General features: G+C 37.3%; 2 protein-coding genes and 1 pseudogene across 3 annotated transcripts; all 3 read right to left on the bottom strand.

Annotated features, from left to right (window-relative positions):
• Window positions 1–13,124: 13,124 nt before the first annotated feature.
• LOC145798838 (uncharacterized) lies at window positions 13,125–16,583 on the bottom strand (annotated as a pseudogene). Its single transcript, XR_014340560.1, has 2 exons — window positions 13,581–16,583; window positions 13,125–13,438 (listed from the first exon to the last, which is right to left on the bottom strand). The product of XR_014340560.1 is annotated as an uncharacterized LOC145798838 (transcript).
• Window positions 16,584–24,100: 7,517 nt separating this feature from the next.
• Window positions 24,101–32,447, bottom strand: LOC114304612 (uncharacterized). Its single transcript, XM_082887955.1, has 12 exons — window positions 32,183–32,447; window positions 32,009–32,087; window positions 31,271–31,343; window positions 30,704–30,779; window positions 29,881–29,919; window positions 28,444–28,578; window positions 27,797–27,853; window positions 26,797–26,891; window positions 26,205–26,674; window positions 25,837–25,932; window positions 25,573–25,717; window positions 24,101–24,367 (listed from the first exon to the last, which is right to left on the bottom strand). The coding sequence occupies exons 3-9, from the start codon at window positions 31,309–31,311 to the stop codon at window positions 26,416–26,418; spliced, it is 702 nt and encodes a 233-aa protein (XP_082744081.1). The 5' UTR covers window positions 31,312–31,343; window positions 32,009–32,087; window positions 32,183–32,447; the 3' UTR covers window positions 24,101–24,367; window positions 25,573–25,717; window positions 25,837–25,932; window positions 26,205–26,415.
• Window positions 32,448–34,686: 2,239 nt separating this feature from the next.
• LOC114294672 (G-type lectin S-receptor-like serine/threonine-protein kinase At1g61550) lies at window positions 34,687–38,977 on the bottom strand. The gene is made up of 7 exons (XM_082887954.1): window positions 37,554–38,977; window positions 37,344–37,454; window positions 36,729–36,883; window positions 36,442–36,652; window positions 36,003–36,240; window positions 35,214–35,364; window positions 34,687–35,112 (listed from the first exon to the last, which is right to left on the bottom strand). The coding sequence occupies exons 1-7, from the start codon at window positions 38,881–38,883 to the stop codon at window positions 34,810–34,812; spliced, it is 2,499 nt and encodes an 832-aa protein (XP_082744080.1). The 5' UTR covers window positions 38,884–38,977; the 3' UTR covers window positions 34,687–34,809.
• Between the last annotated feature and the right edge of the window lie 33,112 nt (window positions 38,978–72,089).

Here is a 72,089-nt window from a genome sequence, read left to right on the forward strand (position 1 = left end):
CCTCTGGCTGTGATTGGCCATTTTTTTTTTTTTCTTCTCCTCCAATCACCAGCCCCCATGTATGTGTGTGGGGGTGGTGGGGGTGGGGATTGAAGGGGGGTCTCAATCACTTCTCTTAAAAAATTGAAAGGCCCATTTAAAATAATTAACACTCTTATTTATTGAAAATAATTTTGCAAAAAAATTAGATTATGCAAGCATGATTGATTTATTTGCTTCTAAAAATACAAGAAGAGTGAGAATCAAGCAATATTTATTAGTTATTATAATGTAATGTTAAGTATTTTTTGTGATTTTGACACAAATCTTTTGTCCTATACTTTCAATTTTTTTTTTCATTCAATGAAAAAAAAAATGTGAAAGGCCCCAGAAATTTATTAGTTGATTATCAGCTTTGGGCTTCGGAAATCTCAGGGTCAAACCTGAAGGGATGTCAGTGACACAAGTTGGGGTTTGCAGAGAATGAAGAGAGCGAAAAGAGAGAAGAGTGAGGAGAAAAAGAGAGGGTAAGGGGAGAGGCGGAAGAGGATGAAGGAATGGTTGGCAGCAGATTAAGGTTTACAGTGTGTACATAAAAAGAGAACGAAAATGGAAAGAGTTACAGGACAATAATAATGTAATGTTTAGTATTTTTTAAATTTTCATGTCAAGTGTAAGTATTTTAGATTCTCAGTTTTTGAAATATTTTGCATTTGTTACCATTTTTCTGTAATTTCTAAATAAAAAGAATTATTGAAGCCAAAAATAAAGAAATCATTAACTAGTAAATATAAAGAAAGTGACCTTAAGGGGAATTGTTATCGGGAGAAATTACTATTCAGGGGGGATTTTTAAAAATTATTATACATTAATTAAAAAATTATAATTTTTAATTATTAATATCATGAATATTTTCTTTTATATTTTATAAATATTTCTTCTAACAACCAGTGTAATTTCGCCTTGTTATTTTTGGTCATGAAGAGAGTGACTATAGAGGAATTGGTAGTCTCTATTCAAGAGTGGTGTTGTTTATTCCAACTCAGAGTGATTATTTGGTGGTCTTGAAATATTGTTTCACACCATTAATTACTTGATATTTGTCAAGTTATTTTTCAAAAATATGACAAAAAATATTATATCCCATTGTTTTAATCAATAAATAACAAGTTAAAACACCACATGATATTGTCCCCAAGCAAAAAAAAAAAAAAAAAAAAAAAAAAAAAACAATTTCTTCTCAAACCATCTTGCTCATGCAACTAGTAAAAGTGGGGCCTGACGTCGTGCTTAAATACCAACCGATTTGAATTGAAACAAAATAAATTATACCATTAGTATTTGTAACTTCAGTGAATTGCCATTTTAATTATTGTACTTTTAACTTAAACTATGTATTTTAATTTTGTTGTACTATGATTCACCTATGTAGAATTAGATGAACTAAAGTGAAATTCAAAATCAACTACATAAACCATTCACTATATATAAAGGCGTTGATCTCTTGTGAATGGTAATTTTTTGGTCCTAGTTGAAGGTTGATTTTTCCCTCTTTTCTACTTTTGTTTCTTTTTTATATTTTTTGTTAAGATTAAAATTATCATTTTATGGACGATGTGGTTCTAGATCCGGATGAACCACTGGAGGTGGATGAGATGTGGACGCCCCAAATGGGCATTGCAATTCAGCAAAAGCCTCCCTGTTAGTGACAACCTTGTTGGTAATAGCATCCATGCTTCATTGAAGGGCCAAAAGCATGTTTGCCATAACTACCGGAGGTTGGTCCGTTATTGTTGGAGGTTGGTCCACTACTATGGGAGGTCCGTCCATCACTATTGGAAGTGGGTCCGTCATTACTGGATGTGGATTGCTCACAGATTTTAGAGATTCCAGCTGGCAAGGTACTGACAGTGAGGTCTTAACCTTCTTCCTTGTAACTGGCGATAGAGAAACTAACACTGACTATCCCTAAAACAAATTTGTGGTTCTGCTAACTCTACCTATAGCGATCCTGGTTCTTCCTTCTTTGATTGGTGTATCCGAACTTAGGTTCCGTGGAGTTGGTGGTGGTATACATCTTTTGTCATCCTTTAATTCCATATACTTGAGTTTTAGGATGTATTGGGCATGTTTCGAACAGGTTGGTTGAGCTTAAGTCCCATTCCTAGTTGCCCAGATTTTTTGTGGTCTGCTCTAGCGGGTCCCTTTACGCTTGAGCGGGGTTTACACACTCAGCATTTCGTGCCTCTACAAAACATCTGCAGGTGTGTTTTTCAAGCTCGAGCGGATTTTCTTACGCTCGAACGGGTCGTGCTCGTGCGGGTATCTTGGCGCTCGAACGGGTAGTTCATTGTATGTAAAAGTACTGGAAGGGGGAAATCTACGCTCGAGCGGCTTTCCCTTTGCGCTCGAGCTGGTGTGTTTTGCAGTTGTGTCTTGGCGCTCGAGCGGGCATCTTTGCGCTCAAGTGGGTCCAATTTTTGTGTCTGACGCTCGAGCGTCCAATTCTCCGCTCGAGCGGGTCATACGTATATCAGCAGACAGCAGCGGGATTACATTTCACTTTTTCATCTCTTTCTTTTTCAAAAACCCTAGATCTGAGCTCTCCCTCTCTCTAAACAACTTCTCTCTAGGGATTGATCTACTTCTAGTGAGTTTCTAGCCTAGGCTCTTTGTAAGAAAGATAGAGGGTGTTGAGGGCTTCCTTTTAATCTGAAAAATCTTGGATTTGGAGCACTTTGGATTTTGGTCATCTCCTTCATTTGAGCTCTTCATCTCGAGGTAGGTATATCCTACTCCATCTTATGAGCTTTGTCTTTAATTTTGGTCATTTTTTGATTAGTTGGTGATGTTGGGGGATTTTAGAAAAAAGTTAGGGTTTGGTTGTAATTTATAAAAGAGGGGTTTTGTGTTTTAAAGATCCATGTATATTTAGAGCCTTGGAAATGTGGGCTTGAGAGTTAAATTGGTGGAATTTGGTCTTAGGATCATTATTTGAGAATAAGGGAATAATGCCCTAAATGTGTTGTAATAAATTAATTGGTATAATTAATTTGGGAAAAGTGTGGAATTGAGTTGAAATCCATGAAATTGGGGAATTATGAGATTGAATGGTGTAGTTGGATTAATTAATCACTCACCCATTAAAATGTTGATATTGTATCGGTTTAGTGCATTTATTTTTTGTTTAGAAATAACTGTTTTGGGCTATCGGTGGAGGATAGTCTTGATTGTTGTAGACACTCTATGTTGATTAGGGAAAACTGAAACTAATCACATTGAATATGTCATCGGATATGACGGTTGGAATAATACATCAAATTTATGTATTGATTGATTATGTATATGATATGTGTTTATACACATTGTATTGTGTGGGAGGAGATAGGGGATGTACTCCACGGTTTAGGGAAAGATAGGGGATGGACTCCTAAACCGGATATTGTTTGGGAGGAGATAGGGGATGGACTCCATCGATACAACAAAAATGTGTATCTATTGAAGTATTCAAGCCAAGGGCTTATTTTGTGTAGAGTTAGTACTCTCCTTTTTGTAACCAAGTGTTGACTTGGAAAGTTGTAAGCCTATAGGGCATTTACTTTTGTTGTTAACATGTAATACATTTTGTAATGAATACTCTGATGAAATGTAATTATGCTTCATTCTCTTATGTTTAAGCATGTCAAGAATGTATGATTTATGGTTTTATTTTGAAGGCGTTACAACTTGGTATCAGAGCGTACCGGGTTTGAATAGTTGGGTACGTGGGAAGTGATTAGTATCACAATGGGTTTGTCTCGCTTGTTAGAGACTTATGTGTAATGTTATGTACCTATGTGATAACATGTTTATGTGACTATTTGGGTATGGGATTTAGTTTCCAGGATGTTGATTGGATCCTTGGGTTTCTGTGAGTCTTGTTGGAAAAGCACTTGATCAATGCTGTTTCTAACTGGAACTCTAGTAACGCCTCGGGACTATCATTATTCGGAAATGAAATTCATAGGTGCTTATGTGATTATGTGCTTACGTGGAGTGAATTACAGTTGTCTATTGCATTAGGACGCGAGTGTTATAGCTTCGGCATATTTTTGAATGTGCTAATGTTCTTCATTACCTTTATTAGGATGTCAGGATGAGGACGAGGACGTGGAGGTAGACGTGGTAGGCGTGGTAGGCAGGAGATGCCTTTACCGGATGATATTCCGGCGCAGCAGGAGGGTGTTGGTCAGGCCAATGTGGCCGAGCCAGCGGGTCAGCAGGCCATGGGTGCCTTAGCCCGCGAGATAGCAGGAGCATTGAGGGAATCCATGGGTATCCTCAGAGCTGAGGCTCCAGTTCATGCCTAGGTTGTTGATGTAGGGCCTTCCTTCCTAAAGAGGGAGTTTTTTCGGTCTAACCCAGACAAGTTTGTGAGGAATCCGAAAGAGCCACTGAAAGCTGATGAATGGCTCGAACAGATGACGAAGACGTTTGAGATGCTTGGCATCGAAGACGGGGTTTTGAAGGTGACCTTGGCATCTTTCCAGCTGAAGGGGGATGCGGGTCAGTGGTGGAAGTACATGAGGGGTCGTATCGGTGGCACGTGGGAGGCTTTTGTAGATGCTTTCTAGGAGAAGTTTCTATCTCCAGCTGCCAGAGAGAAACTGAGAGACCAATTTTATCAGCTCAAGCAGCTGAGTTTTTCGATGGCCGAGTTTGAGGCCGCAATTACCAGTCTATCCAGGTTTGCACCTGAGCTTGTGGCGTTTGAGGAATGCCGTTGTCTGGAGTTTGAAAAGAAGTCGAGGCATGGCCTCAAGATAAGAGCTGGGGGTTCTATGACCCGGGATTATGGGTGCCTTGTGGATGCTGCGGCCCATATGGAGATCATGATGCAGGAAGAGGAGGAGAGATAGAGGGGCTCCAAGAGGAGTCAGGATGGCCAGGGTGATGGCAGGAGACAGAGGGGTTTTAACCCTTAGTAGTCTCAGGGTGGTTTTGCTAGATCGACCTTTCGAGTGCCGAATGCAAGCTCTGGGAGAGGCAGTCAGGGAGACATCACCTGTTACAAGTGTGGTCAGCTAGGCCACAAGTCTCCAGCTTGCCCGCAGAAGGGCAGAGGGCAGAGAGCAGCTTCATCTTCAGCTCGACCTCAAAGCCAAAGTCAGGGCAGAGGCCAGCCGCTCTCTTGTTACCAGTGTCGTCAGGCGGGGCACCTGAAGAGGTTTTGCCCGCAGTTGAGTGGCACTTCTGGTGCATCTGGGCAGAGGTAGAGTTTTTAGCCAGCTCAGTCGGTTCAGGCCTCGAGGGCTAATCAGGGGGCTTCATCGTCTCAGTCTGTGCAGCAGTCTTTTGCTCTTAGGGGTGAGCAGGTAGATCAGGGGCCTACAGGGCGTGTGTATGCTGTTACCACACAAGATCTAGTACCGGCTCCATCTGTTGTGAGAGGTACTTTTTTGTTTTGCAACTCGGTTGCCAATGTGTTGATTGATACGGGTGCATCCCATTCTTTTATATCTACTGCATTTGCATCTGTTTTGGGTTTGGAGTTGGCACAATTAGCATCTCCTATTTGTGTTGTATCACCTGTTGGGGGTGAGTTGATTTTGAAACAAGCGTGTCGGGGCTGTGATATAGAGGTTGCCGACTGCCGGCTTCTATTTCCATTTGTAGTTATGCCTATGTCGGGTTTTGATGTTATTTTGGGTATGGACTGGTTATTGTCATACCGGGCTGTTATTGATTGTTATAGCCACAGGGTCACAGTATATACCTTGAGCGGGGATTGTTTCCATTTCTTGGGGGATCGGGTTGGTAGTGTGTTGCCACGGGTGTATGATCCGCGAGGGCGGAGTGAACTTAGCAGTCTTCTTGCTAGCCTTATGAGTAGTGAATGTGATGAGACCCAAATTTTATTGTCGAGAGTGGTTTGCGAGTATTCGGATGTTTTTCCCGAGGATCTTGTTAGTTTGCCACCACATCGAGAGATCGAGTTCTCTATTGACTTAGTGCCCGGCACAGCGCCGATTTCTATGGCACCATACCGTTTTGCCCCAGCCGAGTTGAGTGAGTTGAAGGTTCAACTCCAAGAGTTGCCAGATAAAGGTTTTGTTCACCCTAGTGTTTTGCCGTGGGGAGCACCGGCCCTCTTTGCTAAAAAGAAAGTTGGTGCCTTGAGACTTTGTATCGACTACCGGAAGTTGAATCGGGCTACGGTTAAGAATAAGTACCCTATGCCCCATATAGATGACTTGTTTGACCAGTTGAAAGGGTCTCGTTGTTTCTCTAAGATAGACTTGAGATCGGGTTACCATCAGTTGAGGGTCAGGGAGGATGATATTCTGAAAACGGCATTTCGTATGAGGTATGGCCATTATGGGTTTCTGGTGATGCCTTTTGGGCACACCAATGCATCGGCAGTGTTTATGGATTTGATGAACCGGATATTCTGGAAATTCTTAGATCGTTTTGTAGTCGTTTTCGTGGACAACATTCTGATTTATTTGCCTTCGGAGGAGGAGCACGAGGAACACTTGAGAGTGGTGCTCGAGTTGCTTAGAGTCCATAGGCTGTATGCCAAGTTTGGGAAGTGTGAGTTCTGGCTGGGAGAGGTCAAGCTCTTAGGCCATGTGGTTTCCAGGGAAGGGGTGTCTGTTGATACATCCAAGATTGAGGCAGTGCAAGATTGGGCACAGCCTAAGAGCGTTTTTGAGATCCGCAATTTTCTGGGATTAGCTGGGTATTACCGCCGGTTTGTGAAAGATTTCTCTAGACTAGCTTCGTCGTTGACTAGATTGACGCGAAAAGGGGTCAAATTTGTATGGAGTGAGACTTGTGAAAAGTCGTTCCAAGAGTTGAAAGTTAGATTGACCACCGTTGTGGTTTTAATTATTCCGGAGAGAGGTTTGGGTTATGCGGTTTATTGTGATGCCTCATGAGAGGGTTTGGGTTGTGTGTTGATGCAAGAGGGGAAAGTGGTAGCCTATGGCTCACGTCAGTTGAAAATACACGAGAAGAATTACCCTACAGATGACCTAGAGTTAGCAGCCGTGATTTTTGCCTTGAAGATTTGGAGGCACTACCTTTATGGTGAGAGATTCGAGGTATTCTCGGATCATAAGAGTTTGAAATACCTGTTTACACAGAGAGATTTGAATTTGACGCAAATGAGGTGGATGGAGTTCATTGAGGACTATGATTTCGAGTTGCACTATCACCCGGGAAAGGCCAATGTTGTGGCCGATGCCGTTAGTAGGAAATCCATTAGTGATGTTGCTTGTATAGCCATCCGGGAGTGGGAGATGTTAGGTGCACTTGGCGAATTCGATTTACTTTTGGGCGAATCCGTTGAGGCTGCGGCCTTATTTTCTGTGGTTGCGCAGCCTACACTTGTGACTCGAGTGTTAGAGGCACAGAGAGGTGACCTTGAGGTAGAATCCCTCCGAGAGAATATCTCCAGTGGGAAGGCTGAGAAGGGTTTGACTGTGTATCCCGACCTGAGTGTGAGATACCGAGACCGTCTGTTTGTGCCGGAGTCTTGTTGAGAGGAGGTACTCCAAGAGTTTCACCATTCACGCCTTGCGGTGCATTCGGGAGGCACTAAGATGTATCGAGATTTGGGTCGCCAGTTTTGGTGGCGGGGTATGAAGAAGGATGTGGCAATTTTCGTGTCCATGTGCCTTACTTGTCAGCAAGTGAAGGCCGAGCATCAGAGGCCAGCGGGTTTGTTGCAACCCTTGCCTATTGCCGAGTGGAAGTGGGAGTATGTCACTATGGACTTCGTTGTAGGTCTTCCGAGGACTCAGCGGGGTAGCGATGCTATTTGAGTGGTTGTAGACCGGTTGACTAAGTCGGCGTACTCTATTCCTATGCGCGTGAGAGATTCGGTAGATCATCTTGCCGACTTGTATATTTGGGACATAGTGAGGTTGCACGGGGTCCCAGTGTTGATCGTCTCAGATAGAGATCCACATTTTACTGCTAGGTTATGGCAGAGTTTGCAGAGTGCCTTGGGTACTAGGTTGACCTTTAGCACGGCTTATCATCCTCAGACTGATGAGCAGTCCGAGCGTACTATTCAGATCCTTGAGGATATGCTTCGAGGTTGTGTCCTTGACTTTAGTGGGACGTGGGAGAGGCACTTGCCCTTGGTGGAGTTTGCCTACAATAACAGTTTTCAGTCGAGTATCGGTATGGCACCGTTTGAGGCCTTGTATGGCCGACCGTGTAGGTCTCCAGCTTGTTGGGCCGAGGTGGGTGATGCACCTTTGTTGGGCCCGGATTTGGTGAGGGAAACGACGGAGAAAGTTGAGCTTATCCGTAAGAGGCTTGTTACAGCCCAGAGTCACCAAAAGAGTTATGCCGCCCGTAGGAGGAGGCCTTTGGCATTTGAGACGGGTGATCATGTCTTCTTGAAAATATCACCTAGGCAGGGTTTGATGAGGTTTGGGAATAGTGGGAAGTTGTCCCCTCGATTTATCGGTCCCTTTGAGATCCTTGAGAGGATTGGGGAGGTTGCTTACTGTTTAGCTTTGCCGCCGTAGTTGTCCAGAGTGCATGACGTATTTCATGTTAGTATGCTTCAGAAGTACGAGCCGGATCCATCGCACGTGTTGGATTAGACCGACTTAGAGGTAGATGAGGATGTCTCGTATGAGGAGAGACCGGTTCGGGTCTTGGATAGGCGGGAACAAGTCTTGCGAGGCAAGACCATTCTCTTGGTAAAGGTTTTGTGGAAACATCACGGAGGGGAGGAAGCCAATTGGGAACGTGAGTTGGAGGTCCTTGAGAAATATCCTGACTTATTTGTTCATGTGTAATCATGTTTTGAAAATTTTGTAATATTGATAAACTTTAAGAGCATTGATTGTGTCTTAAGTTGTAAAACATGGTGTATGTTTTGAGTTTATGGAAATATAGTTTGGAGCTTGCCTTATAATGGAAGTTGATTTTAACATTGTACATGTTGGTGATGTTTCAGAAATGCAAATATAATTTTGGCATTGAATTTGTTTTGTGATGCATGTTGATAATGCATGTTGGAGATTATGTTGGAAGTTTGCTTCTTGAGTAGAGATAGAATGACCGGTAATGGGTCAAGTTGTTGAATTTTACGTTGTAATAATGTTGGTAATTGAGAAATCATGTTTTTGAAAAACTTGTACTTAATTTCGGGGACGAAATTCCTTAAGGGGGGGAGGTTATAGTGATCCTGGTTCTTCCTTCTTTGATTGTTGTATCCGGACTTAGGTTCCGTGGAGTTGGTGGTAGTATATATCTTTTGTCATCCTTTAATTCCATATACTTGAGTTTTAGGATGTATTGAGCGTGTTTCGAACAGGTTGGTTGAGCTTAAGTCCCATTCCTAGTTGCCCAGATTTTTCGTGGTCCGCTCGAGCGGGTCCCTTTACACTCGAGCGGGGTTTACACACATCTCAGCATTTCATACCTCTGCAAAACTTCTGCAGGTGTGTTTTTCACGCTCGAGCGGATTTTCTTACGCTCGAGCGGGTCGCGCTCGAGCGGGTATCTTGGCGTTCGAGCGGGTAGTTCATTGTCTGTAAAAGTACTGGAAAGGGAAAATCTACGCTCGAGCGGCTTTCCCTTTGCGCTCGAGCGGGTGTGTTTTGCAGTTGTGTCTTGGCGCTCGAGCGGGCATCTTCGCGCTCGAGCAGGTAGTTCATTGTCTGTAAAAGTACTGGAAGGGGAAAATCTACGCTCGAGTGGCTTTCCTTTTGCACTCGAGCGGGTGTGTTTTGCAGTTGTGTCTTGGCGCTCGAGTGGGCATCTTTGCGCTCGAGCGGGTATAGTTTTTGTGTCTGACGCCCGAGCGTCCTATTCTCCGCACGAGCGGGTCATACGTATATCAGCAGACAGCAGCGGGATTACACTTCACTTTTTCATCTCTTTCTTTTTCAAAAGCCCTATATCTGAGCTCTCTCTCTCTCTCTCTAAACAACTTCTCTCTAGGGATTGATCTACTTCTAGTGAGTTTCTAGCCTAGGCTTTTTGTAAGAAAGATAGAGGGTGTTGAGGGTTTCCTTTTAATCTGAAAAATCTTAGATTTGGAGCACTTTGGATTTTGGTCATCTCCTCCATTTGAGCTCTTCATCTCGAGGTAGGGATATCCTACTCCATCTTATGAGCTTTGTCTTTAATTTTGGTCATTTTGATTAGTTGGTGATGTTGGGGGATTTTGGAAAAAAGTTAGGGTTTGGTTATAATTTATAAAAGAGGGGTTTTGTGTTTTAAAGCTCCATGTATATTTAGAGCCTTGGAAATGTGGACTTGAGAGTTAAATTGGTGGAATTTGGTCTTAGGATCATTATTTGAGAATAAGGGAATAATGCCCTAAATGTGTTGTAATAAATTAATTGGTATAATTAATTTGGGAAAAGTGTGGAATTGATTTGAAATCCATGAAATTGGGGAATTATGAGATTGAATGGTGTAGTTGGATTAATTAATCACTCACCCATTAAAATGTTGATATTGTATCGGTTTAGTGCATTTATTTTTTGTTTAGAAATAACTGTTTTGGGCTATCGGTGGAGGATAGTCTTGATTGTTGTAGACACTCTATGTTGATTAGGGAAAACTGAAACTAATCACATTGAATATGTCATCGGATATGACGGTTGGAATAATACATCAAATTTATGTATTGATTGATTATGTATATAATATGTGTTTATACACATTGTATTGTGTGGGAGGAGATAGGGGATGTACTCCACGGTTTAGGGAAAGATAGGGGATGGACTCCTAAACCGGATATTGTTTGGGAGGAGATAGGGGATGGACTCCATCGATACAGCAAAAATGTGTATCTATTGAAGTATTGATACAGCAAATCTGTGTATCATGTATGAAGTACGGAAGTGTTTTATTTGAGATTGATACAACAATTATGTGTATCTAATGTAAAGTATGAAGTGTTTAATTTGAGTTGTTATCTCAATTGAAATGGAAGTACTGTTGATATGAGATGTAATCTCATTTAAATTGTTTGGCCAGGTTTTAAGCCATTATTATGAATTGGGAAATTGGATAAGAAATGGAAAGTGGAACGTAACATGGACATAATTGTCATGGAACTGTATTGTGATGTAATTGGATTATAAGTGCTAACCATCTATCAAATGCTATTGTTTTAGTCATTGCTTATATTTGGTTTAGTATATCTCTACTAGGCTGTGGCTCACCCTATATGGGAAATCATTTTCAGGTACAGGTAGCATGCCACCTCCAAGGATGTAGCTTGGGAGGCTTGAGGCTGTTTGACTTTATTTTGTCTTTCTTTTAGTTGTATTACATGTATATCAAGCCAAGGGCTTATTTTGTGTAGAGTTAGTACTCTCCTTTTTGTGACCAAGTGTTGACTTGGAAAGTTATAAGCCTAAGGGCATTTACTTTTGTTGTCAACATGTAATACATTTTGTAATGAATACCCTGATGAAATGTAATTATGCTCTATTCTCTTATGTTTAAGCATGTCAAGAATGTATGATTTATGGTTTTATTTTGAGGGCGTTACACTACCAGTGCAAGTCCACAAAACTTGGGGGATATCAAACCGTTCTGAAGCTATAGTGCTACGACTACCTAGCAAAAACAAAATGGAATTCCCAAATCATAATTTCGACAATATTTCAACTCAACTGATCATTATGCACACTAAACTCAACCCCTCATAATGATATACGTAATCCACTGATTAGATTTGAGAAGCCCAAATCCTATACATTACACATAGTAGGAAAGAGAACAAACACCCCTATGAAGGGTAGTGTTATCATGTCCTAGATTTGACATGATCTAGGGTTTCACTATTCACACAAGTGGCATCATACATCATATAGTGGGGTAGCATCTTGCCCTAATGTTAGAAGTTACTAGAGCTTGCTATAGGCACTAGGTCAGTCTTGGTCAAAAAAGAACCTCAGCGAGACGATGATATACCTACCTAATCCGACGGACCGAGCGGTACATGGTGATCCCGATTCCTAGGCTTGTGCTTCCACCATATTAGAGCCCATGATTGTCTATCCGCCAGAAGCCGAAAAGCCGTCTAGGATAACAGGTGACAAGCATGAGACTTAAGTGCACCAATGCATGAAATGCAGTGAACATATAATTGAAAATAAAAGTCATATCATAGAGTTCGAATTAAGGTTTCTTAATATCCTTAGCAGAGTCGCCATAACCTATAACAATGCTCGAGGGTACCCAAGTGTGATAATCGTTCGGACTGTCGATTACTTCGATCTAGTTTCATGAGTGCAATGTGAAACGTAGATAAAAGTCCAAATTGGATAACTTTTATAGCAAATCCGTTTTATTGCAAAAACCTTTGCCAGAAATGGATTGCGTCATCAGATCTCAGAATCGCCACCTAATGTTTTGAAAAAATTAGGAAACCCGTGACTTGTGCCAAGGCCATTGTTCATCATAACCAAAGACACTGGCTCGGAATCTTAGGTATGAAGGGAAAAGGTTATTAATTAAGCACCCCCACTCAACTAATCAAAAGATCGACCTCTACTAAGCCATAATATAAATTTTATTTACTTTATGTGTTCATATTATGATTTATTTAGTATATCTTAAAATTTACTATGTGAAGCAAAACAAATATAAACTGTGTCGTTCAATTTGGAACAGCTTGATTTCATTATATTGAAAATGTTTTGAATAGCATTCAAAACACAGAAAATCAATTTTATTCTAAATTAAACAACACAACCTTCACCCACCAGTATGCATAGAGATATATCAAATAAACAAATAGCTGCATAGTAGGATGCTAAACATAGCAGAAAAACACACAAGTGGGATTCTATAGCACAAAAACTTACATATTTACCGACGTCCGGTAAACGATTACAAAACATAGTTAGTAAAAACATGCATGATCCCATATATAATATCCTAATGCAATTCCCCCGTGAAATGCGACTAAAAATTCGGCTTTTATTATATGACATGTGAATCATCTCAAGACATGAGCTAACGTACAAAATCACATAATAATCGATTAAATCCACAGATGCAAATTTAGCCAGATTTTAAGGCATGAAACATGAATGCAAAGCATGAATATAATGACAAGACCAAAATATACAACATTTGTGCAGATAAGGAAAACGACTAAAAGAACGGAATAGGAAGAAGCAGGGATGGGGAGTTATTATATCACTTTAAATATTAAAAATCCAAATACAGGGGGAGAGGAATAAAAATATACAACAAAATTATATCCTCACAACTATCTCTAATTAAAATAAAAACAATAAAAACAGAAGCTTCAGGGGGCCTTGGAGACCATCGGAGACTGTTCTGCTCGACATTCGAGGGATTGCTAGGTTCTGTCCAGGAGAAAGTGGATGGCCAGCCAAAAGATGAGCTGGTCGACCAAAAAATACGTTGGTCGGCCGGCCAATCAACCCAGGCCAAAAACTCTATTTTGCTTCAAACACTAGAAAAACGAACGGAAAATATGTAAGTGGCTCAACTAACCACTTTCAATTAGCTTACAACAAATTTATAACATGAAATTGAAGCAAGAAAAGCAATATAAGAAAAAAAAATACAAGAAAATGAAAGTGTGCAAAATTTACCTTCCAAAGAAAAGATTTGATTTCTAAACTTCTTTTTGATCACCCTCAGTGTGCTCTCAATTCTTAGTTTGAAAATTTGAAATTTTGTTTGAATGGTGTTTTGGGATTGTTTAATAGTGAGCGTGAGGGAAGTTATACAACTCTCTATTTTTTTCTCTCTTTTGATAACACTCACTCTCTTTTGAATCAAAACTCTTAAATTTGGCTATAACAGAATTTATGTGATGATTTTGATATATGAAAACTTGGTATATCAGTGTATAGAAAATGGAAGTGTTTTGGCTCAAAGCTTAAAACAACTCTCTTTCTCTCTCTATATCTCTTCTTTCAATACATTCCTCTCTTCTCTCATTTTTTGATACATTCTGATCATCCATATAGACAATGAGGGAAGGTAAAGTCAAGGAGGTGGGAGACAAAGTGAGAGACGTGAATGATGGAGTGATAAGGGTGGTTGAAATGGATGCAACCTTTTGGAAGAAGACAAAATCCCTTTTGACAATGGAGGCCAATGGAAGATAATGGAAGGGATGGGTGTGTATCTCATGCATTGAATGTATCAATAATAGCTGCAATGGCATGACCCATACGTATTCAACAAGAATTCTACCAAGACAACCCTGCTCCTGGGAAAATTAGCCGGCCGGCCAATTCTATGACTGGCCTACCAATTAATTGGCTGTGGCCTGACTAGTTTGCACGAAACAGGATTTTTTCGACAGAATTATCATCCTTTCCTCTTATTTCCACACTGTTCTTTGCTTAATTTCTTTAGAAAAAGTCTTATTTTGAAGTTTAAAAATGAACCTCAGAACACTACGAAAATATTCAGAACAAAGTGCGGAAAGAAAGTTTCGAAAGAGAGTTTAGAATGAGATTTAAACACTTGGCCAAAACAGGCTTAGGGTTGAGAATGGAGCATAAATTTCATATTTCTTACTGAGGATTATGCGTGAAACGCATTCTTATTTTCATCACGGTAATCAAAGGAAAGCACCAAAGTCTTAGGGTCGGTCAAAATGTGGTGTCTACGCTCTTCCTTTCTAATTAATTTAATTAAAATTTTACTTTATTTTCCTAATCAATTAACTTATGTTGATTTCTAGCTTATTTAACTCTTAATTAGATTTAGTTTATATGCCTAAAGATGCTAGGAAAAAGAAAAGAAAGAAAATATGAACAGAAGAAAAATTTCAAAATCTGGCTGGTATAGTGTGCCCGCTTGAGCAGTCATTTTCACCACTCAAGCGGTCAAGTTAGTTTCTCAGAATTCAGGTCTGTAAAATGAAAATATTGGATGTCAAACATCTCCACTCGAGCAGTCTGCGACTTTACAGATTCGAAATTCCTGAAAATTCAACTTCTCAAACTTGATTCCATAGCTAGGGTTCATGCAAGACCCCATCCAAAACTTGGGATTCCATTAATAAACATAAGAACATGACATATTTCCAATTCTTTTCCCTCAAAACCTTATTAATTCCAAAATTTAAACCTAAAATTCCATGAACTTTAATATTTTCCAAATTCTTTCTGTTTCTTTTGATCAAGAAATTAATATCTCAAAACTTGTAAAAATCATGAGTACGTAAAGATTGAGTTCAAATTCATAAAGGGTTAATTAAATGATAGAAATCAAACTCAAATAACTAATTTCTCAAGAAATTTCTTTGTACTTAAATTAATTGAAATTTCCTTATTCTTTTCCTAATTTCTTTCTATTTTCATGGAATTAAACCCAATTACTTCTTAAATTCAACTGTCACATAAATTTCTTGCAAGAATTATGCTTGGATTTCCTAGCACTTGAATCTCTTGAGTTCTTCCTTCAATTTTTCAGCACAAAACTTGAAGTCTTCCTCTTCTTTTCTTTGTTCTTCTTCAGTACCGTGAGTTCTCTCTCTCTCTCTCTCTCGGTGCCCTCTCTCGGTTCTCTCTTTCTTTCTCTCAGGTTTTTCCAACAACAGGGGTAATTGAATACACACAGGTCTTCTCTTCTCAAATTCTCTCGAACGTACTCAACCCTCCCAAATATGAGTGCGGATCCTCTAGAGTAACCCTCTAGAGTGATCTCCTAAAGTGGATGATCGGACGGTTCAGAATACTCCTCACCAAAACGACGTCGTTTTGGTGAGGAATTTCAAAAAAAAAAAAAAAAAAACAAAAACAAAACAGATTTAGGATTTCAAACTTCCCCCATATTCCGTCACCGTTCAATGCCAGAGCATTCACCGCCGATTTATGCTTCTCTAAACTCGCTATCAATCCGTACTTTCTCTCTCCAGACGCTCGTCCCCAAACTTTAATCCGGCGGTCGGCGGAGGCGGTGTAAATCGTGCCGTCGATCGCCACCGCAACGGCGTTAATGGCGTCGTCGTGAGCTTTAATGGATTGTACACATCGAAGATCGGAGACTCTCCAAATCTTCAAACACTTGTCCCACGAAATCGAACACATCAAATTCAAACCGTCGATAACTTCGAGTCCAGAAACCGCGTCGTGGTGTTCGATCCAGAGCCGCTTCCTGTGACGACAAACCTTCACGTAGTTCGCCGGAAAAGCGAATCGGAGTAAGCGATCGTTGACGGTGGGGAGAGTGGCGACGAGTCTGTGATTCTTATTATTGTTTGTTAATTTCCAGACTCGGATCTTACAGTTCTGGTGTGCGGTGAAGACTCTAGGCGGTGGTAGTGGTGGTGGGAGGCGAGGGAGAGGGTTAGGGTTTCGGGGGAGAGTTTTTGGAGGGAAGGAACAGAAGGGAGGGTTTGGAGAGAGAGGTTGTTTTGGAGACTGCTGCTGCTGTAGCTGGTGTCATGGGAGGTGGATGATGAGCTTCCAGGGATGTCTGAGCCACTACTTGTGTCGGAGAATAGAGGTTTTGGTGGTGGTGGTGGTGGTGGTGGTGGTGTGGGATCGTAGGAGGTGGCGGAGGAGCATGTTGATAGCCATGATCGGAACTTCATGTCGCCGGCAAGAGAGAGAGAGAGAGAGAGAGAGAGAGAGAGAGAGAGAGTTGATAGATAAACAAAGAGGATACAAATGGAGGAATGAGAACAAAGCTAAACGACGTCGTAGAGAGTTGATAGATAAACGACGTCGTTTTGTGAGGAGTATTCTGAGCCGTCCGATCATCCACTTTAGGAGATCACTCTAGAGGGTTACTCTAGAGGATCCGCACGCCCCAAATATACGCATATGTTCTGACTAGTTTGAGTGGGATTAAGTTAGTTGTTAATTATATATTAATTTAATTAAACATTACTTAATCTTAATTAATTATAGTTAACAGTTGATTTAATTAATTCCATTAAACTTAATTAAGTCTTGATTTAATTATTCCAAATTTATACAGATCTTACCTAATCTTAATTAATTATGATTACCATAAAACTTAATTAATATAACTAACCTCAAATAAGGATTAATTTAATCATTCTCAATTTTATTAATCTGAATCAGATTTTTAATTAAACTCTCATAATGTTCTACATGTTGGAAATGGTGGAAAAAATTCTGGGTAAAACCAGAATTTTTCCTCAAGTTTGGTCTATTTTTTAGGTGGGCCCCGAGTGTCGATTTACTCGGGTCAAAGTGGTAACGCGTTCTATGCCGCGTTGTGATTCACGTGGTATATTTGGTTGCTCAAAACCATTACCGAGTGAATGGAAAATTGAAGCCAAAGTGTGCTCCATGGAAATGGAGTTTTGGTGGAAATTCCTTAAGGTTGTAAATTGGCTTGTCCCACATTGATTTGGTGGGAAGTTTTGAAAGGGTTTATAAGGCTTGGGTTTGATACTTGGGGTGTGCCCCAAGGGGTACCCAAGTGTTTTAGAGGGAGAGGTTATGGACAAAATGGGCTCGACCCATTGGACCCAAAAATCACCACACGCGCGCCGCCATCTGGTCGGGCGTGGTGTGTTCTAATCTTTTTGGGCCAAAAACATTTGAATTTAATTTTATTTTTTATTAAAATAAAATCCAGAATTCAAATTAAATTGGTTTGGATTTTTTGTTCATCCAAACAGGATACAAATCTGTTTAAATTTGAATCTAACAGGTTTCATACCTGTTCAATTCAAAACCAAGAGCCACCTTTACATCTATAAATAGACTAGCCTCCCATTTGGATTTTACTCCAATTTTTCGTACTCCATCCTCTGCAAATTATATTCTTCATCTTGCTGCATTTTATTTCCGAAAGAAAGAGTGTAAACACTTAGTGTGTTCGTAAGGCAAACAATTTGTAGTGCTGCTATTGTTTGTGGTAAGATCATTTCATCTTGGGAGATAGACGTCCAAATTCTGAAAGCACCGTGGAGAGGACGAATCTGTCTTAAGGACACAGTGTTAAACACTGGACTTGATCAGAAAAGTTATTCAAATAAATTAACCAAGTAAGTTGTTTAATTTTATTCTGTTTTTATTTGTTTATTTAATCAGATTTTAATTTTGTTTTTGTAACAAAATAAAATTTGTGGTTTTATTTATTTATTTATTATTTCGAGTTTGATTTTTGTAATCAAACAAATTCTCTCATTTTCTTTATTTCTTTATATTCTTGTTGTTGTTTTGTACACAACAGAATTTAATCTATTTAAATACAGTGAAGATTGTCCTACACTACATAGTAAACCGATTCAATTAAACTCGTCGCTTACATTATTTGTGAAAGGATTTGGAAAGAAAAAAGGAAAAAGTATGTGAAATTAGGTAAAATATAGATATATTTTATTTATATTTCACCTATCTTTTCATTTTCTCTTCTCAAATCTCTTCCGAAATTTTTCAACCAAATAGAGTGTTATGGTTTGTTAAATCATCTCAGCTTTTAATTTTTGATTTAAAATAATAACTCTACTCATAAAATTGACCTTTTTTTTTTTTTTTTTATCTTTCATATAATTGACTCACGTTAGATTAACATACTAATTATTCCTTAGCTTAATTTATCACTTCTTAATCTTAATTAATTATGTATAATTCTCATGTTGATTAATCTATTGAACCCCAATTAAGTGTTGATTTATTTTAATTTTAATTATTTTTAATTAAGTTCCCACGAGCTTTACACATTACACCAAACTTATTACATTTCTCATTATGGTTTATGAATTAGCTAATCATTCAATTCTTGATTCAAAACAAATCTCTTCTAATTTAATTCCTTTGATTAACTCATTAGTCTTGATTTAGTTTAATTAACTAAGTTTAATATTTAATTCTACATTACTTAATTAATCTCAATTAGTTAAATTAATCTCGTCTAATTTTCGTTAACTCGTTAATCTGATTGATTTTCCAATGAAATCTCTAAAATGTTCTAAATATTAAATTAAGCTATTAAGCTCTTTAATTAAAGTTTCTAAGATGCCCAATTATTTCAATTTCATGTTTGAAGTTGTCCTTTAGTTCAATTTTGTTCGTTAAAATTTAATACAATTGCTTTCCTTAAAATTGATCCAATTGTTTTAAGTCTTATAATTTTAATCACATATGCTTCTTTTAAATTCTCTCACATTATATTTATATTCAAACACTCCATCCTAATAAGTCATATTTTCATTTCTAGAATATTATATAGTTATTAAATTATAATACATATATATTTATTTATGCCATGTAATACTGTATGGTATATATTTGACAACTTAAGAGGTGATTACTTTTTAACTTTCACCAATTGACAAGGGAGCTCATATGGTCAAACTTGTTATCTATATTCTTTTCCAACCATTTAGTTAACTATTTTATATTTAATATAACTAATTTGGTTTAAGATATTTAATTATGGATTGTAATATAATTTTTCGTAAGTAATATTATTTGGGTCGTTATAGATGTGGAACAGGTCTATGTCGGATAGTCCACATTGTCGAAGGAACCTTCTTATGGGTTCCTGCGGATCACCAAAGCCTCTGTATTGGACAAACCTTAGTAGTTGATACCACTCAGGGAACGGACTATCGTATACCATTGGAGGGTGTATGTCCAACTTGGCATTGCCCCTGGCTAAACTTGCCTCCAATGACATACAGTATGTTTCATTAGTCGGGTGTACAATTGATCGGCCTGACACATTGTGTCTTCTACTTCCCTTTTTGATTCAGGCGACAGTTTGGACATGACCAGACTCGCTCTGATACCATGTTATAATAGGTGAAAGAAATATGGAAAATGTGTATCTGTATTATATTGAATGAATGAATACAATAGGAGAGCCTGTATTTATAGGCACAAACCCAGATAAGTATAGAAGGAGATAGAGATAAAGAGAGATAGAGATGATCTATATCTACAATACAAGGAGATAAGTATAAAGATAAGTATAAATCTAAATCTAATGTATACATTAACAAAAGAAATGAATGTCATTGATAAACCCAGAATTTTCCCAAACTTGTCTTTCTCTTTGATCTTTGATTCTAGTGGTAAAACCATTTGATTCCTTTGAATGCATAAACAGTTACACCTAGACCATATAAAAACACAAAGAAGCCTCTGAAAGCTTGTAAAATTGGTCTTTGTTGAAGGAAAATTGTTACATCTTTGATCATCACCACAACCATAGCTCCGAGATCGACTATGTCTGTGAAGATGCTGAGAGGGGCTAAAGTTGGGATTGAATTGAGACCCACTTAAACATACTTCGATTCTGATAGGAACACAGTGAGCGATGCCGTCAACTTCGACAATCGATCCAAAAATGACAAGGTGTCCTCAGAAAGCTGATTCCATTTCACCGGGCTTTCGATTGAATCATAATTTGCAATTGGAAGAAGCATACTTAGATTTTTTATCTTTTATGTTAGACAAAGCATAGATGGATTGATCAATTTCTTCGCAGACTTTGCTAAAGTCAGGAGGAGGAGAAGGAGATTCTTCAATATTCTATGTTGTGATCTCATCTTTGTTCTCTGCTTTAGTACTCTCTTGTTTTGGTTTTATTTCTGTGGGTAGTTCAGAATTGTTAGTGGCATTGTTTTGGTGGTGGCCTTTGTTAGGATTAAGTTTGGGATTGCGGTCGGGGTCTTGTTGGTCGTGCTCGCAATCGTGGTTGTCTTGCCCAGCGTCTCTAAAGGCAAAGCTACTAGATTTTTTAGGAAGGTGTTTGTCTTTCTCAGTCTCCATTGAAGAAAAATTGATTGGAATGCTAGCTTGTTATTCTCAATTGAGGGAAAACAAAATCAAAAGATAAAAAGCAAAGATTAAAGAAAGAACAAGATGAGAGAAAGAAAGGGGTGAGAAGTTGCAAATGAAAGTAGAAGAAATTGAGATGTATCCATTTTTTTGATTTTCAATTTCGTTATTTTTCTTGTTAATGATATTTTTTTGATAAATTGAAATGGTCGTTGTGGAAGATGACAGCGGAGGGGGAGGGTGGCAGAGGGATTTGGGTAATTCAAGGGGTGGCCGGAGTGGGAAACTTGTGGGGAAGGAGGCTTTTGGAAGAAGAAGTGAAAGAGGTATGGAAAGAGTGTGAGTTTGGATATGGTACAAGAACACACCAATACCTGTCAGCAAAGTTGTATGGGTGGCAATAGAGAGAATTTAAATCTTTACTTCAATAGATTTAAATAATACCCTTTTTTTTAGGATCTCATTCGCACTTTGTCACTTTTATCTTAGTGGCAAAATGTAAAGGGGTATTTATATTCATAAATATCTCTATACTTACTTATGTTCCACTTAGTTCAAATTATTTTATTATGCTCTAATAAGTCTTATAGGTAACATAGTTACCAAAATACCTCTAATAATAATATTTACATTGACAATATGAATATTCTGTGATGTGAACATTAACACTGTTAAATATGAATGTTCATTTCACCAATCACATGTCAACATGAACATTCACACTGTCAAATATGAACGATCACATCATCAAGTTGCTAAGCGTTCAAAAAAATATTTGTAAGGGTAAAATTGTCTATAAAATACTTTAACTATGAGAATTTGGATTTGTTGGATCGAATGTCCAAATAATAGGACTTATTTTATTTATTTATTTATTTTATTTTTATTAGAAAAAAGTTTACTTCATTAAGAAGAAGAAAGCATTACATCAGCACTAAGCAAGCATAACAAAGGCACACGTGGAAACACAACCCAGTTACAAGGTAAAACATTGGAAGCTAAAGACTTTGCTACCTAGTGGACAACTCTATTATTCTGACGCCCAGTCTAAGAAAAAGATAGACTTTGCTGGAAAGCTAGGCCTCGGATGTCCGTAATCAAGGCAACACACTCTCACGGGGAAACAAGTTCTGAGACACACTGGTGAATAACCCATTGATTATCACTTTCAATTTCCACTGAGAATAGATAAAGAGCTTGGGACACTAAGCAAGCCAAACGAATGGCATAAGCCTTTGCTTGGAGAACAAAAGCTAGTAAAGATTGGGTCTTTCCCTCCACAAGCTTACCATGGGAGTCACGAACAACACCAACAACAATGCTTGCCACTGAGGAATGCTTGCAATAAGCTGTATCACAATTGATTTTGAGATGCCCAGCCAAAGTTGGCCTCCACCTATCAATGGCCGGTATAAGAGGGACAAATTGAGAGGACATAACATCATTAGTAGAGTGGAGAAAAACTAGCCTTTCATGCCATGCTTGGGAAATTCTGTGGCAAGTAGCAAGCGGGTCCACAAGGAGGTGATTAAACACAAATTCATTCCTAGACTTCCGAATAAACCACCCTACTGTCACCACCTAACTCCAAAGGCCCTAGCAGCTGCCTTAGACTTATGTTGATAGAGGAGATCATAAGTCCACTGAGCCACATTCGAAATGGAGCCTTTAGGAATCTTGAGAGAGAGAGACTACTGCCAAACCAAACTCCTTGTGTCCACGAACAGTCAAAAAGCAAGTGTTCAACCGTTTCCCTTTCATCAAGGCAAATAGGGAAAATAGGCATTGGAGCACATTTCCTTATATGCAGTCCATCTTATGTAGCTAGAAGGTTGCGGCTGGCTCGCTACCGAAAGTGGTGAATTTTAGGAGCAGTATCAAGGCTCCAAATGAACTTCCATAATACATCTCCAATATTAGATGACGAAGAGGGCCTGCAAATTTGTGTAAAGTCACACTCACATCGAGCCAGATCATAGCCTAACTTAATTGAGTAATAGCTCAAAGAAGTTGGATGCCAGACCAGATAATCCTCATGTTAACCAACTGCAATAGGGATTGATAGAATGGCTTCATTTCCCTCTGGGAGAGGTGGTACTGAAGCGAAGTTAGATTCCAAGACTTGCTAGAATGATCAATTGCATCAGCCACCATATTAATAGTGCACCCAGCTGGTTTGGACGAAAGAATCTTGTGGCCCTTAACAGCCAAAATCCAACTATCGTCCCAAAAATAAATATGTTCACCATTCCAGACCTGCCACTGGAGACCCTTTATAAAAAGATCTCTGCCCTTGAGTAAACTAACCCATGCCCAAGACAGTGAAGTCCCTAGAGAAGCTTGAAGAAAATTTGAGTTTGGAAAATAAAGCCCTTTGTACATCTTGGCCTAGAGAGAATTGGGATTAGTGATAATCCTCCATCCTTGCTTAGCTAGTAAGGCTTGGTTGAAACTGCGAAAATCCCTAAAACCCATCCCTCCCCTAGCTTTGGGCCTCATCATGGTGGACCAATTTGCCCAGTGTATGCCACAGTCTTCAGGATTGCCGTTCCACCAAAAATTTCTTATAAGCGCATAGAGTTTTTGCAAAGACTGTTAGGTAATTCAAAACATGCCATAGCATAGGTGGGAAATGCTTGTACAACAGCCTTTATCAGAACATCCTTTCCTGCATGGGATAATAGTTTAGTTTTCCATCCTTGAAGCTCAGAGAGAATTTTGTCTACTAAAACAAACAACATGGCAGCTTTAGATCGGCCCTAGGAGGATGAAAGGACCAAGTATTTGGCATTGGGGCTGGCTGGGGAAATGCCCAGAGTGCTGCAGATGGAAGCTCGAAGCTGCTCTGAAGCATTGGATGAAAACAAAATCCCAAACTTATCAAAGTTGAGGAACTGACTTGAGGCACTACTATACACGTCAACGATCACTGCTGGAAAATTCACTTTTAGCGGCGTTTAAAAAACGCCGCTAAAAGTACTAAAAACGTCGCTAATTCTTTTTATGACGTTTAGTACCAAACGCCGATGACGCGGCCGTCGCTATAACTTTATGACGTTTGAAAAACGTCGTTATATTAGTATAGGCGGCGTTTTTAAAACGCCGCCAAATGTCCTACCTAACTGTACTGTGACGTCACTATGACATTTAGCGACGTTTTTTAAAACGCCGTCATAGACATTTATATATTTTTAAAATTTAGCTGTTGTGAGATATAGTGACGTTTTTTAAACGCCGCCATAGCCTTTTTTTTAATTTTTTAATTTTACATGGTTGAACAAAAAAAAAAAACCTGTCAAACTAATAATTGATGTTTATTAAAATAATAAATAAACTAAGCTTGAAAACAAAATTAAAAATAAAAAAACAATACAATGCATACCTAAGAATAGCAACAATTTAGACTTTAAATACATCAATTAAAATCAAAATGATCAAGAAGTGTAATTTGCCCAAAAAAATTAAAAAGGAATAAAAAGCACACTAATATGGCTTATATTAAAAACATCTGAAATTAGATAATCATTTAGCTCTTCACTTGCATCATTCAACAAAACATCAGCTACATCTTTTGCAACTTCTGATCTGCCTCTGTTCTTCCTTTTCGCTTCGATGATTTTATGTACTAATTCAACCATTTTCTTCTTTGCCTGAAACAACCCATGTTCAAATTTATTATTAAAAATGTTAATTTCCACAAAAATATTTTCCATCAAAACAAATGGGGCAAAGTTTACTCAAGACAGAACAAATGGGAAACTCTAAATGTATATGGCATACAATTATTATTATTTTTTTAATATTTAGGACACACTAAAGTGAACTGGGATTAAAATTTACACCTACCACTCTCTTGGCAGAGGCAAAGTTAATAGGTGATTGTGGTGAATGCCTCATTAAGTTTCTATGAAAAGTAGCATGGTTCATCCTTTTAGTATCAACAACAATTTGTCGCAATGAATCATTCTTTATGGATGCAGAAACAAATAGAGATGTTGGTTGTTTGGTTGCTTTCAAATACTACTGAAGTCTGAAATCAATGTTATCTCAATAGCAGATCCTAGTTCAGTTAGCCATCATCTGCTTGATCTCAGTTATTATTTATCCAATTTATTAATTCAAGAGAAAATTGCAAACCTGTTGCATAATTTGTGGAAACTCAGAGCAGAGAGTTTTTCTTCCATGATCAACAAATATCTTCTCCAAAGTAATGTCTTGAAGGGTGACCAAGGTTGTCTCAAGCATGTCAAGACCAGCCTGGTTAGCAAAGGTGAAAACTGGCAATGCCTGCATATACAGTTAATTGTAAAGATAATGAGCTTGTAGAAGCAGCATAATTAAAAGCTATCTAATTTTTGTATTTTAGGGGTCTAAACTAACTGGGATTTTTAACTGTGACATATCACCCTCTATTCTGTATTCAAGATCCATGTCACAGAGAGAGAGAGAGAGAGCTGAAAATTTTAAGCCACATACCTTTAAAGAGCAGCACATAATAGCATCTGTGTGATGCCAAAGGGTTTTGAGGGTGGTTTCACTTCCTTCACTGCCAGACTTGAGAAGCTCTACTCCCAAATAACACCTGTCAAGAAAGAAAGAACACACCAAGGACCAGTGAGAGCAAAAAAATTTATTTTAAGCCCCCAAAAAGACCAATTGCTACACTTCGGGACAACGGAATTCAAAAACTAGATTTTTAAAACTCCTCTTGATTTGACCTATTAAATAGAGTATGCAAAGTTCAGAAATTTTGTGTTCATTGGCATCCATCTACGAACACACTATTACAATCTAATCCAATAATGCCACAAGGAAGATATAAAACTTCAAACATCAAAGTCATGCTCCACTGTACCTTCAAATGCAAATTCAAATGCTATTGTCATCACAGATCTTGTACTGCCACCATTAGAAGTATAATCATTAGATGCTTTATTTCCAGCCGGTCCAATCTCGAGAGCAGAAGCAAGGTCAAGGGTACGATTTGGACTGGAAGCTTCCTACAAAATGTCCCAGTTCATCAAATAAATGGAAGTCCAAAGAAGAGTTTAAAGTAGAGAAAAAAGAGAGAGAATGATAGCCGAATACAGCAACTATAACGTAAGCCACAGGGACCAACTTTAACAGCTGCAGCTGAGTAAGCATCGATACTACTGTCTGCCCATTCTGACCTGTGCTTCCGCAGGAATCTAAGTAGTATTGCAGGGGGCACATTCTGAAATATAGGAAAAGTGTACAGCAAGATCAGATAAAGAAATGTTAAGCTCGAAATGAGAACATGAATACAGCGAACTAGTAGAAAAGGATTGGGCAAGACTTGCGTTAATAGACCTATATACAACAATTATCTTAATTTACTTCACTTGCTAATATGTGAAATTTCATAACAATTGCTCTCCAGAACAAAGTGGAAAGCATTTGTTATCTTGGGATGCTTAATTTAACAATCTATTAATGGGCAAATTAATTATAGAACGAGCACTCTACATTTTTTTTTAGAACAGCACATTTAGAACATCCACAGCTCGGCAATCGCAATACCACGAAGGCCGATCCTTAAGGATTTCTGCAACCTGGAAGTAGAAGAATGACACAATGCTGTGGCAGACCAATATTTTTGAAAGGCATTGAAAACCATCCATTCCAAACAAATTCATGATCAGGCTGGTGCAAAGGCATCCGGCTCGAAAAGGCCGAGTTATGTCCCTTGTTTCACAAAAGTAATGCTTGCCATCAATATCAAGCTCCGCCAATCTTGAACATTCTTTATTTCTCCTTTGCCCTGGGGTTGAGGATTTTGAAGTGAAATTTTGACCCATTGGCTCTCAGTCACTGTATATACACACCCTCCACCAGGCAAATTTGGAATGCTGGACGTCAACCTCGTTGCAACAAGAAGCAACCCAAAACTCCCCAGGGCTGCATAACCCAATATTGCCCTGGCATAAATTATACTCCTGCAAAGACTCTTTGATCCATTTGTAACGTAATCTAAAGCTTCATTTTGAGAGCTGAAAACATCATAACCCAGTTTCTCATTATAGCAAAGTGCTCCAGTTGTTGGGTCAACATAAATCACCTGAGTGTCGCTCCTAGAAGACAGGCTGACAATAATATATACTTCACTAGAATCCAGTGTAACCACAACAACAGATGTGTCCCGGAAACGAGTGGCTGTAACAAAACCAAATAACATGTGTGAACAGAAAAATGAAAAACAGTACAACATATAGATATCAATGATTAATTAAGTACTCTGGATTATAGAGTTAATGCTGCAACAAAATCAAACTCTCAGACTAACATTTACTGCTGATTCTTCTAACAAAAGAGCTAAGAAACCAAAAAGGGACACATTTTTTAAACTATTATAGACAAATCAAGTAGCAGAGACATTTTGATCTTAGCGAGCATGCCTATGGCAGAATTTTTTTTTTTTTCCTTTTTTTTTGGGATACGTATCCCCCATGGATGAGGAACTTCAGGTATTAAAAATGATGCAAGGAATCAACAATAAGACAACCACACAAGGACATGTCAATGTCGTAGGAAGATCCCGCGTGTGTAACTGAAAGCAACATTCATGATCAGTTCCAACATTTTAAATATTAATGACCATAAAAGTAATATTGCCGACAATATTTTTTTCAATACACAAGATAACCTAGAACTTACTCAAAGTTTAATGAAAGACAAGCATGTCACTGAATTATGATTCTACTACAAAGTTTAGAAATATATTCCATTCCATCTCATCATGTTAAAATGCCCATCATGCTGGATTGTCAGATTGAATTACATACAAATTCTCTATTAAACAAAAGAGAATGGACAGACATGGGAATAGCCTCAAGCTGCACTGGCATGAAATAATTAAGAATCCATCAGATAATTAGTAAGTAAGAAGGGACTAATTATCTTATTAAAAAAAAAGAAAAGAAACATGATTGAATAGTTTTACTACAAGGATAATGCAACAGTTAATTTCTTTTTCATTTTTTGTTCATCGATCAACTTTGTTTTATGGATAGTTTTACTACAAGGATAATGCAACAGTTAATATTGCAGCAACTCCTTACAGAGGGAACAGGTTGAAGCGTCATCTGAGCATATACGTCGTCCATTTCTAGATCCGCCTAGGAAATAAACATGATTGAATTAGCTGATGACAAGAAATTACTACTATTGACCCGTTTTTGCATAAAAGAAATGAAAGCTAATTAAAGCCAGTTATACATGAATTAGCAATTTTCCAGTATTGATCACAGGGTTCAGAATTTCACCAATATAACAAATTTTCAATTCATAAACCAATAACAATCTGTAGCCTTTTTTTAATTTTAAAAAACTAACCGTTAAGTGTGGGGTTTTGAAAAATGCCATCTTTATGTTTTTGATTGTTTTTTTTTTAAAATTATGCTAATTTTATGTGGTTAAACTAAAAAAATTACATGTAATAAAATTAAAAAGTAACACTAACATAAAACAATAACTCCTATTTCCATTCAAATGAACATTTGTCAAAAAGAGCCATGAACTCTGGTGTCCCTAATTAATCCCAAAAAATAGATAAAAACTAACTCAATGATTTCTCTTAATTGTGTCAATCAACCAATCACTCATACAGAAAGTTACATATCATCACAAAAAGTCATTTTACAACAGATAAAAAGTCATTCTTGTGTCTAATTACAAGAATGAAATGAAACATATCTAGAAAACTCACATTAATATTCCTACTCACATATTCCCTTGCCATGGTTTTTGTGAGGCCAAGTACCCCTGCCTTTGCAGCATTATAATTGGCGTGCCCAACGTTACCAACAAGACCAACAATTGATGCTATGTTGATTATCCTTCCCTGCCACATCAGCAATTAAGATAAATGGGAGATTGAAAAGCAAAAAGATAATAAATAGCTACCAAATAATTGAAAATTTTTTTCTCAATTGTTTCTCAAAATATCAAATTTCTTTCTCAATTGTAAGCAACTTGTGATGCATTATGAAAGAGCATGAAATGAGGAGAGAATTGAAATATTTTTCCAAAAACTATTTCTGCTGCAAATTTGAGAAACAAACTTTCAAGTGGAAATGCATCAAAATTCGAACTGTTGGGTTAATTATATCCAAATTTTATTAATTATTGGTGAATATCGACTTATTCCCTACATGAATGAACATGTATATTTTAATTAGTTTAACTATGAAAATGTAAGAAAAATACTTTCACACTCAAAAACCACCTTTAGAATAGGGCATTAGTATAATTTTTATAGATGAGAAAGGGTCAATACATATAAGCAGCTGATAATGCAAAGACAAACAACGAAGTATTTTGCTTGCTTGCCCTGCTGCAATGTTGCTAAAGTGGCACACGCTCTAAAGACTGATGCAAAGGTGTACTGATCTGGTGTCAAACCACTCTGTCTCATCTTATAATAAAGACACAATCCCATTTCTACAAGACCATTTTGCACATGACCAGCAATTATTGCATTCCATGAAATTAAGGTAGTCCTCGACAACTCATTGAACAGACTGCCAGCAGTTACTAAATCCCCTGCCTTTGCATACAATATCAACAATTTGGTTACCAAATATTCATTGGGAACAAAGCCAACTACCACCATTTGTGCATGGATTCTCCTAATACTAAAAAGATCAACCAATAAATAATTGGTATAGTGGTAATACAATAAATGAAAACTCAATGAATTTGTTAAATTGTCAATACTAATACTAAAAAGATCAACCAGAATGACCAAAAATCAAAATAAAGACATTAGGGCTTTTAGATGCCTTCAAATTCCTAACTCTTAAAATATTGTAGAAATAACTAAGTGAAATTGAAAATTAGGAGTTTATGGGAGCCCCTTATGATTGTTCTGTATATCATCATCTAATCCACTAGAACCAATCATGTTCTTCTTGACACCAAAGAAAAAGATACGATTATTATTTAAGTTGAATAATTTGAACTAAGACATACATGGACACCTAAATACAGGGATTATTATCCTATAAGTTCACACTAAAATTGGCTACAGGCGCAAATTATACATCGACAAATAATGATATATATATATGTAATGAATGGATGAACGAGTAAACAAAATACAAGAATGTCATCTATCAAAAGTGACGAGCGAAGAGAGCTGTACCGAATGGGTGTTCTGATTCTCTCCCTTCTCCAAAGATATCTGCATGGACAATCCAAAATGGAAAATGCAATCATTTGTACAGCTACTGCTGCCAATTCTCATTTTCACTAAAACAACCTTCTCTTGTTGGTGCTTTTTTTAGTTTTTTAAGACACTCCTCCTTCAAGTACTTTCAAAGAAAACAAATACATATAAAAAGAAGGGGAAGAAAAAAGAAAAATAGGAACAAAGACCTAATAGCCGTGGACGTGGCCCTAGTTTGGAGTCCACGTAAATTTGTGTTCTTGTGTGCTTGATTAGATTCTTGTTTTTATTCTTATTTGTGTTTCATCTTTCACTGATCTTGGTTAGGTGTAACAATTCCTCACAACGACCTCCTAACATAGGTTATTAAAACAGGGCAACAAGTCACAAGTGCGGAAATACCAAAATACCTTTACTCCAAATTTGGAGTCAAGTAGTTAGTGTCTAGTACTTATCAGGATCCACACTACCCAACTATCATTTTTCATCAAAGAACATGCCCGTAGCGCTTAACAAGATGGCACGACAAATGTCAAAGTATTTAACATGAGAATAGCTACTTCATTTTTCATGCCTTTTATCCTTTTCCAGGCAGCCACACTGAATTCTAGAAAGTGAAAATCTGCAGTATCATCCTTTATAACTTTTCAAATGAATATAGCTCTCATTCCTTCAATGCACGATAACAAAAATATAGCCAGCAAGACATTTCAAACAATATGAGATCATAAAAGGAAGATCCCATCCTTTAAGATATACCCTCTAGAGTGAATAATTTATGAAGATGTATTAAATTTACCAAGAGAAGATCTTCATCAATTCCAAAGGATTTGCGAGCTTCTTCTAGGCGCTTTGATGTGACCTTCTCATGTTTCCTGCACAATCATCCAAAGTGGAAACTACAATAAACAAAACCAATTGCTCAAGCAAAGATTTGCACAAATTGTAAAACTCAGTGCATTATGGCATGGTAAAGTTTCAAAACATAGTGAACTTCTGGTTAAGATGCTTCTTTTAATGAGATTTCGCACAAAGCTTCACACTTACTAGATTTCTTCAAATGGACCCAAAACATTTCAAATTTAAATGTGCATGCACGTGTAGACACACATCCTGGGGAAGAAAAAGACTAGTTTCCAACCTTTTCACTGTATTTTCTCAAATTAACTAACACACATCAAGAAGCATTCACTAAAGGATTCCACAACTCTTTTACTTAATCAACATGCTTAGGTGTTAATTATCTTCTTATGACCAAAGAAAAAAAAAAAAAAAAGAACTAAAAAAAAGAGGCAGCTCTGTTTTTTGTTTTTTCGAATGTTTGTGGATAGTGATGTTTAAAGGAGAGGGAAAACAAGTGATGTACCCAGAGCTCGCTGGATCTCTAATCTCAAACTCATCTGTCATAGCATCATAGCCACATATTACAACATAGTGACCTACAGAAGATTATAGTCCAGTTAGTAACAGATACAGATGTGGCATGCACAATGAATATACGAGGTTACTGGCCATGAACTCAAATATGAGATAGTATTAGTGGCAGTGAGAGGACTAGAAATAAATAATTTGGAGGAGAAAAAATGAGACAAACGCAAGATCATGTTCAACAGTTACTTCATTAAATCAGAAACAGTTAAACCCACACATTCATCTGCCCCTTTTTCTCCTACAACTCCAACTGATCCAAAATGAGTTATTTGTAGTTCATAAACAATAACGAAGTTCTCAAATTTCAACATTCCACCAACTATATATATATACAAGTCACAATAACAATCTACATCAACTTGGAAATCCAATCAATACGTTGTTCAAAGTGAGCAATTTATTTTGTCAGATTTTTCATCTTGTGTTTGATGAAAAGGAGATGACCCTTCGTCTGAGCCAGGGCAAAAAAAAGGATGATTATTCAATCAATACATATATAAATTCATATATATACTTGTATAGAGAGATTTTTAAGAGAAAAAAAAAATTATCCAAAAAAAAATACAGATAATGTGTACGCATATAACGAGATTATGCGAGAGAGACAGAGATCGAGAGAGATTGAGAGATCGAGAGAGAGAAGAATCGATAAAACTGAGATTGGAAGACCAACCTTCAGACGGCGCTGATCTTGCACAACCTGTTTAGCACGGGCCCTAACCTCATATGGATCAATCTTGGATTGGGGCTAACTAGAGCATATACAACTCATCAATCACTGAAACGGAGAGAGAGACGGGAAGGAAGAGCTTCAGAGAGAGAGAGAAAGAGAGACGGTGGAGCTCACCTTAGGAGACGATGGTGTAGATGATGATGTAGACGATGGTGCAGATGGTGGAGACCGATCTGAATCTCTGAATCTCTGCGATGAAATCACTGAGATGAAATCGCTCTGAATCTTTGTGATGAAATCACTGAGATGAATCTCTGAATGGCTCTGATAAGGGTTTAGAGAGAGTTGAGAGAGAGATTTAGAGAGAGAAAGAGAGACAGTGGTGGAGCTTCGAAATCGTTCTGAGATTTAGAGAGAGAGAGAGAGAGAGAGAAAAGTTGGGTCTGAGATTCAAAATTAGGCTTTGAAAAGAGAGAGAGAGAGAGAGAAAAGTTGGGTCTGAGATTCAAAATTAGGCTTTGAAAAGAGGAGACCAAGCGCGTGAGGCACAACACATTCGGAGGCGTTTCAAACGCCTCCTATTATTAAACGATGTCGTTTTGTTAAACAAATATGCGACGTTTTAAAAAACGTCGTTAAATGTTAAAAAAAGTGACGTTTAAAAATGCGTCGTTAAAAAAACGCCGCCTAAACCTCTTTTTCCTGTAGTGGATATTCAATAAATTCATACACTTTCTTTGATTAGCTCTGAGGAAAAGAATGACATCATCCACGAAAAATAGTGCAATAAAATTGGGCAAGTTCTCCTCATCCGCAAACCAGAAATCCTTTCCAAATGGATGTTTTTTGTGATAAGATTGAACAGCACTTCAGATACCAATAGGAACAAATACGGTGAGAGAGGGTCTCCTTGGTACAATCCACAAGAGGGTACAAAGGTAGTTCGCATCTCCCCATTAGCAAAAACTGAGTATTTGATGATGGTGACACATTCCATGATAAGGGTATGTTATAAACTAATTGAGATACAAGTAATTGAATGATTTCCTAATAAATTCCCCAAATATAAATGGATCACCAGATAAGGACATTATTGCCTTAAAATTTTCAATAAGTGTATCATTTGCCTTACCTATGATCTGATTTGTATAAATATATAACAGAATCTTTACAAAAAAGAGTAAAATATAAAAATATAATATTTTAAAATAATCAACTATTAAATTTTAAATTTTAAAAAGTAAAACATAAATGAATCATGATTTAGAGAATTTACTGAATAATTTTCCTTCACGTCCAAGTCAACCAAGTGGAGCAACATTTTCGGACTCCGGTCATCACACTATACGATGTGTGTCAACTCTGAAGGATTTGTCTTTCATAAATCTGTAAGCACACCACTTTTGGACTCCCAAAATCAATCTCTAATGACATAGCATGTATTTATTAGATAATTTTTATATTTTATTGGGGTTCTTAAGTCATGAGGCTTTTGACACATATGGTTGGTTTATGGGTCCAAAATTTGTGGTCCAAAGTATTTTCGAATTAGTAATACTACATCCCCAATTTTAGAACTCCAAAATCAATCCTTAATGATATGACAAATATTTATTAGATAGTTTTTATATTTTAGTGGGATTGCCAAGTGATGTGGCTTATGACACAGCACTTAAGATTTGTTTGGAAGTCCAAAATTAGGAATCAAAAATATTTTTCTTTGAAAATTAAACTTCCGTAGTGACTTCCAAAAATCTGTGAAATTGTCAAGACCCCCAACCCGGCCCTAGAGGTTAAGGATCATGACCGGCCTGTACTTAGGCCTCAAAGACTTAGAATAAGGACTAATTAAAATCCAAATCTCTTTCATTAATTAAACGCTAAATATTACATGTGGCGGGGTCATTACATAAATGCTCCTTCCATATTCACGTAAAATAAAAATACAAATCAATGGGAGCTTGGACTAGTCGTACAACCAAAGAATGTCCTTTTTTTTTTTAGGATAATTGTTGAAAAGTCCATATCCATAAGGCCATATGTTGTTTAGCCTAATGTTTGATATTTTTTGGTGATATAAACATGCTTAATGAAATTATTTGGTGAGAAGAACAAATTATTTTTTTGAAGAATTTCTTAAATCAATTGAACCAACATTGCTGGACCATTGCTAGACCACCGTTGACCGAAAAGTTCGTCATGAAAGTTGCCTAAAAAGTCAATGGTAGTGGCAGATGGTAGCAGGCAGCAATGGTGGTGGTGGTGATTATATGGACAGATAGGTAGATAGGTGAAAAGACAGAGGACACATGGACAAATAGTGAGATGATACGTGGACAAATAAGTGAGCTAGCAATGGATAAATAGACAGATTGGTAGGGGTAAAATGATCTTTCAAATTATAATTATCATTTTGGTCTCAAAAGAATAAAGTTTAGGCCTATTAACACAAAAAATTTAGAATTTGACATCTAGCTTGAGTACCAAAAATAAATTCCCTAGTGATGTTTGATTTCAATTTTAAATTATAGTTTATTTGATTTTTTCAATTTATTTAGCCCCAAAAAGTAAGATATTCATAAGTTACAATTTGTATTTCTTTTATCTTATTTAAAATCATTAAATAAATATGGACGAAATATTCCCACCTATACCTATGCTTACGAATAGCAAATAACTAACCGAGAAGATCATCTGTGTTACATAACATTGATTTCAAACTTTAATTGCTATATTTGTAGATGTCATTCTACAATAATACCAACATATGTTGTGCGACCTATACATGATTTGCTAATTGGTTATCGTCCTTCAATAATCGATAGAGATGCCTCATTTATGGAACATCTTTTATTACATTGTGACCGAAGATCGGCGTCTGACAAGCTTTGGATAGTAAATGTGGGTTGTTTTGGATGTGGAAGATCCATTTCATTACTCAACATAAGAACCACGATAGACATGGTCGGCCTATCCGCAACATGATCCTGAACACAAAGAAGACCAATACGTACACATCTCAGTACTTCAGACAAGGAACATGAATCAACCACTACCTCATCCACTAAGTCTGATGCCTGGCCTTCATTGTACAATTCCCATGCCTGGAATAGTTCCACATATGTCCATATATGAATTAGTAGAACCACATATAATGGTAGTGACAACAATATTTGAAAGCATGTAAAGGTATTAGTGCACTTACATAACCAAGGAGGTTTAAATATTTTTCATGATAATGAAAACTGGTATTCCTCATGCCACTAACCATCTCTAATAACAAAACACCAAAGCTATAGACATCCGACTTCTCTGAGAATAACCCTCCCATTGCATACTCGGGAGACATATATCCACTGCATTTAATTGGAAATTGTTACATTTATGCTTACCCAAAATTATAGTACTTCCAATAAATAAATATAATGTAACTATTCTAAAAACATTAAAAATTAAAAATTAAAGAAGGAAGGGAAAAAAAAACTTATTTACTAAATCGCTGATACTGCCTGAATATATATATACATATATATATATATATATATATATAGCAGCAAATAAGGATTTTACATAAAACAAGATGATCAAACTCTTGTGGTTTGCTTATTTGGGAGTAATGTATAGAATAAGGGCTCCTGCAAATTAAATAATAATAAATAATTAATTAATTATTAATAATAAGGGCTCTTGCTTTCTATAATGTTGAGATCATGTTTTTCAATCTATTTTGTCTAAAAATGTTAAGAGAAGAACACAGTAATGGAGGTAAAAAGGGAAGATAACTAATTAGGGGGAGGCAGAGACAAAAAAAGTTTAGAAAAGAAAGAGCACTCCTATAGTTTCCATCCCAATCCAAGATATATTTTAAGACCATTATACCTTTATTTGTAGTATTTCAAACATCAAATGTTCCATATCATTCATAACTAAATCAGTAGGACAGGTAGTTGGCAAAGGTGAGCAAAATCTATTGCAGGAAAGAAAGGATCCTTACAATGTTCCCATCACCCTGTGAGTGTTTGCCAGTTCTTGTGTCACTCGGAAAGTTCGCGCTAACCCGAAGTCTGAAATTTTTGGATTCATGTCATTGTCCAAGAGAATATTGCTGGCTTTCAAATCTCTATGAATAACCCTTAAACAAGAATCGCGATGGAGGTAAAGAAGCCCTCTAGCAATACCCTGAATAATGTGGAAGCGTTTAGCCCAATCAAGCTCCATCCTTTTCGTTGCATCTAACCAAAAACATGACAGTCAAAAAGATGCATTCATCAAAGTCAGTCCTTTCCATACATTGTATCACCAATGAGGATAAGAGAACAAGGCTAAACATAAGTTTTGAACATTTGTTTCCTCGGGGTTAGGCACAGTTGTAGTAATAGTATTGAATGACCTATGAACAATTTATAGTAATAAAGATGAGACTATAAACCAACCAAAGAGAAAAGTGTCCAAGCTTTTGTTTGTCATGTACTCATAAACCAATAGCTTCTCTTCCCCTTCAATGCAGCAACCCAAGAGCCTAACGAGATTCCTATGTTGTAGTTTGGAAATCAATACGATCTCATTCTTGAACTCTTCCACACCTTGTCCTGAATGCCTCGAAAGTCTTTTCACTGCCACTTGATGGCCATCTTCTAACCTTCCCTGTAGACCACAATTTTTATTAGTTAGTACATCGGATATATGTCAGCGTAATTCATTTATTAAAGAATATAATTACCTTATAAACAGGTCCAAATCCTCCTTCCCCAAGTTTGTTTGTTGTGCTGAAGTTATCGGTTGCGACTAGTAATTTATCAAAGTCAATAAGTGGTAGCTCTGAAGTGTCCACTGAATCAACCATTTTAAAGTCCTTTCTCATGTTTTCTCTCTTTACTGATGTTCAAAAATTGAACCATAGAATAGAAAATTATTTAGATTTCTCAAATTTGAAATATGTTAAAAATAATCATAGTAACTTCGCTTGTTGAGCAAAAAACGAATCCAATAATTTATGACTTAGCTATAGCTAATGATAAGTGAATTTCCTCGTAGTTGTTTTTTCTCAAAGTATACTGGCTTTAAAATTATAAATTTTGCAGGTGATTAAACTTGAAGATTCTTTAATTAATCAGACTATTAAGAGTACAATATTGTTGTATGTTTGCAGAAAACACAAATGAACTTGTTGATAGGAGAGAGAAAATTGATGAAACAGAAATCATTATTTTCGTTGATAGGAGAGAGAAAATTGATGGCCACATCTTTGTGTTGCATGTCCATGACAAGTTAGTTTCAGAAGCAAATAGATATGTCCTTGTTGATTTACTCTGCATATTAAAAACACCCTACTTACCTCTTTGATTTGCTCTCCACCTGTGCATACCATACATGAAGGCACCCAAGAGGAGAACCCCAGAAATTGTAGTAAAGCTGATGATGAACTTTTTATTTTTCTTATCTTTACCTAAAAAAATAAAATGAAAAAGATAATGAAGAACAAATTTTAAAATAAAAATGATATTGCCAATCCTAAGATATTAAGGCACAAATCAATTAACTTTACCCAGCTCTAAATATGAAAGGCGAAGGAAGAGGTCGTTCCCGGCAGCAAGTGGAAACTGCTGAATATCCACGAGGCCTCCAGACCAAACCATGCAATGAATTCCAGTCACATATGCATATGCCACACACGAACAGTTACTCAAGCACCATTGTTGGCAACCCGAGGAATCCTCGGTGTACAAATATTCATAATGATCTGGTAGCTTCATACTGCTCAGCTTCCAAAACCCATCATTTTGAGCCTTTCCTGATGATGCTAAGCTGCTAGTGTTCTTTTCGCAAAGCAGTTCAGTTTTCCTCACACAACCACCTGCCCAATTTCCTTTCCACCACTCTTCAGTTGAACTTGGTACAAACCCTTTCAAGCACTCACAATTTGGAGACTTATTCTTGTCGCAAACTCCAAATGGTCCACAAAACCCATAAATATCGCATTGATTCAGCGGTGCCATCCAAGCAACATATGGGTTCTTGACTGGTTCATCCCAGTGCATTTCCTTCAAAGCTCCATCTGGTGTTAAGAAAATAAATTGGACATAAGAGGTGTTGTAAATGTACCATGTGATATACACACTTCCCTGCTGATTATCGCTTACGAGGTTTAATTTATTGGCATAGCCGTGGTCAATGTCCAGTACCCCTATAAACTTCGATCCGTCCCATGGACCACTTCTCCAGTATGGCTTGAAACCTTTCCAAATGACAACCTGCGGTGGTGTGTCCAGTGAAAACCCGCAAACATACTCTCCAGGCGATGGGTCATCTTTGGTCAGCCAGGAAGTCATGAAGCGTTTCTCTCCTGTTTTAGTATTCATTCCTAGCATCATGCCAGGTGAAAAAGTGTCACAAGGATAGTTAAAGCTCTCCCACAGGATCAATCCAGAGACACTATCTTTAAGAGTAAGGTCTCCCCTGTCTGAAAGCACTGCAATTGAGTTGTTGGAATGGACAGAAACATTTGTCAACCAGACAGTGTTGTTCATGCCATCATGTAGTCTCAGATTTCCATCTTTACCAATTGTTAGAGTTGAAGAGGCAGAGTCTGTTGCTGTAACTGTAAGTGGATTCTCTCTGTTTGCCACCCATACGACTTTTCGATCATGTATTGGTATGTTCTTGGGCCAAATCCCAACATATTGCTTACTGGAATTGCTTGGAAAGAAGCCTAACTCAAAGATTTGGCCAGAGGAGATGAGAGTTTGTCCTACTGAGATTGGTTGTGATTGAGTTAAAGTATCAGTTGCAGAACAATGTTGTGATGGAATGGTGAAGACAATCAAGAGGACTGGAAATGAAAGAAAAGCACTAGGACTTGTGTATTGGACACCCATTTCTCATGTAAGATATTCTCTCTTATGGGCAGCCATGCTTAGTGCTGCTTTGTTTTGAAGGTGTCCTGCGACTAGTTAAATGGTTCTGGTCTAATGACATGCTTAGTGCTGATTTCCACACCTTGACTTACCTTTATGCTCACATTTCTTATCGGTCATAATTAAAATAATATCATTACTAAAAAAGAAAATGATATAACTAAAAAGCGTATGGTACACTCCATTCGAGGGGTGTGTATAGTAGAATTTCCCTCTTGAGATCACATAGAAATGTTTCCTCACTACTACAATGTTCAGAGAACATAAACTCTCTGTATGATTAAATCAAATTGGGGAAACACATATCAACATTGTTGATGCATATCATAGAAACAAAAACGCAAACACAAGAAGTGCAATTAAAAATCTATTTCTTAAAAATAAAAATAAAAATAAAAAATGAAGAATCTGAATTTGGGGGTGAATAAGCCGTTACAACTCCCCCATTTTCTCAACGATCAGAATTTGGGTACGAAGCAACGAAGCTATAGATTCATTACTAGCGGTAACCCGTGCGATGCACGGAAAAATAGACTATATATATTTTGTGTGATAAATAAATCATCTTAAAGCCATAATATCAAGCCATCTAGGTAGATGTTAACAATAATTAAACCACAAAATTTTACAATAAAATTTGATATGCATAAGAAATTATTAATTATAAAAATTGTTGAGAATAATAGAACTGTTGGAGAGGAGAAAGAGAGAGAGCCAGAGACAGATCGAGGGAAGAGAGAGAGAGGGAGATAGGTCGAGGGAAGAGAGAGACAGATTGAGGACAGAGAAGAAACCCTAACCTGTCCGTCTTCCTCGTCTTCCTCGTCTCCCTCTCTGCGCCTCAATTGACCATCGATCGCCCTCGTTTGACCCTTGTTTGACCATCGATCGACCATCGATCTCGTCTCCTTCTCTGCGCATCGTTTGACCCTCTCTGCTCTCTCTCTCTCTCTCTCGCTAAACCATCGATAGCTATATACGTTATATACTAACAATATATATACATATATATATATATATATATATATATTTATATACTAATAATAAATTATATACTAATAATAAATAATATAAATAAATAAATAATATAACCCCTAACCTTTCTTTTGGTCTTAAATAATATAAATAAATATAAATAATATATTTATTTTTTAATTTTACATATAATAAATAAAATTAGTATATATTTTTTAATTTTACATATAATATATAAATAAAATTAATTATGTATATTAAACGTGTCCCTAGCGTGTCGTGTCCCTTATTTTTTAAAAATTTGCATTTTTGCGTGTCCGTGTCGTGTCCGTGTCGTGTCGCGTGTCCGTGTCCGTGTAACATAGATAATATCTATACTATATATATAAATTTACATGGACTTTTAAATCAGTGGTGTATATTATCATTGTGGGATCAAATTATGAATAAATATCAACTTTTAATTATAATTTATAAGTAGTTTTTTAAAAAATTTAATCTAAGTTTGTTGCCTTGCTTATAAAAAGAACTTCTCAAACAAATCATTAATTGATTATATTAGCAACTCTCTATCTTTGATTTCCTCTATCAATGACACACTCATATCATATCAAAGTATAAATCATTCTCCATAGTTTGAATAATACTTGCATAGTTCCTACGTCATTTTAAAAAAATTAATCAAGATAAGAATGTCATAGTATTATAAAAATTATATAAGAGAATAGTTTTAATCCATTTTATTTATAAAAAAAATGATAAAAAATTATTTGAATTGTATTTGAAAAAATATAACAAATGATAGCTTTAATCATTATATACCCAAAAAAAAAAATTTATATCGGTTACTCAACGAAAAAATGATCAAATACAAATAGAGTGATGAACATTGAATTGAATCATGTGGGCTCTAAATTGATAGTATAATCTAGCAAATCAACTAATAATAACATAGAGATATTGACAAATATGTAGTACTTCCCTTTCATCTTTGTATTATATTTATTAATTTCATATATTATATGAAAGTTTTATTCGTCTCGATCCTTCAATAAAATAAGGATCAAGAAAACAAATTTGATAAGAAATTGATTCTAAACTTAATTATTGAAAAAACAAAAATTTCAAAGAGAGAATTTAGAGATGGGATTGAAGAAATACTATAACGAATGACAGCCTTATAAAAAATTTTTTTAAAAAAACATAACAATGATCTAACGCAAATTATTTTTAATAACTAATAGAAAGAATCTCAAATTATTACATTTTATAAATATAGTGAAGAAAATTAATTTTGTGAGATTTTTGTGCTACCTTCTCCCATGTAGCATTTATTATTTCATTATTAATACTATTCTCCTTCAGAGCGATAATTTTTTTTTTTAATAATCTTTATCATTTGGTAGATAATAACGAATAATAAAAATTATCACGAGAAGGTTAAGAATTTAATAGGAGATAAGAAGTTATAGATAAGAGCATTTCATAAGATAAAAAATTTAAAATAAAAAAAGATAATATGTGATAGGAGAAAAAAAATGAGTAAATCAAAATAAAGATTTAGATATATATGTTTTTGATAGATATATAGATTAACAAATCATATCTTTATCTAAATTTTATTATTTTAATTTTTTGAAAATCAATTATTTAATCTTTATCTTTATCTGTAGGCCACGAAATTAATCTTTATAAATTATTTATCAATTTTTATAAGTTTATTTATCTATGTCATGAAATTATTATTTTTAAATAATTTTAAATAATTTTATCTTTATCTATAGGTCATGAAATAAATTTTCATAAATTATTTATGAATTTTATATGTTTATCTATAATGCAATTAATTAAAGTACGAAATGAGGGGGGAAAAAAAAGAGAGTAATTTTGTTTTTTTTTTAAAAAAAAAATCAATTATTTAATCTTTATCTTTATTTGTAAGCCATGAAATTAATTTTTATAAGTTATTTATCAACTTTTATTTGTTTATGTATGGGAAGAAATTTTAAATTATCTATAAGTTATGAAATTAATTTTTTTAAATTAATTGTTTATTTTTTATCTTTATCTGTAGATTATAAAATCAAATTTCAGTTTTTATATGTTTATCTATATGGAGGAATTTTGAAATTCAAATCTTTATCCATAAGTAATGAAATTAATTTTAATTTTAATTAATCAAACAAATAAAAAATGTAGAAAAATAGAAAACATGAAAGGCAATCAAAGAAAGTTGCCACGTAGGAAAGAGAGTGTTTTAAAATTATAAGAATTTAGGAATAAATATTTGGAGGCTTTTGACAAAACAATTACATTTGGTTATATATATAGTATAGATTTGAACTCGTTACCAACAGGTGGTTCAAGATCGGCTCGGTAGGTAAGTTTGAATAAATTTTTAAGTTTAATAAGATTCTGTGTAGAAATTAGTTATTTTTTACTTACTTTTTACCCCCCCCCCCAAAAAAAATGCTTAAGTAAAAAAAATGATGGGACAATCACTTTTTGACTACCAATCCATGTTATTGGAAGAAGTCTAAAGTCTTGTTTGGGAAATTAGCTATTTTAGTTATTTTTTTTATTTTTTAAATTATTTTATGAGATAAAAAAAAAGTTAAATTTGGGAAGATTTATGGATTTTTATTATTTTTTATTTTATTTTTTTGTAGTTGAATTAATAGTTGTGAGAGAAAAAGTGATTGATTAATGCATAGAAAGTGAAATTTTGTTTTATTAGTGATTTAAAATTTTTTTTGTTTGTCTTTATTAACTATTTTAGCCAAAACAGCTCTTGCCCAACAAGGCCTAAGTGTACCTACATTATTAAAAAAATATTTTTTTCTTAAGTTTAGAAGTTCACATTTGAACTTAGAAAGAAATTTGAGGCGCTTGTAAGGCTCGCCATGAGTCTTATTTCGATTATCTAAATTATTTATTTTGTATGGCTCTCAGTTTATATCATTCATATATATATATATATATAAAAGGTTAAACCACTAATTGTAATATTTTCATTGTATCGCGTGTCCCTCTAAAAAAATGAACAACAAAAAAACTTTTAAAAATAGACATTCATTTTTTTTTTCTTTTTTGAAGACAAACATAAAATAAAAAAAAATAAAATAAATAAACACCCAATTAGTACACATTAATGTGTGTTTCGGAGGGGAAATATTCGAGGCAAACATAATAAAATAAAAAGGTTACGATTATCAGATTAACTTAATTTTTTTTATGAATGATATACATCGAAGGCTATACAAAATAAATTATTCAAATTATCGAAACGAAACGAGACTCAAGTTCAGATTTAAGCTTGAGAGAACCTCAACCTTTATACAATTCAAGCAACTAAACCTCGATTCATGTTCAGCTAATTAAAATGTCATTTCATATCAACTTGTCATGTAAACATGTTGTTGGAGTATTTACCAAAATAAATAAAGAATTGTAAAGTCAAAATGAATATGGGTAAAAATCATCACCATGAGAAGACACCAGATTTATGTGGTTCAGCAAATCTGCCTACTCAACCGATATTACCCCTCTTCCACTATATTAAATATGTATTACATGTCATATCTCCAGATATATGAAAATACAATAAATTGGGTTGAGATGCGGTAATTTCGCTCTCTTCAAGGAGATTTAATCCCTTCTCAGTTGGTAAAAACTACCACTTCTCGATACAACAGAATATCATGTATTGGTCTATCTCCTCCAGGATACAGTAGCACGGCTAGTCGTGTTGACTCAATCAACCTTGCACAAGCAGGTGCGTCCAAAGTTTCACCATAAAAGCACCTTTACAAGTTGCCTAACCATTTCTATATAAAAACAATATAAAATATCACACACATATTCTTCATGTGTGCTACCTTGTATATATACACATCCATCAAAACATGAAGTGTCTCATAGTTAATACAATAATGAATCAATTATAAATCACCATCACTATATGATAATTCAATACCATGAATGTATGTAACTCATAACTTTAATCCACATGTAATAGCATATACGTTGGGTGCACAATGACCATGATATATGGACAACTCAACCAACATGTATGTTACATGCTCAAGCTTTCAATGATAATAATGCAAGTCTTACTAGAAAGAGTTACAAACTCTTGAAATACACATTACTACAAGTAACCACCATCTATCATAAATTAAAGAAATTATTATATAAAATATTTAATATTATAATAACTTGTGCAATATGCACCAACAATCTCCTACTAATTTTAATATTAAAAATAAATAGAAATTATCAGGGAAAGAGTGATAGTATGCATCATGAAGGTGTACTTTGTATTGAACCCCCACTAGTGAAATGGCGATCTCTACTCTAAAGTTAGTAATGGTCTCAGACTTGAACTCTGACTGCTTAGGGGAAATAAAGTATCACAACCCACACATAATAATCCACGTGTTGACATAAGCTTTGATGGCTAGCACGTTACGACTTTGTGCTGATCCTAGACTATCATGAGTGTATTTGAGAAATAAGTCCAAATCTCATAGAAAGTGGCCCCACGTTCACACTCACATAGGTGAAATCTATCAAAGGTGCTCTTGTAATTCTGACACCCCACTCATAAAGAGCTACATTTTTCATAAAGAGTTTAACAAATCAACCCTCCAAACATTACAAGATAAATGCATTCACATCATTGGGATATACAGAAAATAAATAAATTTATTTAGTGCATTTTCTTACAACCATCATATGATTCGTTTATTCCATTGAACCTGGTCACAAGGTCTCTGCTTCCTAAGTTAGGTATCCTTATTTTATTTGTATGGGCTTAGTCTAATCCCCATTGATGTAATATATCCAGACAGTTTTTTTAAGTAGATATGCAATCTGATAAAATTAATATCTTTCAAAGATAATATCTTTAAGTGCGCAATCACACAAGTCTAGATCTACCATTATAAAAATGATCACCTCTATAAAAAATTTAGGTGCTCTCACAATCATTCACATATGTGAAATGGTTTCTCAAAATTTTAATTTCATCATCAAAAAAAAATTTAACCATTCACCTTCTTAATTGCTACAACTAGCAATAATTAAATATAGTACTATCTCATAAAATATAATTAGCAATAGAGTTTAATCAACTGACAAAAATATACTAATATAGTGTCGCAATTTTAAAGTATAGCAGGATACTTTAATATCATAAACGGTCATCCTTTATTGTCCGATCCAAATAAAAATTCCATACCACTTCAAGATATGCCAAAAAATATAATCTGGTTTGGTTATAATCCTGCAAAATACTGAATTCTCCATAACAAAAGTCAAGTTAAATATATATATATATATATATATATGACAGAAGCTATCATAAAAACCTAAACACCCCCACTAATCCAAAAATCATATATAGCCTTCTAAAATTCCGATAGCCCACAAGTCATTGAATTTCATATAAAATTCATGATCCGAAAAACCAAATACTTTAACTGAATAGTCCATAAATCTAAATTTCAAAAGCCACAATTTCGTTATTTGAAAAACCCACAAGAAATTCATGACTTAAAATTGATTTCCCACAAGGCTATATAATTATAAATTAGTGTTGAAAATATTTTTTGTGTTCGGAAGAGAAATAGATTTAAATTTAAAAATAACTATTATTTTCCCCCACTATTTTCAAATTTAAAAATAGTTTTATCACAACATCATGTGATTTAGGGCTAGTTTGGCATGTACTAAATAAGCCAAAAAGTCAAAAAGTCACTATTTTATTTAAGTCACATCATCTTATTTAAATCACATCACCTCTCTAATACATCACATCAAACCCAACCCAAACCCAACCCAAACCCACTAATAAGTCAAAAAGTGCACTTTTTTAGGACATCCCAAACCAACCCTTAAAATTTGTTTTAAAAAAATTGTCACGTTCCATCACTTACACATCTCATACCTGCGCAAGTCTATGTGAAGCCATTTTTTTTTTTTTTGACTCAAACTCAAATAAATTCTCTTAGATGGAGCTTGTAGATTTTTGAAAAATACATCCATCTAGAGATTCATATCAATTTAACCTCGCAACACCCAACAAATCTTGATAACATCAAAAGCCACCAAGTATAAAAGCGTTTTCAAATTTTATGGGAGTATAATACTTGAACCAATTTAGTAGCAAATGTGCTGAAAAGCATCAATTTCTACATACCACCCTCCCACTAATAAATGCCCAAAATTATAGTCTTAAAAAGGCTCCTCAGTAACGTTAATCTTGATAAAAGACTCACGTTTTCAATATTTGTAAATTTGAGCAATATGCCCACTCTTGCCACAAACAATATAAGGAGATTATTGATTCTTTAACTCATTTTAACTTAGGTTTCCCCTACTGCAAGATTTATCACAAAATAATTCTCAATTTTTATGATTTCAATTAAACACAAATAATCTTTGGGTAAATGAGATAAGCATAAAAATAAATTTATGCTTGAGTGATGGATACCTCCATGTAGAAAGGATACAAAATGGTTATTAAACTTCCTCCACCATTAGAAAGCATGTGATCAAAAATTCTCTTTTGCTACACCGAAAGGCTTGCTAAAATTTTCATTATTTAATCTCATGTGGCCAGTAGTCTATCACTTACTAGGAATCACTTTTTATTTCTCCAAAACTTTTTTTTTTCTTTTTTTTTTTTGGGGCTTCTCATGTTTTTGACTCCATATTTGAATCCCCTTAAAATTGTTGGAGTATTTACCAAAATAAATAAAGAATTGTAAAGTCAAAATAAATATGGGTAAGAATCATCACCATGAGAAGACACTAGATTTACGTGGTTCAACGAATCTGCCTACATCCACTGATATTACCCCTTGTCCACTATATTAGATATGTATTACATATCATATCTCCAGATATATGAAAATACAATAAATCGGATTGAGATGCGGTAATCTCGCTCTCTTTAAGGAGATTCAAGCCCTTCTTGGTTAGTAAAAACTAGAGGTGAGCAGCGGATATTCCGATTTGCCCAAACCAACCGAACCGAACCGAACCAATCCGCCGTATTTTGGACAGATACATGATGACGAGTGGACAGTTGCAAATTGATTTTTTCAATCCGCCTAGTTTTGGACGGATGGCGGATTTGAGGTTCTTTTGGCCACAACTAAACCGCCAAACTGCGAGCACCCCTAGTAATTTGTAAGATTTTGTATTTTCAATTTGTTTAGATATTCTGTTTGTGTTTTAAATTGAAAAGAATTTAAATATTCTGTTGTGTTTTCAATTTGGAAATCCTTTTATTAAATGACAAGTGTTAATATTTGGTATTTTTGTGTGGAAAATATAAGGCTTAATTTTTTCATTTTTTTAAAAAATCAAATTAAATAGTTTTTGAATATAAAAAAAGTAATGATATAATTTTGACAATGCATGGTTTTCTTATATGTATTTATTATTGGTATTTGACAATTTACTTGATAATCTTTTAGTTATGTTTAGTTGGATTGTTATCCAAAAAAAAAAAAAAAAATGTTGATAAGTTGTTGGATTATATTCAAAATTTGTAAAAGTTTAAACCGCCAAACCAATTCACATCTATCCGCCAATCCACTCAATCCGTATCCGTCAATTCGGTGGACGGATGCGGATTGATTTTTTCCAATCCGCCAATTCAGCGGATGGATGGCAGATTAGAGGTTTCCTGGCCGCAACCGAACCGCGAACACCCTGGTAAAAACTACCACTTCCTGATGCAGCAGAATATCACGTATTAGCCTATCTCCCCCAGGATACAACAACCCAACTTTTAGTCGTGTTGACTTAATCAATCCTGCACATGTAAGCCCCAAAATAAATAGACATTCAAATCCATAATAATAATTCGTAAGACATACAAAAGCTACCATTCTGCATAAGCATATGACATTATAGCATGAGAGTCTCTTACATCCTTCCAAGAATCTATAACATGCTTGACATATACATTGAAACAACAATATTAACCGTAACACATGATCAAAAGAATAATACTTGAATTATTGCAAGAATACGCCTTGGAGGCAACAAATTTCCAAGGCTTAGCCCGGTTACATCAAAAGAGTTAAAACTCAATACAAAGAAGCCCTTAGCTTTAACATTAAAACAAAACCACAACCAATTGAGCATCAAACTCCAAGATCCTCCTAAGCCATTGTCTTAGCGGGGGCACGCCAATCCACCTGAAAATGATTTTCCATGTAGGGTGAGCATAAAGCCCAATGGAGATAATCTTAATGACATGTATGATGCTAAACAATGACATAAGGTGAATGCATATGAAATGCCATGATTAAACATGTGTTTTCCTCATTTGAAACAATGCTATGTAAGAGTTCCAAAATCAAATTTGCAAGACTTTCCTTTTAAAAACAACATGATGGTAAATACAATGAGTAAATCTCTAGGGCTAGCGTTCAAAGAAATAGTATGCTATACAAGCTAACTGGGCCATTTTACCGAAACTGTCCAGATGGAATTGGCACTTACCACACAGACTTTTTGGTCATACACCAAGGACACATAGGCCAACTTAATTTCCACACCCACTAACAGCTTTACCATTTTATTTACCCTTTCCAAAGACACAATACATGAGTTTCCAATCGAACCATTTCAAAACATGAAGCCTCCAGTTTACAATCTATGATATGCACAATGCGATGTATGACTGTAAATAAATTCCATTTCCTAATCCACATGCAATTTCTAACACACGGCAAAGCTATCCTCCGTCGACATCCAAAATAGTTATTTCTAATGCAATTATTAAAAGATAACAACAACAATAATAATAACAATATCCAAAATGATATCAAAGCTAGAATCCAAATGATTTATACAAAAATTTCTATGATTCCTGATAATTGCATTCACAGTCCTTACGAGTCTTGTCGACCACAATAGAAATATTCAATTTCAAAATAAAAACACATTTGTTTAGCTTTCTCAATGAGATTAACTTTTAACAATGAGTAATCCATACCCGTGGTTTCAAAAAGGTTCATCCACATTTTCCTTAAAATCAAATCCTCAACTAATCAATAATACTAACATTTCCATGCCTTTTTTTTTTTTCCCCTCCAAAACTCCAAACAATTCCTAAGTTTTGAGAAAAAAATGGGGGCTTCCTTCCAAAACTCCATTTTACTTAAATTCTCATCTTTACAACCACCACATGCTTATAAATTTCAAACTATTTTCAAAACAAGAGCTTTCCTGTAATATCCCAAAATAAATGACATAAATCGACTCCCAGCAACCTATACACAATGACGTAAACAAAATAGTAATATATTTCATTAATCAGAATTGATACACAGAGTGTGACACATGTCTTATACATTAACAAATGATTCATCCCGAATCTACAACATGTGTTACAAGTAGTAATAAGAAATGAAAGTTAAACATATATTCATATGCCCTAAAGGCTTACATATTTCCAAGGTTGTGCCTAGTTACAACAAAAGTGGATATAAATCTAATACATATGAAGCCCTTGGCTTAAGTCAAATGATAACATAAAAACAAAAGAAGCTTTCACTTGCGATTCCTCCCAAGCTATTGTCTTGGCGAAGGCATGTCCCCAACACCTGAAAATGGTTTTCCTAAGTAGGGTGAGCCAAAGCTCAGTAGAAACAATCTAACACAATGTATGATTCTTAACAAAGATATAAGTATGATATGCATATACAATGCCCATGATAAAATCATTCGTATTCTTACAAGATTATAATATGCCAAGTTCCATATTTCAAACCATTTTATCTTAATTCATTTCATGACAATTCGTTCCACCTCAATCTACCAGTCAAGTCTATTGTTATCCAAACAACCCAACCGAGGCTACAACTCAGTGGTTCTCTAACCAATACAATCATTACACAGACATTTCAAATTTTCCATTTTATGAAAATTTTGTCTGCGGGATCGGCACCCATGTACGCGATTTTTGAGACTTTCACACTGGACACACAGGCCCACTTAATTCAATGGAATCCATCCCCTTTCTTCTCCCAAACATGGAGTACATCCCCTTTCTCCTCCCAACATCATACATATACAATGTATTTAAAACACAGTCATATTCAATGACAACAAATAAGAGATTAGTTCCAGTTCATGCAATTTTTACAACAATCATAGTTATCCTCCACCGATAGTCCAAAGCAGATATTTCTAAACAGATATACAATCTCCAAGACAGATAAATTATCCAAATTTCCATAGGTGAGAGATGATACACATCCAACTCCACTAATTATATACACATTCATCTAATTTCACATTCCCAATACCAATTTCATTATTTATACAAAATAATTATTTGAAACATTTTAGGGCAAAGCTTCATTTTCTTCCAAATCCAACCCATGTGTCAAAATCAACAAATTTAACACAACCCATCCTCATGTCTACACCTATAACCATTTTCAATAATTTCATTTGAAAACCCCTCTTTAGATTTTAAACCAAAACCCTAGGTTTGTCTAAAATCCTCGAATCTTAACATTATTTACACAATCAACAAATAACTAAGTTAAAAGTCATAGAAGAATGTAGAATGTCCCAACCTCAAATTGAGAAGACAAGCAAACCAATGGAGGAACTCCAAAGATGCTAAAACCAAGGTTTATTCGGATCAAAATGTAGCCCCTAACGTGCTCTACTTATTTTCCAAAGATAGTAGGGTAGAGAAACCAATGGATCTAGATAAAAATGTAGAGAGAATGTGAGTTATAGAGAGAGAAACTCAAGATCTAGGGTTTTGAAATGTTTTAGAGAGAGAAAGAGATAAAAAGGTGATGTAAAAAGTGGCTGTTACGAATTGATATACGCACAGTCCACTCGAGCGCAATAAGTGATGCTCGTGTGTCAAACACAATAAGTTGTTTTGTTCGAGCGCAAGAAGTGACGCTCAAGCACAGAATGCACACTCCTAGTAGTTTTGCAGACAACAGACCAATCGCTCGAGCGCAAGAATGGCCGCTCGAGTTGACCCGCTCGAGCGTAGAATACACTCTCCCAGTAGTTTTGTCGACCTACAAAAGTACTGAGAGTTTACAAATCCCGCTCGAGCACAAGAAGTGCCGCTCGAGTGGAGGGACAAAATTCTGGGCAACAAGAGTTTGGAAACTAAGCAACCAACCTGTCCCAAACGCAATCACAACAATCCCATAGCCAAATTTAAGGAGATACAAGGGAAGCAAGATGTAAACAATAATATGAAACCATTAAACTCGAGTCCGAGATACAACAAGAGTCGGGTCAAAACTGGAATCGCTATAACCTCTCCCACTTAAAGAATTTCGTCCTTGAAATTTCAAATCAAGTTTTAAAACTAAGTTAAAACCAACTACAACCATAATGATAATTATTCAATTCCATCACCATGATCCATTCTCTGGTTGTTCAATCCCATCAACATGATAAATGAATTCTCAAAACTGGACACACAATTCATATTTCCAAAACATATACAATGTTCATAATAAACTCGAATTTTCAAAACATAAACAACATATACAATGTTTCCATATCTTATTAACATAACAACAATACAATACATGATCAAACATTAACAAACAAATTCGCATAATTTTCACAGACTTCCAATTCACGTTCCCAAGTTGCTTTCTCAACCCCGTGATGTTTCCATAATACCTTAACTGAGAGAATTGTCTTGCCTCACAAAACTTGATCCCAGGTGTCCAAGACTCTTACCAATCTCTCCTCATACGAGGCATCCTCATCTACCTCTAAGTCGGTCCAATCCAACACGTGATATGGATCTGGCTCGTACTTCCGAAGCATACTAATATGAAATACATCATGAACTCCGAAAAGTTGTGGCAACAAGGCCAATGATAAGCTACCTCTCCAATCTGCTCAAGGATCTCAAAAGGCCCAATGAATTGAGAGGACAACTTCCCACTCTTTTCAAACCTCATCAAATCCCTCCTAGGTGATATCTTCAAAAAGACATGATCTCCGCCTCAAAAGACAAGGGTTTCCTCCTATGGTTGGCATAACTCTTCCGGTGACTCTAGGCCGTAACCAACCTCTTAAGGATGAGTGCAACTTTCTCAGTCATTTCTCAGACTAACTCCGGATAAAACATAGGTACATCTCCCACCTCAGCCCAATACATAGGAGACCTACACGGTTGGCCATACAAGGCCTCAAATGGTGCCATACCAATACTCGACTGGAAGCTATTGTTATCTGCGAACTCTACTAAGGGCAGGTGCCTCTTCCATGAACCCTTAAAGTCAAGGACACAACCCCTAAGCATATCCTCTAAAATCTGAATGGTATGTTCTGACTGCCCATCAGTCTGAGGATGATATGCTGTGTTAAAAGTCAATCTCATGCCCAAGGCACTCTGTAGGCTCTACCACAACCGAATCGTGAAATACGGATCTCTATCTGAAACAATCATCACTGGGACCCCGTGCAACCTCACTATGTCCCTAATGTAAAGGTCAGCAAGATAATCTACCAAGTCACTTACGCGCATGTAGACACTCCATTTTTGACCGCCCTTAAGACTTGGGCGCCACTGATTGATCATTCGATAATGAAAGTTGTGCTATGCAAATGTTCGATTTCTTCAGCAAGGAGAGCTCTAAATCCCAACTTTACACCCCATTTTGGACCAAAACTATTTTGACTAATATTATTTTAGACCTTAAAGCCCTCTCTTTCAAAATATTTTTGAAAATGTTTCTACGATGTTCTGAGGCTCGCATTTCGTTAAAAACTTCACTTTGGTAAAGTGGAAATAAATGAAAGAGAGGTGAAATCTTTGAAAAAATCTTTGAAACATCTTATTTAGAGGTTTGGAGTTGAAGAAAATAAGAGGGGAGGGAAGAAACCTAGTTGGGGAAGAAGTTGGGCATGAACTGTTAGGAGAGAATTGAGCAGCCTCCACTAAATTAGGCCTATCCTTTTGTTCACTTGGACTTTAGTTGTGAGGCCACCACCACTGGAAACTGGACTTCTGGGGCTTCATTTTAGACCCAAGAATCTCTTAAAGCCGAGTCCGGATAAGGGAGATATGACAGTTTGAAGTTAGGCATCAATCCGATTAAGCCGAAACTGAGCAACCTTCACTAAAATAGGAATATCTCTTTGTACACTTAGAATTTCGATGTGAGGCTACCACCATTGGAACGTAGACTTCCGGGGCTTTAATTTAGACTCAAGAATGACCTGCAAAGGAGTCCGGATGAAAGTGATATGCCCATTTGAAATCGGGCCATCACTGATGGCCGGCAGCCACCATTTGTGGCCGGAAAACCACCATTTTTTGCTTGCCGGTCATCAGTGATGGCCGGTTGGCCACCACTGCAAGCTTCCGGCCATCAGTGTAAAAACCAGATATTTACCTCCAACTGTTTGCACAAAGTTCCAGTTGTCCATTTGATGATATTTTCGACCAAAGCTCACATTTTTCTATATATAGAGGACCTCACTCTCATCTTTCAAGGTTAGAAAACATTAGGAGTGAAGAATTATTTTGGAAAATATCCTCTCTCTTTACAATCCTCTCTCGCTTTTGCAACTTGCATAGTCTAGGCCTAAACACACTAAACCAAAACTAGAGAGCTTCTTGCTGAGGTGATTTGAGCTTGGATTTGAGCTCTTGAAGCACTTGAGAGTGTGAAATTGGTTGGTTATGACTTAAGAGTTCATTAATCTCCAAGAGGTATACTTCTCTTTCTTTTGCACCATCTTTACAACACTTGTTTTCCATATTTTCTTGCTGTTTTTAAGCTCTTTAAAACCTGTTTTTTATGGGCTGAAGCTTGTGGCTTAAGGCTATTAAAAGTAGAGGGGTTAATCACCCTTCTTTGAACCTTGTTCTCTAAGCCTTTTCACTTGTGTTTCCCATTCTTTCATCAACTTTTTTTGAGCTTTTTACCACTGATTTTCAGAGGTTTCCACAGGCTAAAAAATTGGTTTTGAAGTCCCAAAAATGGAGGGGTTAGCCACCCCTCATTTGGCTTGTTTACTAGCTTAAATTATTCCATGTTTTAGCTTTCATTCCAGCACATACTGTTTTTGGACTGTAAAAACTCGGCATTTTTGGGTTGAAACTTGGGTTTTAAGGCCATTAAAGGTTGAGGGGTGGTTCACCTTTCTTTGTACCTTGTTTTGGAGGCCTTTGCCCTTGTGTTTCCCACCCTTTAACTATCTATTTTTGAGCTTTTAAACATTGAATTTCAGAGTTAATTCAGTGGCTAAAAATACTTTTTGAAGTCCAAAATTAGAGGGGTTAGCCTCCCCTCATTGTGTTTTGTTTACTAGCTTAACATACTTCATGTTTTAGCTTATTTTTCTAGCTTTTGTTAGCTTAATTGCAGTATGTTTTAGGGCTGTTTCAGACCTTCTTTAGCTCTGTTTTGGGCTGGTTAGTTCATTTGAGTCTTATTTTGCATGGTTGTAGTGTAATAGTCTTGACAAGTTGGTATTTTAGGGTCTTAGACACCTCTTGTTTGAGTTGATAGCATCTTTTGGTGTTGTTTTTCACTCTATTTCAGCACTATAAGCTCTGCAACCACCCTCTTTGCTTTACTTTTTCATTTGCTTTTGAAGGTTGTTTCAAGCTTGGGATTCTTTAAGCTTAAGATTGAGGTCATACTTAATGGTATAATCCTCTTTGAGGGTTCATTACCAACAGCATGATCTCTCTCTTTCCTTACATTATCCCTTGACTGACACTTCTTTCATCTTAGAGGACACTCACCAAAGAAAAAATTGATTAAAGAATGATTTGGTAACTAAAATGTGTAAACAAAATTGGCAAGTAAAAGTGGCAAGATAAACATTTCGTTGTGTTGCATTGCATGTGTTCAAATCGGACGTTAATTTGAACACAAGGAAAATGGGACATTTCATACTCAAAAGTGATGACATGTGCCACTTTCCTAATTCTCCATTGCCCTTGATCAAGCATTAAAGGGTGATGGTACTTGAGTCTTGTTTTGCACTCATTAAACTTGTACAATTTGGTCTCTTAGCCATCATGCATGGAAATTGCTTGATTGATTATTTGAGGGCCAAATGTATTATTCCTTTGAGCTTGTGTTGATGATAAGGGGTGATACATAGTACAAACAACCTGTGAGAATGCCTCTTCTTTGCCCTGTTTGCTCTCTGTTGCAGCAAAAAAAAGAAAAAAGAGCATCACTAGTGGCCGGCCGGCCACTGCTATTGGCCGGTAGGCCACCACTGTTGGACGACACCCCTTACTGGTGGCTGGCCAGCCACCACTTCTGGCCTCCCAGCCACCAATGAAAATTTGGCAGAAAGCTTGTCAAGCAGAGCAGAGTTGATCTGGAGAAGGAAAAACAGTGCATAGGGTGTGTAATAGAGGCAATTGGAAGCAAAACAGCAGGCGTTCTTCGGGTGGAAACCAAGCATGCATTGGGCATCCCTCGCCTCTTGGGACTATTTATTTAAATTAATTAGTTAGCTAGTTGTAGCTAAATAATTAATGTTGTAATTATTTAAATAGAGTAGTTAATTAATTCATATTGTAATTAATTAGCTTAGTTGCTTTGTAATTAATTAGTTAAGTATTTAGCTAATTAGTTTTCTTTGCAATATTTAATTAGCTTAGAATAGTTAGTTAATTCATTTCAAGTGTTGTAATAATTAGTTAAGCAATGTAGCTTAGCTAGTTTCATTCGGACCCTCCTTCGCGAGGGCGTAATGTTGTAATAAGTGTGCGTGCGTATGTGTGTCTTCCAACCCCACGTCTTTCTCCCTTTTATTTACTTGCTTTTGATGGTTAGATTAAGGACATATTTTCAACTAGCATACCTTATGCTTGCATCCATTCATTCGTATTGCATGCATCGAGGCTCGACACATCATTCAAACTGCATTGCCATTTCAATAGCTTATTTGAATATGTGTTTAATCCCATGTTATTCAAATTGCTTCATATGCCATATTAGTAGCCCAACCTAATAAATTGCATATTGCATGTGTTGCATTAGACACTTAACATAGTTAGGAATCATGCATATTTCACTAACTCATGTTGTCCTAGCTTGGAGTACTAGGTAAGTTTTTACGCTTTAGCATACTTGCATAAGTGTAAATGTTGCCATGATTAGCATGCTTACCATGAGGCTATGTGCTTATTTGATAAAACTGTTTGAATGCCTGTGGATGAAGACCTGTTGTTTGAATTGGAACGATTCAACGAATGTGCGTTTTAAGCCCACTTTGTTGAGTGACAAATCAGTTTTAAGCCCACTATGTTTGGTGGCAAATCCGCAAACTTTAAGCCCACTTGAGGTGGCAAATTCAAACTATTTTCGCAAACAAACATGAGTTGAATTATTCCAAATTGAATAAACTAGTCTATACTTGCTTGTGCGCATCACATAGGAAAGTTAGTTTAATAACTGGAATAAGAACACATATTATTTATAAAAATCATATCATGATTAGTAGAGGCCGATCTTTGATCGGGCGAGCGGGGGTGCTCAATTCATGACATTCCCCTCTCATACCTAAGTTCCTGATCCGAAGCAACTTTGGTGATGACGGACACGTGGCCTTTGGCACGAGCCATGAGTTTCCTAAATTTTTTCCAAAATAAAATATTTAGGTGGCAACTCTGTATCTAGCAAAGCAGTCCAATTTTGGCACTTTTTTATTCAAAATCGATTTTTCAAAATGATTTGCCGAATTTGGACTCTTTGGTGTTTATCAGTTTCACATTGCACTTGTGAGATTAGATTCAGAACCGTGGGAGTCCGAACTGTAGGGCTTTCTTTTCGAGCTTCCGAGAGGGGGTGCCAGAAAGTCGAGCTACAGTTTCTAGCAACTCTGTTGGGGACTTAGAGAACTTGACTCGAACTCATGATATGACTTTTTATCTACACTTATGTGTTTCTTTGCATTTGCATTTGCATTTGCATTGGTGCGCCTATGTCATAGTGTTTGCCATCTGCCATTCTTGAATGGTTTCCCGAAGGCTTGCTTGGAAAATCTTGCCAAAAGGCTGACTGGTTGCGGGCTCTGCTACGATGGGAACACAACCCTTGGATCTGGACTACCGCTATACCGTTTGATCCTCCTTTCACTTCTCGGTGTTAGGTGTGAGAGGTATATTAGGTAGTCTTGTTGGGGTATCCTTTTTGACCAATCGGCCTAGTTGCATATCGAAAGCCATAGAGATTGTTCCAAACTAGGACAGGTTGCTTACCCAAATGCAGGATTGTGTGAAACCACTTGTTGTGCATAGTGAACCCTAGCTCCTAATGAAACTAGGACAGGGTAACCTTATCCCCTCATAGGGGTGCTTTGGCTCTCACTTAACTAGTATGTGTTGTACAGTGAAACTGTACAGGGATGTACATATCAGTTGCCAAGTTGGCATCTGTTTTGTGGTAGAATTCAATAGAGAGCACAATCATTCAGCTGTGATCATATCTGTTCTAGTGAAATTGGGTTGAGATGCTGTATGTTTTCTCTTTTGCTAGATAGTTTTGGAACCATAGCTTCAAAAGGCTCCAATATCTCCCAGATACTCTAGACTTGTATCGATAGACTTTGTCGGGTCAGAATTTGTTCAGAGGCAACCAGAGTTTACCTCATTTCCTTCATGGCTACAAAACGGAGGAGAGTCAGGCAGGATTCACCAGTGCAGGGTCTACAACAGTCACCCTTTGGATCACCAGTGTCTAGTCAGATCTGGGAATGGTCATCTTCTTCTCGTTCAGCACGAGTTCAAACGCCGATTCTAAATGGCACAATATCCCCTATCTAGTGTAAAAGAACTCATGCAACACCTACAACAAACAGTTAAAGCACTGCAGCAAGACGCTACTCGTCAGGCCGAGGTCACAGCCCGTCAAGCTATAACGACCCCGGTCTTTTCTCTTTAAATTATTGTATCCGGACTTAGGTTCCGTGGATCCTGTCATTACTTATTGGTTGTTGTTGTCCTTTAATCTCTTTGTATTTGAAGTATAGGTTGTGTTGGGCGAGTCTGTTACAGGTTGGTTGATTTTAGATGCTAATAGGTGATGCCCAGATTTTAGCCTTCACGCTCGAGCGGAAGTTTTAACGCTCGAGCGGTCCCTTCGTTGTTGCTTCTCCGCTCGAGCGGGAATTTTGACGCTCGAGCGTGATCCCTTGTTTTTGCTCCTCCGCTCGAGCGGGGAGTTTGACGCTCGAGCGGGTGCCAGCGCCTGCAAAACTTCTGGAAGGGTGCAATCGACGCTCGAGCGGCTTTCTTCACGCTCGAGCATGATTCTGTGTCTTACGCTCGAGCGGGGCTTTCTACGCTCGAGCGTAGAGTCGATTATATCAGTCCGTGATTTCACTTTTTGGATCACTTTTTGACCTACTTTTCCTTCATAACTTTTTAAAAACCGCCCCTGGAGTGTTTTTATCTCTCTCTCTCCCTCTACACACCTTCTCTCTTACGATTGATCTACTTAGAGTGAGTTTCTACCTTAGATCCTTTATTAAAAAGTTAAGAGTGAGTTGAGGGCTTCGTTTTAATCTGAGAAACTTGGGATTTGGAGCACGTTGGTCTTTGGTCTTCATCTCCACCTTCTCCATACGGGTTATTTCCTTCGAGGTAGGGACTTTCCTACTCCATTTTATATGCTTTGTTCTAAGTTTGGTATTTTGATAGGTTGGGGACACTTTGAAAATTTTGGGAAAAAACCCTAGTTGAATTGCTAAATTGATTTGAGTAATTAATTTAGGAAATTGGGGAATTTTGTTAAATCCATGAAATTGGGAAATTTACTGATTAAATGGTGTAGTTGGATAATATAAATCACTCGCCTATTGAATTGTTGGTATATTTATTTTTTTGCGTCTAGAAATAACTGTTTTGGGCTATCGGCGGAGGATAGTCATGCTTGTTGTAGACATTGCATGCGGATTAGGGAAAATTGAAACTAATCAATTTGTTTAAGTCATAAATTTAGACTATTGAATTAATACAGAAATTACATGTATTGATTGAGCATTGCATATGCATATTGTTTGGGAGGAGATAGGGGATGTACTCCACGGTTTAGGGGAAGATAGGGGATGGACCTCTAAACCGGATTTTTGTTTGGGAGGAGATAGGGGATGGACTCCATTAGCACCATTTTTATGTGTGCTTATTATATTGAAGTGTTTTTACATGATTATTGATACAGCACTAAAATGTGTATCAAATGGGAAGTATGAAGTGTTTTGATATGAGCATGAGTCTCATTTGTTTTGTTGATATTGGAAGTAATGTGAATATGATATATAATTCACTGTTGTAAGTTTGGCCAGGTTCTGAGCCATGTTGATAATAATGGAAAGTGAAATGTGTCTTAGACATTAGTGTCATGAGACTGTTTAATGATAAAATTGATTATCTTGGTTAACCATCTATTGAATGCTATAACTTTATTCAATGCTTATATTTGGTTTAGTATTTTTCTACTGGGCTGTGGCTCACCCTTTATGGGAACATCATTTTCAGGTTCAGGTGATAAGCTACCTCCACGGACTTAGCCTGGAAGGATTTGATGTTTGGGATTTTGAAGACTTGTCTTTAGTTATATGTTTTATTTTGTTATTTTTGAGATTTCATGTAAACATTCAAGCCTAGGGCTTAACTTGTAAATGAGTTAGTACTCATCCTTTTTGTGTCCAAGTGTTAGCTTGGAAAGATGTAAGCCCTTAGGGCATTTATTTTGATGTTGCAGGATGTTACATGTGATGTCTTTCAATAAGAATACTCTGATGAATAACTCAAATGATTCGTTTTCTTTTATAAATGCATGTTAATGTTATGGTTATTCTGGGTTTATTTTGAGGGCGTTACAACTTGGTATCAGAGCGTACTGGGTTCGAATACTTTGGGTACGTGGGAAGTGATTAGTATCACAATGGGTTCGTCTCGCTTGATAGAGACTTAGATGTACTGTTATGTGCTTATATGATAGCATGTTTATGTGATTATGTGGGTATGGAACGTAGTTTCTAGGATGTTAATTGGACCCTTGAGTTTCTAGTAGTCTTGTTGGAAAGGCACTTGATCAATGCTGTTTCCAACCGGAACTATAGTAACGCTTCGGGACTATTATTATCCAGGAATGAAATTCGTAGGTGCTTATGTGATTATGTGCTTACGTGGAATGAATTATTTTTGTCCAATGCATTAGGACGCGAGTGTTTAGTTTCGGCACATTTATTAATGTGCTAACGTCTTTGTTTGTTTCCTTTATTAGGATGTCAGGACGAGGACGAGGACGAGGACGCGGTAGGCGTGGTAGGCCGGGTAGGCAGGAGGTACCGATGCCAGAGGAGATTCCGGCAGTTCATGAGGGAATTGGCCAGGCCAATGTGGCCGAGCCAGTAGGCCAGCAGGCTATGGGCGCTTTAGCCCGAGAGATAGCAGGGGCATTCAGAGAGTCAGTAGGCATTCTTAGGGCTGAGAATCAAGCCCAGGTTGTTGTTGCGGATGCAGGACCTTCCTTTCTGAAGAGGGAGTTCTTCCGGTCTAATCCGGATGAATTTGTGGGTGATCCTAAAGAGCCGCTTAAGGCAGATGAATGGCTCGAACAGACAACGAAGACGTTTGAGATGCTTGGCATCGAAGACGAGGGGTTGAAGGTGACCTTGGCATCATTCCAGTTGAAAGGGGATGCGGGTCAGTGGTGGAAGTTCACTAAGGGGCGTATAGGAGGTACATGGGAGGCTTTTGTGAATGCTTTCCAGGAGAAGTTCTTATCTCCAGCAGTTAGGGAGAAGCTGAGAGACCAGTTCTGCCAGCTTAAGCAGTCGAGTTCTTCAATGGCCGAGTTTGAGGCTGCATTTACTAGTTTGTCCAGGTTTGCACCTGAATTGGTGGCGTCTGAGTAATGCCGTTGTATTGAGTTTGAGAGGAAGTTGAGGCGTGGCCTCAAGCTGAGAGTTGGGGGAACTATGATTCGGGATTATGGGCGTTTGGTTGATGCTGCAGCCCACATGGAAATCATGATGCAGGAGGAGGAGGAAGGACAGAAGGGCTCCAAGAGGAGTCAGGATGGTCAGAGTGATGGTAGGAGACAGAAGGGTTTTAATCCCCAACAGTCTCAGAGTAGCTTTTCTAGATCGACTTTTCCTGTGCCGAGTGCTAGTTCGGGGAAAGGCAGTCAAGGAGACATTACCTGCTTCAAGTGTGGCCAGCTGGGCCACAAGTCTCCAGTTTGTCCTCAGAGGGGAGGAGTGCAGAGAGCAGCATCATCTTCGGCTCGATCTCAGAGCCAGAGTCAGGGTAGAGGCCAGCCACTCTCGTGTTATCAGTGTGGTCAGCCAGGGCATATGAAGAGGTATTGCCCGCAGTTGGGTGGCACACCTGGTGCATCTGGTTTGAGGCAGATTCAGGGTCAACAGCCAGCTCAGTCGGGTCAGGCCTCGAGGGCCAATCAGGGGGCTTCATCGTCTCAGTCGGTGCAGCAATCTTATGCTCCTAGGGGTGAGCAGGTTGATCAGAGGTCATCTGGGCGCGTGTATGCTGTTACTGCGCAGGATCTTGTACCGGCTCCATCTGTTGTGAGAGGTACTTTCTTGTGTTTGCAACTCGGTTGCTAATGTTTTGATTGATACGGGTGCATCTCATTCCTTTGTGTCTGCTGCATTTACATCTGTTTTGGAGTTGGAGTTAGCACAGTTAGCATCTCCTATTTGTGTAGTGTCGCCTCTTGGGGGTGAATTGATTTTGAAACACGGTGTTAGGGGTTGTGATATAGAGGTTGATTACCATAGAATCCCATTTTCCTTTGTAGTTATGCCTATGAGAGGTTTCGATGTTATTTTGGGTATGGACTGGTTATCGTCATACCGGGCAGTTATTGATTGCTACCGCCAGAGAGTCACTTGTTGTACCGTAAATGGTGAGTGTTTTCATTTTCTGGGGGACCGTGTTGGTAGTGTTTTGCCACCGGGGTATGTTCCGCGAGGACGGAGTGAGCTTAGTGGTCTACTTGCTAACCTTTCGATTAGTGAGGACGGTGAGACTCAGATTGTGTTGCCAAGGGTGGTGTGTGAGTACTCGGACGTTTTTCCCGAGGATCTTGTTGGTTTGCAACCGCATCGAGAGATTGAATTCTCTATTGACTTAGTGCCCGGCACGGCGCCGATTTCTATGGCACCTTATCGTTTTGCCCCAGCTGAGTTAGTTGAGTTGAAGATCCAACTCCAGGAGTTGCTAGATAAAGGCTTTATACGTCCTAGTGTTTCTCCTTGGGGAGCACCGGCCCTCTTTGTTAAAAAGAAAGGTGGTGCTTTGAGACTTTGTATAGATTACCGGAAATTGAACCGGGCTACGGTTAAGAATAAGTACCCTATGCCCCGTATAGATGATCTGTTCGATCAGTTGAAAGGTTCCCGTTGTTTCTCGAAGATAGACTTGAGATCAGGTTATCATCAGTTGAGAGTCAGGGAGAAGGATATTCCAAAGACGGCATTCCGTACGAGGTATGGCCACTATGAGTTTTTGGTGATGCCATTTGGACTCACCAATGCACCGGCAGTATTTATGGATTTGATGAACCGGATATTCCGGGAATTTCTAGATCGTTTTGTAGTCGTCTTCGTGGACGACATCCTTATCTATTCACCTTCAGAGGAAGAGCACGAGGAACACTTAAGGGTGGTGCTTGATTTACTTAGAGCCCATCAGCTTTATGCTAAGTTTGGGAAGTGTGAGTTCTGGCTAGAGGAGGTGAAGTTCTTAGGCCATGTAGTTTCTAGGGAAGGGGTGTCTGTTGATACATCCAAGACAGAGGCAGTGCAAGATTGGGTACAGCCTAAGAGTGTGTTTGAGATCCGCAGTTTTCTGGGATTAGCTGGGTATTATCGCCGGTTTGTAAGAGATTTCTCCAGATTAGCTTCGCCTTTGACTAGATTGACTCGGAAGGGAGTCAAATTTGTTTGGAGTGAGACTTGTGAAAAGTCGTTCCAGGAGTTGAAAGTTAGACTGACCACTGCTCCAGTCTTGATTATTCCGGAGAGAGGGTTGGGTTATGCAGTCTATTGTGACGCCTCACGAGAGGGTCTTGGTTGTGTGTTGATGCAAGAGGGGAAAGTGGTTGCCTATGGCTCACGTCAGTTAAAAGTTCACGAGAAGAATTACCCTACGCATGATTTAGAGTTAGCAGCTGTGACATTTGCCTTGAAGATTTGGAGACATTATCTTTACGGTGAGAGGTTCGAGGTATTCTCGGATCATAAGAGTCTGAAATATCTGTTCACACAGAAAGACTTGAACTTGAGGCAGAGGAGGTGGATGGAATTTGTTGAGGATTATGACTTTGAATTGCATTATCATCCGGGAAAGGCCAATGTGGTGGCCGACGCCCTTAGCAGGAAACCTGTTGGTGACATAGCTAGTATAGCCATCCGAGAGTGGGAGATGTTAGGTGCACTTGGAGAGTTTGATTTACTTCTGGGCGAATCCGTTGAGGCTGCCGCCTTGTTTTCTGTTGTTGCGCAACCTACACTTGTGATTCGAGTGTTAGAGGCTCAGAGGGGCGACCTTGAGGTAGAATCCCTCCGTGAGAAGATTTCTGGTGGGAAGGTTGAGAAAGGTTTGACGGTGTGTCCCGACCTGAGTGTGAGATACCGAGACCGTCTGTTTGTGCCGAAGTCTCATCGAGAGGAGGTACTCCGAGAGTTTCATCATTCACGCCTTGCGGTGCATCCGGGAGGTACTAAGATGTATCGGGATTTGGGTCGCCAGTTTTGGTGGCGGGGTATGAGGAGAGATGTGGCAGCTTTCGTGTCTAAGTGCCTTACTTGTCAGCAAGTGAAGGCCGAACATCAGAGGCCAGCGGGTTTGTTGCAACCCTTGCCTATTGCCGAGTGGAAGTGGGAGCATGTCACTATGGACTTCGTTGTAGGTCTTCCGAGGACTCAGCGGGGCAGTGATGCTATTTGGGTGGTTGTAGACCGGTTGACTAAGTCGGCGCACTTCATTCCTATGCGCGTTAGAGATTCAGTAGATCATCTTGCCGACTTGTATATTCGGGACATAGTGAGGTTGCACGGGGTTCCAGTGACGATCGTCTCCGATAGGGACCCTCGTTTTACTGCCAGATTATGGCAGAGCTTGCAGAGCGCCTTAGGTACTAAGTTGACCTTTAGTACAGCTTATCATCCTCAGACTGATGGGCAGTCCGAGCGTACTATTCAGATCCTTGAAGATATGCTTCGGGGTTGTGTTCTTGACTTTAGCGGGTCATGGGAGAGGCACTTGCCATTAGTGGAGTTTGCCTACAACAACAGCTTCCAGTCTAGTATCGGTATGGCACCGTTTGAGGCCTTATACGGCCGACCGTGTAGGTCTCCTGTTTGTTGGGCCGAGGTGGGTGATGCACCTCTGTTGGGTCCGGAGTTAGTGAGGGAAACGACGGAGAAGGTTGAGCTTATCCGTAAGAGGCTTGTTACAGCCCAGAGTCGTCAGAAATCTTATGCCGACCGTAGGAGGAGACCTTTGGTGTTTGAGGTGAGTGATCATGTCTTTTTGAAGATATCACCAAGACGGGGATTGATGAGGTTTGGGAAGAGCGGAAAGTTGTCCCCTCGATTCATTGGTCCTTTTGAGATCCTTGAGAGGATTGGCGAGACTGCTTATCGTTTAGCTTTGCCGCCGCAGTTGTCCGGAGTACATGACGTGTTTCATGTGAGTATGCTTCGGAAGTATGAGCCGGATCCATCACATGTATTGGATTGGACCGATTTAGTAGTTGATAAGGATGTCTCGTATGAGGAGAGACCGGTTAGGGTCTTGGATAAGCGGGATCAAGTCTTGCGAGGCAAGACCATTCCTTTGGTGAAAGTTTTGTGGAAACATCATGGGGTGGAGGAAGCCACATGGGAACGTGAGTTGGAAGTCCGCGAGAAATATCCGGACATGTTTATTGATTTGTAATCTTGTAGTTAGATTTTGTAATATTGTCGAACTTTAAAGCTTTTTATATATGTCTTAAGCTGTAAAACATTTAGAATGTTTTGGTTAATGGAAATATTTTGGAACTTGCCTCGAAATGGAAGTTTAATGGAACATTGTATATATTGAATATATTGGAAATTGTTGAAATTGAAAGAAAATTGCATAGTGTTTATGCAGGTTGAAATATATGGTTGTTTTGCATATTGTGGCATGCCTCTTTGTTAAGAGATGGAATGGTCGGTGTTGGGTCAAGTTGTTTATTAGTGAGTTATCATATTGTTGGAATTTGAGAAAAACTTGTTTTCTAAACCTTGTGCTTAATTTCAGGGACGAAATTCTTTTAAGGAGGGGAGGTTATAACGACCCCGGTCTTTTCTCTTTAAATTATTGTATCCGGATTTAGGTTCCGTGGATCCTGTCATTACTTATTGGTTGTTGTTGTCCTTTAATCTCTTTGTATTTGAAGTATAGGTTGTGTTGGGCGAGTCTGTTACAGGTTGGTTGATTTTAGATGCCAATAGGTGATGCCCAGATTTTAGCCTTCACGCTCGAGCGGAAGTTTTAACGCTCGAGCGGTCCCTTCGTTGTTGCTTCTCCGCTCGAGCGGGAATTTTGACGCTCGAGCGTGATCCCTTGTTTTTGCTCCTCCGCTCGAGCGGGGAGTTTGACGCTCGAGCGGGTGCCAGCGCCTGCAAAACTTCTGGAAGGGTGCAATCGACGCTCGAGCGGCTTTCTTCACGCTCGAGCATGATTCTGTGTCTTACGCTCGAGCGGGGCTTTCTACGCTCGAGCGTAGAGTCGATTATATCAGTCCGTGATTTCACTTTTTGGATCACTTTTTGACCTACTTTTCCTTCATAACTTTTTAAAAACCGCCCCTGGAGTGTTTTTATCTCTCTCTCTCCCTCTACACACCTTCTCTCTTACGATTGATCTACTTAGAGTGAGTTTCTACCTTAGATCCTTTATTAAAAAGTTAAGAGTGAGTTGAGGGCTTCGTTTTAATCTGAGAAACTTGGGATTTGGAGCACGTTGGTCTTTGGTCTTCATCTCCACCTTCTCCATACGGGTTATTTCCTTCGAGGTAGGGATTTTCCTACTCCATTTTATATGCTTTGTTCTAAGTTTGGTATTTTGATAGGTTGGGGACACTTTGAAAATTTTGGGAAAAAACCCTAGTTGAATTGCTAAATTGATTTGAGTAATTAATTTAGGAAATTGGGGAATTTGGTTAAATCCATGAAATTGGGAAATTTACTGATTAAATGGTGTAGTTGGATAATATAAATCACTCGCCTATTGAATTGTTGGTATATTTATTTTTTTGCGTCTAGAAATAACTGTTTTGGGCTATCGGCGGAGGATAGTCATGCTTGTTGTAGACATTGCATGCGGATTAGGGAAAATTGAAACTAATCAATTTGTTTAAGTCATAAATTTAGACTATTGAATTAATACAGAAATTACATGTATTGATTGAGCATTGCATATGCATATTGTTTGGGAGGAGATAGGGGATGTACTCCACGGTTTAGGGGAAGATAGGGGATGGACCTCTAAACCGGATTTTTGTTTGGGAGGAGATAGGGGATGGACTCCATTAGCACCATTTTTATGTGTGCTTATTATATTGAAGTGTTTTTACATGATTATTGATACAGCACTAAAATGTGTATCAAATGGGAAGTATGAAGTGTTTTGATATGAGCATGAGTCTCATTTGTTTTGTTGATATTGGAAGTAATGTGAATATGATATATAATTCACTGTTGTAAGTTTGGCCAGGTTCTGAGCCATGTTGATAATAATGGAAAGTGAAATGTGTCTTAGACATTAGTGTCATGAGACTGTTTAATGATAAAATTGATTATCTTGGTTAACCATCTATTGAATGCTATAACTTTATTCAATGCTTATATTTGGTTTAGTATTTTTCTACTGGGCTGTGGCTCACCCTTTATGGGAACATCATTTTCAGGTTCAGGTGATAAGCTACCTCCACGGACTTAGCCTGGAAGGATTTGATGTTTGGGATTTTGAAGACTTGTCTTTAGTTATATGTTTTATTTTGTTATTTTTGAGATTTCATGTAAACATTCAAGCCTAGGGCTTAACTTGTAAATGAGTTAGTACTCATCCTTTTTGTGTCCAAGTGTTAGCTTGGAAAGATGTAAGCCCTTAGGGTATTTATTTTGATGTTGCAGGATGTTACATGTGATGTCTTTCAATAAGAATACTCTGATGAATAACTCAAATGATTCGTTTTCTTTTATAAATGCATGTTAATGTTATGGTTATTCTGGGTTTATTTTGAGGGCGTTACACAAGCTGAGGTGATAAATAGACTGCAACAACAACAGCCACAGCTGGCTGTGACTTCTGCATCTCATGCACCTCCAACGAGTAACCCGACACCTAAAGCCACTGCCCATATTGCTAATGTCCAAGAGAATCAGGGAAATCCGGCAAAGCCAATCCCACCACAAACTTCCAAAGCACCCATGTCTCAAACCGAGGCTCCGTTTGAATTCGAGGTTGATCCAATTGCCCTCAAGGTCAATAAACTGGAGAAGTTTTTCAAATGTGCACATGGGGTGAACTCCATCCTAGATATAGGGGACGGATATACAGATATTCTGAGGCCAATGGGTTTGACCTAGACCCAGAAGTTGTCACTATTCGGCTGAACCATGTCTGGGATAGCCACAATCTGGTATGCGAAATTGGAGAACGAACTGGGAAGAGGTGGATGACGCCTTTATTGCTTAATACTCCTACAACACACAGATCGAGGTCTCAATTCGAGATCTCAAAGCCACCCGCCAAAAGCTAAATGAGGGTTTCTCAGAGTTTGTGACGAGATAGAAAGCAAAGGCCTCGATGATGACTACAAGGCCTTCCGGAAAGATCAGATGAGGATGATTGTTCGAAATCTGCATGACAAGTTCCTGCAGAAGATGATCATTCTACCTCTGTTTACCTTTCCAGAGCTTCATGAAATGGGGGTTCAAATTGAGGATGCCATCAGACAAGGGATCTTTGTGGAAGATAATGAGCCTTTGAAGAAGAATGTTGTTCGCAGTTCACATGCTACTACTAATGGTAGCACAATTGCGAAATGCTCAGAAGTAAACACTGTCATCACTCCCCTCAATGGCCAAAAACCAACAACTTCAACTCAGCCCCAAGCCCGAAATTTCCATCCTCTTTACATGAGTCTCTCTCAAGCTTTGAAAATGCTGTGAGAAAAAGGGCACCTAGAGCTCCTAGAATCCCGACCCCTCCAAAATCCTCTTCCACCAAGATATCACCTAGCTAAATACTGTGCCTATCATCAATAGCACGATTATGATACAAACCGTTGCATCCGCCTCCGTTATAAGATTCAGGATCTTATTGACGAAGAGATCATAGCTTCACCAAAAGAACCTCAAGCCACCCTTAACCTATTACCTCCATATATCAATCTAATCCATACACTGCCATCTACTTACAACCCCAGCATATACATCACCCTAGCCCATTTACCCAAACCTGAGGTGTTCATTCCAGAAAGCATGGACTTGTGTATGATGGATGCACTTGAACCCCAATCATCTTAAACCCCCGAACTCACTACTTCTGAGCTAATGAGCATGATTGAAGATCTTCAGAGAACTGTGGCAAATCTAACCTTTGGGATATTGGCTCCGTCATCGACCACATCACATACTAGGAATTTCATGTCAAAAGGCTCTCCAATCTTGGGACGGGCTGCATTTGAAGAAGGCCAATCTTTTGGCAAAGTGGAGGCAAATGGAAAGAACAAGGTAGGGGCAGGCATTGGTCCCTATGAACATCTTCAGTGGGCTGGTGAGGTTATGAAAGCCAAAAGGCTGAACAAACAGCAAGTGCTCACAGTTGTTGCAAAACCTGTGGATGACCCTTTTGCCACTCAGGGTGAGAGCATTCTGAATCAAGGGGCAAGCTGGGAAAAAGGATGTCATACCAGAAACGCCCCTTTCAGCTCCAATCCCACACCCATAAGAGATAATCAAACCCAGTCAACACCTGCCAAGCCCTCTGTCAAGCCTGTCAGAACTGGTAACCGCACCTTCAATCCCCTCTACATGACTTTGTCCAAAGCTCTCCAAATTCGTATTGGAAAAGGCTATCTAAACCCCTTGACCCTCAGCCTCTCCCAGATCCCCTTCTAGCTAGGCATAATGGTGCCAAGTACTGTGCCTTCCATCAACAAACCGGTCATGACACTGACGGGTGTTATCGTCTTTGCCATGAAGTTCAAGATCTGATTGACAACGAGGTCATCGTCGCACCAGGTCCTGCAAAGTCTATCGGCACTGGATCAATGAACTTGAGGGATAATGTGACTATGTGATCGGGGAGAAACTACCTGCTAATGGCGCTCATTTTACTCTAGATATGGCGGATGGCACGCACTGTTTTGAACAATTTGCAAATGCTGTTTATTCTACTTTTTGACTTGGGTATTGAGTCAGCCTCGTCGTATTGAGTCAGTCTTTCTGTATGGAGTCTGTCTTGTAGTGTCAGAGGTTGGTGATTTCGAGCGTGTTAACTCGGGCATCACTTTCTTGTTTTGCGTTTGTCCTTTACACTCTTTTTTTTTTTTGTGTCTGTTTCTATCATTAAGCTAGTTGCGCCAGAAGATCTGAATGAAACAGCAGTAAATTTCACCTACTTTTTCTGTGCCTTTAAATCATTGCATTGACCAAAGTTTTTCAAAACTGTTTCCAAAATTGTGTTGAAAACAAAGGTTGTTCTTTGACATTTCTACAAAAATTCATGATTTTGAACACAACCTTAAAACCCTAGGTATGTGCACCTTGTTATACATTTATCTAATACATGTTATTTATTTTGTAACAAACGCTATGTAAAATAGAGTTACGATAACCAGTAATTTTGAAATAAATTTTTTGTTGTAATATTACAAGAAAATCTATTTTTAAACAAGTCAAACCATTTTTTTTAAAATTTATTTATAAGAATTTAGCAAAATTTTATAAATGTCATCAAACATACTCTATAAATAAAAAAAATTATAAATATAAATGTTATCAAATGTATTCTACATAAATAAACTTTTTTTATATATAGAATTTTATCTTACAAATGGATGGCAATGAATATTTCAATCAATATTTCATTTCAAATATTTAAATTTTATCATTGCACCCTATATTGATTTACAAAAGTAGTTTGTCCCCCCCTCAAAAAAAAAAAAATAATAATAAAAATAAAAATAAAAATTAGAATTTTCTTTGCTTTAATAGATTGTAAATCATTGTGATGTTTCTACTCCACTCACTTTTCAGCTTATCCAAGTCAACCTTGTCAAGCTTTCTATGGTGGAGTGACTTTTAGGGACTCCACTCATCACGCTATGGATCAACTCAATGTGCAATTTTGAAAATTAAGGCATCCTTCATATTAGTTGAAAAAATTTGAAAAATTTATCTATAAATTTCATTTATGGGAATATTAATCTATTTAGTTTTAAGAATTTTTTTATGAATCGATTAGTCCTTTTTGTTTTGAAAATTTGCATTTATTTAATTTGGTGCAATTTGAGTTTAACTAAATGCACTTTTGTGATTTATTTTTTCAATTTTTTTATTCATTTTTGGGATGAAAATGAAAATGAAAACGTGAGATGTGGAAGATTCTTTTTAGGAAAATTGGTGACTAAAGTGTTGGTTGTCGAGCATGACAATCTACATTTATGTTATTGTGATTTTTTGGTGTTACATTAGAGTGTTACATTTGAAAAAATTACACTAAGGAGGTTTTGTGTGTTATATTAATTAGAATGTTACGTTTGAAAAAAATACAATAAGGAGTTTTTTTAGAATGTTACGTTATTACGTTTGAAAAAAGTATACGAAGAAGTTTTTTAGTGTGTTACAATAGAATGTTACTTTTGAAAAAAATATACTAAATTTTTTTTTAGTATTACATTAATTAGAACGTTACGTTTGGAAAAAGTACACTAGGGATGTTATGTCGTTACGTTTAAGAAAAATATATTAAGAAATTTTTTAGTATTAAATTGATTGGAATGTTATGTTCGAGAAAGTACACAAAAGAATTTTTTAATATGTTACACTAGAGTGTTACGTTTGAAAAAAATATATAAAAGAATTTTTAAGTGTTACACTCTCAAGCTTTCAATAATAATAACGCAAGTCTTACTAAATAGAAAGAGTTACAAACTCTTAAAAGACACAAATTAATACAAGTAACTACCATCTATCATAAATTAAATAAATTATTATATAAAATATTTAATATTAAAATAAGTACTTGTGCAATATGCACCAATACATATCAAACTTGCACATATTTTAAAATTTATAAAACTTTCAAATAAAACTTGAGCAACTTACTATTAAACTTGACTTGGGTTGTTTAGATTGTGTTTGGATAATTTCATCGACTTTTTTCGGTTGTTCTTTGAAATTTCTATCAAAATTCATGATTTAAATACAACCTTATAACCATAGGTATGTGCACGTTGTTATGCATTTATCTAATACATGTTATTTATTTTTGTAACTGTAGGAGAGGGTTCAAGAAAGGAGTTGGAAAATTCGAAGATCCTCAAAGATCCTTGAAGAACAACTTCGAATTCTCTAGAAGAAATGTGAGAGGCTTAGATTCTTCAACAATCTCAACTTAGGAACACAACAACAAAGGAGATGATGGAGATAAGAGGTTGGGTGAAGAAGAAGGCAAAATGGCTAGAGAATAGAATAATGGCAAGGCTCTCCCATTGATCTCCCACTTTCACTCTCAAGGTCGATAATGGAGAAGGGAAATTAGTTCTTTCCCAAGAGTTAAAAATCTCCAAAATCCATCCATTGTAAAGCTATGGGTGGGTGCTATTTATAGGCACCTCATGATATAGGATGGAGCCCATGTGCAAGGCACATGGGGGATATTCTCTCTAACCACCTTGTCCGAGGAGGTGACCTCTCCGAGGAGGTGACTTCTCCGAGGAGGTGACTTCTCCGAGGATGAGAAAACCCCGAAGAGGAGATCAATCCCTCGGCGAACCCTTCTTCTTAGCCACACCTAACCAATGATCCCCAATCATCCCAAAGGGTCAGGGGTAGTCCCAGAGGACGTCCTGCCGCAAAATATTGCCGAGTCTCATGGACCCCCCGGGGTC

This window comes from Camellia sinensis, chromosome 9, assembly GCF_055761805.1.
Source record: "Camellia sinensis isolate YWXY chromosome 9, ASM5576180v1, whole genome shotgun sequence".
Classification (NCBI taxonomy): Eukaryota; Viridiplantae; Streptophyta; class Magnoliopsida; order Ericales; family Theaceae; genus Camellia; species Camellia sinensis.

What these genes read in the sequence shown, in the direction of transcription:
- LOC114294672 (XM_082887954.1), bottom strand. Translation starts at nt 38,883, where the DNA reads ATGGGTGTCCAATACACAAGTCCTAGTGCTTTTCTTTCATTTCCAGTC. An exon ending in CCTTTCATATTTAGAGCTGG is followed by an intron (nt 37,455 to 37,553) that starts GTAAAGTTAATT and finishes TTATTTTTTTAG; the next exon opens with GTAAAGATAAGAAAAATAAA. An exon ending in GATTTGGACCTGTTTATAAG is followed by an intron (nt 36,653 to 36,728) that starts GTAATTATATTC and finishes TGTGGTCTACAG; the next exon opens with GGAAGGTTAGAAGATGGCCA.
- LOC114304612 (XM_082887955.1), bottom strand. Translation starts at nt 31,311, where the DNA reads ATGACAGATGAGTTTGAGATTAGAGATCCAGCGAGCTCTGG. An exon ending in AGAGATCCAGCGAGCTCTGG is followed by an intron (nt 30,780 to 31,270) that starts GTACATCACTTG and finishes ATGATTGTGCAG; the next exon opens with GAAACATGAGAAGGTCACAT. An exon ending in AGAATCAGAACACCCATTCG is followed by an intron (nt 28,579 to 29,880) that starts GTACAGCTCTCT and finishes CTGATGTGGCAG; the next exon opens with GGAAGGATAATCAACATAGC.